Genomic DNA, 72,089 nt, shown 5'->3' on the forward strand with positions numbered 1-72,089 from the left:
TGTACAGTGCATTACAGCATGAGTATACAATGACTTCAAATCTTCAGATTAGGTCTTCGATCTACATTGTATACCAAGTTTGGTATTGCATCACCCATTGCATGGTAGTAGGTACGGTTTGAAGCTTTTTGTGTTAACTTTTGTGCCTGTGCATGTATTTTTATTGGTCCTAAAATAGCCTGGTATAGCATGTATCCGTACTTGCCGTTTTAAAGCATGCGCACTTGTTCCTAAAGTCGTTCGTTGGCTAGGTTTATAAAGCCTACATTGCGCACATTGTACCCATTCGCTGAGCTCTGCACTGTGTTAACTCTCGAATATTGCCATGTTTTTCAGCCCATGCCTCCTGGGTGTTATCATCGGCATGGCAGTCAGTTACACTATTGGCTCCTGCAATGCTTGCAAATATGTGTCCTTAATTTTGCTTAAACGAAAGAAATCGGCAAGAATTAAAAAGAAACCAAGTGACGTACGCTAAAGGAAAATATTGAGATATACTAGGTTGAAGATTAGGCTTCTGTAATAACGAATTCATCATGCGTAGCGGGAACACAGCTTTCGTGAGCAACAAAAAGAGAACATCGAAAAATCCAAGGACACCAACTGGTAAATGACACTAAATTCGGGAGATTTATGTGGGAAAACCGCCATTTGATTATGTGGCATGGCATGGCACTGTGTGTGCCATGCCATGCCACATGGCACAGAGTGGCCAAGCACACACAGTTGCCGAGCACCTAGACCCGGTGTGCATTTCTTGAGATTTCTTGTGGATACATGTAATGGCTGATGTTTTTAGAGGATGGGTTCAGCCAGTTGTATTTACGGTAAGAAGCACAACGGTGCCAGCTTCAGCATCGTTTGCTGGCAAAACATTCCGATTGTAGGCGCGCTTAAGACATGTAAAAGATGTCATCTCATGTTAAAAACATGCCATACCTACCATTTAATTAGATGCACGGGAATCTCCCGGCCTGGCCCTTGACCTTTACTGGGAAGACAGCGGTAGGAGAAGTTAACCCGGCCACTTGAGAAATTGCACCCATATGAGCGGCCAATTCAAAATTTATTTTTTAAGGTTTCTATTTTAACTGTTTGCACAATTGTAATTTCTGTTTACACAATTGGCACTACTGATTAGTCGTTGTCAATAAAGAGTGGAGCTCATTGTAGATCATCAATTAAGCAAGCCTATTTTTATGAGAGCCTTTAAACGAGATGGGAGCGCTTTCCTTGTTTCACGTATTGACTGGAGAAATTGCCAGTATTAACAAATTTAATCTGCAAAAATTGTGGTAATAAACCCTACACATTATATATATTTTGTTATGTTTCATTTTTGTGTATGTCTGCAACTGCATGTACAGCGCAGAATTGCCGTAAGTATGAATACAACTACACATTACTGGTTCTTTTGGATTCCTCTTTTCGTGGGCACCTGTCATTAGTTCAACCTTTAAGAAACTCTTAGGTTACAACAAACTACGAGGTAGTAATCCTGGAAGATATTGTTGCATTAACGTGGCATATCATTCTAATGGTATGTGTTCAACAAATCACTACTCGAAATTCCTAATGCGCATCTGCCAATGAATGCTGCACAGATTGACTACTGTGAAATATTTATTAGATTATACCCAACTTTCGTTGCTACCGATATTACATAAACACAGAGATGCCGTGAAACAAACTCAACACATAACACATACACCTAATAGATAGAACATACATAACAGCCAAAGAATATTTGGTAGAGTAAATTTAACTGCTTATAGGATTGTGAGTGGAAGGCCTTTCCTTATTTCATTTTTACTTGAACCCAACCTTTCGAATGAACATTTATCTTTAGTTGATGCTTGTTGTGTGGTGTCCAAGCTATTTACCCCGGGTCACTTCAAAAGCATATTCAATAAAAACTAATAAGAGAAAAATAGAACATATTTGCTATTCACTGAGTAGTGGTTTATGGCATCGTAATGCGCTATGACTACTGTGCAATGTTTATTTTCTACGTTGCTTACTTCAAATCACCTGTTATCTTCGAGGATGAAATGACGCAAACTGCCGCCAGTAACAATAATAATGGCTTTCTTTTTTTGTGCAAGAAGATGCACACGCTGTTTATTCTCGTGCAGTCATAAATATACAGCTTTCTTTTCAGTGCTCGTAAAAGCACATGCAAAATGATGGCAAAGATATGCCAATGACTCTAGAAGTATAAAAACAACCTACACTAAAATAGGACATGTGACATTTTAGTAGGTGTTTACTAATTTGAGCAAAGGTTGCACCACTTGTGCCTCCTGTGGTCACCTCTATAGAAAGGAATAGATTAATGATGGAAGCATACCTGAGAGAGAGAGCGCAATGTACTGCTCAGCAAGTAAAATCACCATCGAAAGCGCCCAACGGACAACTAACAGCACTTGATATGCCCCCCCCCCCTGGTCTCCTTAGGCAAGCCACGGCCTCCGAGGCCCCCCTGCGCGATCCTATATGATTACAATGACAATTCAGAGCAATATAAAGCTACTAATTTATTCACAGTAGTGCGCCCGAAGTCTGCAAATGCGTATGGTATTTAAGCCAATGTAGGACACACTATCGCGATCGAGCCGCACCAAGATAGAATTTTTTATTACGATTGTCAGTCATAGCTGCTACATGGCCCAACATTCAGAATCGAGCTGGCTGAGGGGCATCGCGCAGGGTCCCAACAGCCTTGTCCTTACGAACAAAAATCGTAGTCCACTCTAGACATTGCGACCAATCGGGACGCATCCATTGCAATTCAACGGATACGAATAGAGCTCGCGATTGAAGGTGTCTGCCTAGGAACAGTCGATTCTGATAAAGCTTAGTCCGTATAGGGTGCGATTCTGAAGTGAAAGTTTGTATATGATGGCGGTACAATAAAAATTGCGCGGAGCACATAGAAAAAATTGCTTCGTTGGGTCTCGGCGAAAATCGTCGAAAAGACAGCGAACACAACGAGCAATAGAAAACGTGAAAAAGTACCCACCTTTTCACGAGGAAGTGTAGAATACGTCCACTATATAGTTGTGATCATTAAAACTGGCGCTCAAGCACCAACGAAAGGTTCCTCACCACAGCCGGCTCTCATTGTTGTGTCCATGAACGTTTGTTCTACAAAAACTTCAAAACATTACAGCCAGACTCACTTCCGGTTTTCAGAATCGCTTCCTGCGCTTGCAGTAAACAAAACAAAGCATTTGAGATCATGTACCATTACTAGAGCAAGCTGACATTGCTTGTGCGATTTGGACACTACCTATCAGAAACTTTGGCAAATCCCGGAGGTCATGGCTTTGTTTTGGAGCGCCGGTTTCGCTCTACAGCAAAGCACGCATCTCCTATTTGCTAAGGTGCGTAGAATAAGCTGAAAGACACAAAAAAACTTGCACCTACAAATTTACTAATCTATGATATAACGTTGCAGTAGATACGAGTCAATAATTTCTTATGAAACGCAGCGACAAACGCAACGAATGATGATTTTTGTAGTTGAAGAAGCAGGCCTGGGAAACAATGTGTTGAGGCAGCTATAAGACAATACTAAGCCAGCTGATTGTGCCTAGTAAGATTGCCGATGAGTTCGAAAAATGATCGCTAAAGAGCGCGTGGAATAGCGAAATACGTTATATTGCCCTCTAACAGAATAAAGACAGCGGCTTCGTTTTCTTGAAAAGAGAACGCTACACCACATGGCAATGGTGAATTATCAGCTAGGCGGACAACTTCAGCTGCGAGATCTGAGCGTTGCGTCTTGTGTTCACTGTGCTGTTTATATGAGCGCGCTTTGAAAGCATCCGGTTGGTTGTTTTGAGTTACATATGTTGTAGAAAATGTCGTTCAACGTGCATGTAAACATGTGTATCTTGATCGTTGTATGATTTCCCGCAAGCCACCGTTCCGTCATCGGCGAAAGAACAAAACCGTGTTTACCTTCCGTCGGCCCACCAAGGCGTGTATCTATAGAAGCTTCTTGCGATCCACGCATCGAGACGTTTAAAACAGCTTCTGTGTGCGTCGCCTAGGAGTCATCAGAATGTGCGTTGTACAAGACTCGCTCCATGCGTTGCCACGAAGCGATCATCGAGGCTTTCTTTGCGCGTGGTGTTCGATTGTAGCGCCACAGAGCGTCATATTGTTTTCTGTGAAAATAGAAAGCAAGGCGTGTTCTAGCTTTGCCGGATCTGACGCCATGACGTAAGGCTGACGATGTGAATGCTCAGTGCAACGCTGGTGACATTTTCGTGCAGCCTAAAAGAGCTGCGCAGCAAGTGAGTGTCACAGAATTTAAGAAGTTTCATTCAGTTATGAAAAATGACGTCAATGAAATTGATGCCGTACAAAGAAACCAGTTCCTCTTCCTGGCGAGTGTCAATTACTGCTGAAACGGAAGAGAACTGTTTTGTGAGGTTCGCTGTGCAGTAAGCCCTTTGAAACACATTGAAATGTAACCAGAAAGACTGATTCGTCGACAGGGGGTGTCAGCTACATATTGCTAAAAATTGTGCATGCACACTGCCTTGAGTACTGCATATAGCAGAGCCTCTCATGCTAGATAATTTGATAGTTTTTCACCCTATAGAACGCGGCAACAGAGAATTCGGTTCGCTAAAGCAGCGCGCAGATTTGCTTTAGTGCCAACATTGATGCTAAAGTTTGATGTCTTTAGTGGTCTGTACTTTGTTTTTTCAGCTGAAGAGAGTGCTTTTGATAACTGCACCTTAAAAAGGCTCGTCTATATTGGCAGAAAACAAAAAAAAACTACACAAAAAGTCATAACTTGGCCGGGTAGTTACCTCAGTACAAATTTGTTGCTTTGCCCCATCTTACTAGAACAAGAGATGCGCCGCTTCAAGCATGAAGAAGCCCAGCCCCGGACTCAGCTTTAGTGATTTACATGTAGAAATAATGACACCATGATAGTCCCTTAATTTTTTGCGTCTGATCATCAAGGCAATGCTGCCATTAACAGACATACACAGGTTTCATGTGGTCTAACATCTGTCGCTTGTCGTGACCATTGCCGAGCACCTCGCTTGCATCGCTGTGTTGATTAATCGGTTCCATGTATGCATGCTGCACGTTTAAGGTTTTAGGAGCTGTGCGATAAAACCTTAAAAAAAACCTAATCAACCTAGTCATAGATAAAACCTAGTCATAAAAAGTATCTGTAAAAATGGAGTCCTGGTCGACCTTTTTACCAAGTTATGTTTTGGAAGTTTTTATTTTTTCCAGTCTACTTGGCATTTAAGTCTGTGTACTTGTCTTTTTTGTTATCCTGCAGTGTTGCGGTGTATAACGTAGTGTGCTCTAGTCGTTTAGCTCGTACTAAAGAACTTCTCTCTTCTCTTTTATGGTTATCTTTGGAAGAATATCATGTAGTGATCCATTGCTGCCGTTGTCTGTAACAGAATGTTTCAAGACGGTGAGAAGTGTATTATTTCTGCGGAACGCCTTGTCATGAAAAGTTCCTGTTAAGCTTAAGATAAACTCGGTATAAAAACCGGTAGATTTTAATGCTAATTACCTGCATAGTTATCGATATGCTCCACAATGTGGTATATTGAATGTGAACAGATCTCTCAATGTGTCATTATTTCATGTATATTCAACACAATACTATGTATGATAGCTTTGCTCTGGCTCTTCAGTAAAAGAAAAAAAGATTTAGATACGTGTTGAGTGTTCACCATAACATGGGTGTAATGCAGCTGCTTCTATGCCGGCATCTATGGAACATTATTGCGGCGCCTTTTTGATTCATATACGCATGGAGTTGCCTTAAGCAAGACTCTAACATGTATACATTAAGGGTTTCTCACTTTCACGCTACAAAAAGTTTATAAGCGCTGAGTTATCCAATACCAATGGCTAGCGGCGGAGTGTTTATCACATATTTTATGTACTTTATTAATTGTTGGGCGCCACAAATAGTGCTCCTAAATATCCATTTGACGTTCTATGGATGCCAGTATGCCATTGACAGATATCTTTTAGACGTATATAACGCCCAGTGATCACATTTCCATAACATGATAAACTTATGACCAGGATGCATTTTAGAATGTGTATAGTACTTCGTTTGAGTATCATTGGTAGAATTCTGAATATGTGTTGGACGCCTTAAATGTCTGAAACCTAGCATTATATATACGCCTTATCCATAGGCATTTGTGGTTCGCTGAGAAATGAATAATAGGTAGCCACTATTCATATTCATAATCGAAACGGAACTTTTCGGTATTGCCTAATATTTATACTTAACCAAAATATTCGCAATGACTGTTAGGTTAGTCTGGTTACTCTTCTCCGTTTGCTAAACGAGGAATTCCAATTTATTAGAAGTGAGACGGGGACAATAATTTTTGCAGAATTGCAGAAACAAAATGGGCATTACAAATTTTGTCTTTGGTTTCCAGAGAGAAGCATTCATGACACCCAGTGATTTTTCTTTTGGTGTATAAATAAGTATTTATGGTAGTCTAGTCACGTCTCAGTTATTTATTTTACGCAGCAACCTGTGATGTTATCCTTTCAACATGCCATTTATGTGTCTGTGTCAAAAAGGTCATCCAGCACCTCTTTTTGTCTTTTTTCCACAGCTTGTTATCGTTTTTTGCAACCATTTCTTCAGTGTTTTCTGTTTTAATATATTCAGGCACCAGCTGTTCTTTCTCGAACAACTTGTCTAAACTAAGTTATAAGGTTGTTGAGAGCCTTTTTCGTGTCTTTGTTTTAAATAATATTTGCTGTCCTTGTGTGGAAAAACATCATATCCTATATAGCTAGTGGTCCTTTTTTGCACTAGTGAGCGCCAAGCGTGGTACCTAAGTATACCAAAACAAATATTTTTGCTCTAAATATAGACGTCTGCTTTTGGCTATTTCATATTTCACTTGATATTTGATACTGATTATACCTATGCGATTCCTACTTGGTAATGTAGACATTGGCCCTCGTCTTATTTTTTGATGTCCCTCTTCACATTTAGTCACAGCAAGCTCTACTACAACGCTTCATTTTAAACAGATAATCGGCACTTTGCTTAGCTGTATGGTACAACCAAGTGCTGTTTGCCTGCAGTGTGTGGATTCTATGTCAGCTTCACATCGGGGATGTACACTGCCCTTTTCTCTTGTGCGGTACTCCATGGTGCGTTCTGTGAAACCGGCAATGCTTATAGCATCGACACTGGTAATACAGTCGACGTGGCCAATTGTCGTAATTATGCGGTGACGACGAGGCACCAGCAATCACCCTCCCGGCCTCCACAAAATCTGATGCTCATAGAAATTATGGAATCTGAGGGAACAGCTGCGGATCTGTTGTGTTATTCTGTAAGATGTGGCATACAGGTCTGTGGACTTGCACGTGCTGTTACGCTGACGTATTAATTAATTTCCCAGAAATACTGCATAAGATTTTGGAAAGCGGAAAAGAAGTTTTGGGTTGTTCCTGAAAGTTTCGTGAAAATCTCTCGCGTGTCAGTATTCTTGCACAAGCGCTGCCCTGATAAACTGGTACGCTGTCTAAATGAGCACGTATTCATGAATGCGTATTTGGCTATTTTGCACGCAATACACGAATTATATGGGCGCTAAAAAGTGTAAAGATCGAGAGACATCTGTCGAAATGAGCAGTAACAACTCTAACAAAGCCCCCGGTCGCTGTTGTCTATTTCTGAATTTCTTAACTGATGTAAATATCGTCAAGCAATTTGACTTTCTAGCACTTCACAGAGTATTTGTCGATGGTAACAACACTTTTGTTCTTCTAGAGAGGTGATATTTGACGTGGCGGAGTGAAAGCGCACCTAGGCCCTCAACATATAAATGTAAACATCAGCGCAGATATATTCTTGTATTTGACATGGCCAAAATGTACCGGTGCAACCGCCTTCAGCAAGGGTAGATTTCATCAAGATGGCACTATACCTAAAACATGTTTACAATGGACTTGAGATTCAACCAAACTTGTACCCCATTTTGGTGAGGTGCTTATCCTTACAACACTTCTAAAGTGGTACCAACGTTTCCACCGACTGTATGAACGCTGCTTTTTCTGTGTGGGATTTTCATTGTGCCCTCCATTTTCTGACTATGCACAACTGGTGAATATATTATCATGTTGAATGCTACTGTAATAAATACCATGAAAAAAAATTGCATGGTGCAGTGGTAAGATGACGTCGAGGATTCCACGGAAGCCCGTCTGGTCGGGATGAAGCATGAAGCAATAAAATGACGCACGCCGACCAAAAGAAGTACTAAAAAGGAATAACTCTAAAAGACGTTTCGGCTTCCATACGGAAGTCTTGTTCACAACGGGATGAAGGAAAGTTCACAGAAGCTTTTATATACTTCAGAACGTGACGTAAGCAGCGCGTGTAGGACGGGCGGAGGGTTCCCTCATTTCGATTGATCGTGTGACGCGTTTTTTGTATCTCCAGCGATTTCAGATACAGCCCCGATTTCAGGTTTCTTTCTTGGCCGATAACTCTCGAGCGATCCCAGTCAATCTTGTGGCCCGTTGCATCCGTGTGCTCGGCAAGCGCATTCGAAACTGTACGTTTCTTTTCGACATTTTTCTGATGCTGCCTCAGTCTCAACTTGAAGTTGCCTGATTCACCGATGTATGCGTAGTCGCAGTCTGCACAGGGTATCTTATAGACTACACCGGGAAACGATTCTTTCGGAAGCCGGTCCTTACCGCCAACGAGTGCTTGCCTCAGTAAGATACTGGGCTCAGAATCGCGAGGTCGCAATTTCGAATCTACGGTTGAAAGCTGTTTCTTTCTTATTTTTCACTCTTAACAATTTTGCACTAACAAATCTACATAGCCCTAAAGAGGTATCTGTCAATCTTTAATGAAATATAGGTCAAGAACTTCAGGACACCAGACTACCGGAGGTCAGACAACACACCACAGAACGTCCTTAAGTATGACCGACTGAAATTTCTTCTTGCGTTTTCCAAAGGGTCGGCCGTAGCACTTTGCGCTTCATCGTACACTGTAGTCGTCCTTGAAAGAAGCGAAAAGACGACGGCCCTGAAATTAGGCACCCACTGGCTGCCTTTGTCGTTGCCTTGTCACAAAATGCCCCGCATTCAGGCATCCCGAAGTTTTTTTGCGGGTTGCTTGTGATAGGAAAGATCCGAGTTCCTTGTAGCATTTGATTTGCGTCGCGGCATACAGCAGTTCTTGGCCGCTGTGCTCACGGTGACGCATCTGGTCCCTCCACGTTGGAAACGTATAGCGAAACAGCTGCACGATAAAAAAGAATGCCGGCTCTCCCGCAATCGAGAGTAGATGTAAACATGAAATGGCCACCGGCAAAGGAGATTGGTTGTAGATTATACTAGCCACAATAATAAAATGGGTGTAGAACACGTTCACAATGACACAACCCACCACGCGACACGGTACCACGCATCACTGCTCACTGGTGCATAAGGACGCCGCACAGCTAGAAGACGAAAACAGGCTGAAAGCCGCATGACAGTAAGCTCAAGACGCCAGGGAGACAGAGCACACTGCCAGCTAGAAGAAGAATGAATTGAATTCTTGAGCTTTACTTGCCAAAACCACGATTTGATAATGAGGCAAGCCGTAATAGGGGACTCCGGATTAATTTTAACCACTACGGCATCTTTCACCTTCCCCCCATGCACGGGAGACGGGCATTTTTGCATCTGGCCAGCATCGACATGTGACTGCCGCGTCCGCGAATTGATCTGGTGACCTAGTGCTTAACAGCAAAACACCATAACCTCTAAGCCACCGCAACGGGTACCAGTGCCTGAAGGCGCCACGCAGCGTGGCGCCATCTCTCGAGGCGACACAAAAGCCAAGCTGCCGAACTCAAGGACCACTGGCGTTTAAAAGAGCGCTTAGCGCCCAAAGATGACATTAAAGTGTATGGTTCCTCGTATATGCCTTTTTAACATCGCTATTAGAAATGGCTGATAATATTTCAGCGTACTAGATGTTACAGCTTGAGTGATATCGTGAGCAAACTTTAGGAAGAACACGGAAGCAATATTTTTTGTAACTTGTTAGGGCAGTAACAGGTGCATGTAATGCGATCCTGTACAAAGCACTGGGGGGGGGTGGGGGGGGCAGACTCCACATTTAAGTTTTGACTGGTTGCCCGGATTATCTCCGGGCAACCAGTCAACGGGACCTAAAACGGGACAACGGGACAACGGGACCTAAAAGCATTTCACGCTTAATAAAAAGAAACATGAAACAGCGACCACGCTTTTTCACTACGCTTGCTATCCGGTGCACAGCAATCATTTTCCCGCGGAAACTCGCATTGATGCGCAGCGCCCCCAACGAAACAATAGCGGCCGCATCTGGAAAGTCGCTCGCTGGCGTGTTGACGGCGCCTGACGCGGCAGGCCGCACCTCCTATCCATCGAGCAGTCATTCCTCTGTTCTGCGCGCGTTCCTTGTCAACGCAAGCTCTCGCCTGCATTCTGACTGCACCTCAGTAAGGCCCTATGAAAAAGCGCCAAGCACCTGAATGCCCTCGCTTGCCCGCGAGGTGTTGTCGAAGGACTGGACGCTCAGCAGCGTTCAAATGGACATTGCATCACCCCCAATATCTCAACTTGGTCCACGCCCAAATTTCAAGTTGATTTTAGTTAGCCCACTCCCAAAATTAAGTTAGCCCACCCCCATAATTCAGCTTGACTCCACCCCAAATTTAAGTTGGCCAACCCACAAATTTTCGGGCCGCCCACCACCAACTTTAACTGGGATAACTCTGAGATTTCAAGTTTCGCCACCCCCAAATTTCAATTTCTCCTACCCCCATATTTCGAGTTTGCCCACTTACAAATTTCAATTTGGCCCACCCTCCATTCACAATGACCCACCCTAAAATTCGAAGTTGCCCCCCCCCCCTAATTTATTTAAGCCGATGTCCAAATTTCAAGTTCGCTCACCCCCAAATTTAAACTTCGTCCACCCGACATTTCAAGTTGGCCTACCCACAAATTTCAAGTTGACCCAACCCGAAATTTCAGTTGGCCACCTCTAGTATGAGCTTTCCCATGCATATTCTAAGGAGCCCCATGTATCTCTATTGATATTCTCTTTTCATTTGGTTCTTTTTGCGATAAATTCTTCCTTATTGCTAAAAATCTTCCAATCATCTACATTCACACTATCAACGATTAAATGTCGTAACTTTGTAAATTATGTATTTTTTGCGAATATACAAGAAATTACACTTTCTGCGTGACAGAGCTCGCCAGAGAATGCTTACGTCTTAAATTAACGCTAATATATATGGAAGTCTGTACACCATGCCCAAGGTACCGTTTCCATGGAATACTGTGAACGCATACATACCAACAAGCATGAGTAAGGGTTACACATGCATTACAGCGGCGGTCCTCCATAAAGCATACCAAGCAAGCAGTGTCATTCTGGAATTATGTCATGAAAAAGATTCGAGCGCGGTTTGGTATTGGGCAAAGGTAGGTGGAACGTGTAAATGGTGTGCTAGTGTTCGCTGCACCCCTGCAGAATCGCTGCTGAAGGGACTCTTTAAGGCACCAGAAGTAAATACATAAAGAGGTCAACACACTTGAGTTATTCGTCGTGTAATCTTTTTACTAACGTTATGCAATATTCCCCTGTAAACAATGGGACCATTTACAAGCTTCAATAAAAAAGTTAAGATAACCTTTGTACGTCTGTAGTTCAAGTCTTCTAGTCCGAGTGAGGACTGAGGACTGAGAATGAGGCTGTTGTTCAAGGCGGACCTGCCTTTAGTACTGATATCGATGTATATAGACAAATTTCCTCTGAACTCTGTCTACGCAAGATTTGGTAGAGCGCGACGAACACTGTTCGAAATAACAGCCGCATATGCCAACAGATATCAGTAGAGGCGTTTCTACTGCTTTCGAATTACACCTGTATAATGAGGTCCCTCCAGATACGACTTGCTGTGCCCAGGGTGTGCGGACGGGGCTTAGGGATGCATTCGATGTGGTATGAGAAGTGAAATTGGAATTAAAGTTGATCCCACGGTCAGGAATTTTCGCTCCCGACAGAGTGTGACGTTGCCCAGTTGGTACTAGAAGCGTAACTCATTTGTCTAGCCTGTATGTGACACTACTTTCATTCTGCAAACATTTAGCACTAGTCTGTTTTGCACGTGCCAATCGTCATAGACGGATACGTCTTGTTGAAGTAGAATGCTATAACGAATGCTGCAAATTTCTTCGAATATCTTCATGTCACCCGCATAAAGGAAGAAAAACGAGTCCTTCATGACTTTAGATACATAATTTACCCGCCGTGGTTGCTCAGTGGCTATGGTGTTGGGCTGCTGAACACGAGGTCGCGGGATCGAATCCCGGCCACGGCGGCCGCATTTCGATGGGGGCGAAATGCGATAACACCCGTGTACTTAGATTTAGGTGCACGTTAAAGAACCCCAGGTGGTCGAAATTTCCGGAGTCCTCCACTACGGCGTGCCTCATAATCAGAAAGTGGTTTTGGCACGTAAAACCCCATAATTTAATTTTAAATACATAATTTACAAAAACACAGAACAGAAGCGGTCCAAGGACAGAGCCCTGTGGCACACCACTGGTAGACGTCTACGGTGCCCAGAAAATGAAACGCGATATCTGGAGTCCGCGAAAGCCGGCGCATATTACACCACCGGTGAGCTCTCGTGACAGCAATCTGGCGCATTGTGGTATACGCTGAGGGCGAGAGGTCTGGTGACACATGGAGGCTGCATCAGCTCGGCAGTCGTTCGATCTGCGTTTCGTGGTGAAGCCGCCGGACTGCCACAGGCCGTGTTTCTGCACCACGCTCACGTGGCGGCATGTGTTTATGTAATTGAGTCCCCCAATATCAAACAGAACCTACATAAAAGTCAGAGAAACCCGCACCACCAGAGGTGTCGCAGGTTAGAAGCCAATAAAAAGGAAAATGAAGAGGGTTAGGGAACCACGAAGAAAATTTAGTGAAACAGACAATTTTCAGTCAAACAGTCAAAAAGACAAATTTCAAGGTGTAGTCGAAATGCAAAAGTAGAAATTCAAAAGTTCAATTTAGCACATACATTCATGCGGTAAAACTGCCTGTAATAAAATGGCTTGCAGGGTCTCGACAGCCCTGCTCTTTGTTTTAGGTATGCTATGAAATATGAGATGTGAAAAAAAAGAAAATACTCAGAATATTCGTATTGTTGAGGCATGGCTTGCACCTAGGCAGGTTCGGCATGGTGAAGAGCAGGGTAAGTCAGGTTCACAATCCTCCGTGGCTATAGTTGCCGAGGTTGGTACCGCGCGGAGAGCAGGAAATTGGTAAAGCTTAATCATTTCCAGAATAAAAATACAAATAGAAAAGAGCGATAGCAGAGGTGTGGGGGTGAAAATGAATGGGATGGTATCTGTGGTTAATGTGCAAATGTGCGGCTTCATGTAAAGGGAAGCGAAGTACAGTATGCGCGATGTTAATTCAGTCATTCTGTCTGTCAAGTCACCGGAGAAGACCTCCACCTTTGTTGGCCTAATCAAGGAGCCGACGGAACGACAGCTTAGAAAAAATAAGAGTGAGTGGAAGAAACTAACGTGAAGATGAAAGGACTCTGGCGTTACTTGATCAGAAGCAAGCGGGAGACGTGAATGAAGAACTTGCACGGTGTAGTTAGATTAGTAGGGATCTCCTCCTCCTATGTTTAAGGAAATATATTTAATAGGTAGGTCTTATTCTAGCATCGTGATTGTCTTTGAGGGGTGTTGGAACCTCAATGCTGACGCCCGTTATTGCAAATGGGTCGCAAGCCCCGAGGGTAGCGTTGGCCTGGCGTCCTGGGGCACAACTGGAAGCATCCGAAGGTCCCGGCAAAGCATGAGTCGACTGGTAACAGAACAACTTGTTTATTCTAACATCGCAAAAGAGCGGCCGGTCAGGTCGACCGAAGTGGAGAGACGGGAGTGCACGTTACTCAACAGAAGAAATCGGAGCCTCTCTCGGCGTCCGGGAGCAGCTGCTCTTATACTCTCGGCGTCGCGGGCAAGAAGGAAGGTCACGGGATGAGACCACGTGACGGCGGGGCACGGACGAGCTGAGATACATGTTGAGACGAGTGTAGTGACTCAACCGCCAAGCAGGCGCCGTCAGACCTCCTCGCTTCACACTTGGGGAGCTCCTCTCCCCGGCTGCCGCGCTTTGACAAGCGTGGGCACACACACACACACGCACACACGAAGACACGTGGCACTGAAACACGCCTGGACGCGCTTGGCGGGGAGGCTTTGCGGCAGCTCCGAACGGGCCAAAATGTCCGCCGCTTTGAACGAAGCCCCGGCGTCCGTTGCATCCGCGCCGGCTATACCGCGCGTTGTAGGCGAAACGTAACAGACCGCCCCGCCGGGGGAAGGAGATCCCGATGGTCAGGGGACTGCATCCGCTGTCCGGAGGGATGTCGCTTGATGATGCTCATAACCGAAGTCGGTCGTCCTTCGGCGTTTCTTGAGCGCAGCGCACATAGAAGACCTCGTTCTCTCGTTCAGGTTCACACAGGACACTGCAAAGTGACTTCAGGAGAGTTGACATTTTTGTTCTCGTTTCCGGCAAGCGTTAGAACCACGCCGAAAGTCAACCGCTCAGTCAGCAAGCACGGCACAACCCTCACTAAGCCCTGCCAGGCTCTTTCCCCTTTTATACTACTGCCTAGTTCCTTACAGTAGTTTAGCAGCACTCAGAACGCGTCCACAAATCGGAAAATTGCACTAGAAAGCACATCATCACTTTGAAACACTACACAAAAGCAATATGTTAAAAAAATCCTGCCTCAGGAAGAAAAACATCAGTAACAAACAATTTTGAGGCTGATTCCCACGTTAGGGGCTTCGACTTAAGCCATCGGCGTTACCGTTGAGACTCCCCTTTTTGTAACGCACCTCAAAGGAATATTGTTGCAAAGCGAGGCTCCAGCGCAGGAGGCGGCCATTTTTGGGAGAGATGGTCTGCAGCCATTGGAGAGGGCAGTGATCCGTCTCAATGATAAACCTCGAGCCGGCTAGGTAGCATGACAATTTCTGAACGGCCCACACGATACACGCACACTCTTTCTCGGTGGCGCTGTACGCCTGCTCACGACTGGTCAGCTTACGACTAGCATACAGGACGGGGTGTTCTACTTCTCCCTTTTCCCGTTGGCACAGTACAACGCCCATGCCTCGCTCACTAGCATCGCACTGAACAACGAACCCTTTTGTGTAGTCGGGCGATCGTAGCACAGGCTGGCTTGTTAGGGCGCTCTTTAGGGCGCTAAAAGCTCTTTCCTTTGTCTGGTCCCAGACGACTGTTTGCGGCTCTGTCTTTCTTAGAGCATCCGTCAGGGGAGCCGCGATATCAGAGTACCTGGGGATGTACCTCTGATAGTAGCCGGCGACACCTAAGAACGACCGAATATCGGTCTTCGTGCGCGGTTGCGGGAAGTCTCGCACAGCGGCCACCTTTATTTCAGAGGGGCGGCGACGACCCCGTCCAATCACGTGACCAAGGTAGACAACCTCGGCCTGTGCTAACTGGCACTTGGGAGCCTTGACTGTCAAGCCCGCATCGCGCAGGCGGGTTAGCACTGCCCGCAAGTGGGCCATATGCTCAGGCCAGGATGCAGAGAATATCGCTACGTCGTCTAGATACGGTAAAGCGAATTCTTGCTGTCCCCGCAACACTTTATCCATGAGGCTTGAAAAGCAGTATGGCGCGTTCTTCAAACCAAAACTCAAAACTTTAGGACGGAATGTCCCCATTGGTGAAATGAACGCCGCATACCTACTAGCCTCTTCTGTAAGTGGAACCTGCCAATAGCCCCTGACAAGATCTAGGGTGGAAATAAACTGAGCGCTACTCACTCTCTCAAGGCGCTCCTCGATGTTAGGGATCGGATAAATTTGATCTTTAGTGATGGAATTAAGCCTGCGGTAGTCGACGCAAGGACGAGGTTCTTTGCCCGGTACCTCAACTAAAATCAAAGGGGAGGTATAATCACTCTCACCCGCCTCAATAACACCGAGCTGTAGCATTTTCTTTACCTCAGCCTCCATAATATCGCTCTGGCGGGGTGACACCCGGTACGCCTTGGATCGTACTGGCTCTGGGGAGGTAAGTTCTATGTCATGAGTAAGGACAGAAGTCCTACCAGGCCTCTCAGAGAACAGACCTTGAAACTCTTGTAAGAGCTGGTGTAGTTCGGTTTTCTGCTCAGGCGACAGCGATGCTTTACTGATTAAGTCACTAATGACTTGATTGGTGTCTTTCCTGTTCGTCACTGAGCCTAGTCCCGGAAGCTCGACCGGAAGCTCTTCGGGAGCGTTTACCATCATACACACTACTGCTTCCCGTTGCTTATAGGGTTTGAGCAGATTACAGTGGTAAACCTGCTGTGCTTTCCGTTTTCCTGGCAGACTGACCACGTAGTTGACGTCCGACAGTTTTTGAACAATCCGTGCTGGGCCCTCCCACTGCACGTCGAGTTTGTTCTTTAGCGATGTGCGCAATATCATTACCTCATCGCCCACCTCAAAACGACAGGCCCTGGCTGTCCGATCATAATAAACCTTGGCCCTCTGCTGGGCCTTTGCCATTGCTTCACCTGACAACTCCTGTGCCCTTCTTAAGCGTTCGAGGAGCTTAAGCACGTACTCCACCACGACTGGGTCGTCGCCCCTGCCTTCCCACGATTCTCGAAGCATGCGAAGCGGAGATCGCAGCGAGCGACCGTACACCAGCTCAGCTGGCGAAAACCCCGTAGCCGCATGCGGCGCGGTCCGTAATGCAAACATCACCCCAGGCAGACACAGCTCCCAGTCAGTTTGATGTTCAAAACACAATGCTCTCAACACGCGCTTCATGACGGAGTGGAGCTTCTCAACGGAATTCGACTGGGGGTGGTGCACTGAGCTGTGTAACAGCTTTACCCCGCACCTTTCGAGAAAGGCTGTCGTCAAAGCGCTAGTAAACACTGTGCCCTGATCTGATTGGATTTCCGCAGGAAAACCAACTCGCGCAAATATGGACAGTAGTGCATTGACTATCTCAACTGAGCTGAGTTCTTTAAGCGGCACTGCTTCAGGGAACTTTGTCGCTGGGCAGATCACAGTCAAAATGTGTCTGTACTCCGTGGCTGTTACCGGCAGAGGTCCCACTGTATCAATAACGAGCCGTCTGAAAGGCTCCGTAATGATAGGTACCAACTTCAACGGCGCCCTCGATTTGTCCCCTGGTTTGCCCACCCGCTGACAGGTGTCGCATGTCTTCACAAAGTGGTCTGCGTCCCGAAAACACCCTGGCCAATAGTACTCTTGCAAGAGACGGTCCTTAGTTTTCTTAACTCCTAGGTGTCCGGACCACGAACCCCCATGCGACAAGCGCAACAGATCCTGACGGTAGCACTGAGGCACGATCAGCTGATCGAACTCCACTCCTCTGCGGTCTAGATACTTCCGGTACAGGACCCCACCTCTTTCCACAAAGCGGGCATTTTTCTTGGCGATACCTTCCTTGACAATGCAGCGTATGTTTTCTAGGCTGCCATCCTTCTTTTGCTCGGCTATCAAAGCCGACCGGCTGACTTTTAGCAACCTGTTAAGTCCATCTGACGTAGGCGCGATGAGCAAATCTGCAGATAGCTCTTCTAACTTTCCCGTGTCGGGCATTTCCTCTCCAGTATCTGGTGCCTTCAACGCTACAGGCTCAATTTTATTCAGTTCGGGCGTGCTCTGAATATCAGCTTGCTGCGCCTCTGACCCTTTCTCATCGTACGACAACGTCGGCCCCGCAACTACCGCCTTTGCAGCGAGCTCCCGAACCTTCGATCTGGTTAAGGCCTGAACGCTAGCCTCACCAAACAAAAGCCCCTTCTCGCGCAGGAGGTCATCGGACCTGTTCGAAAATAGGTACGGGTACTGGGGGGGCAGCATAGATGACACTGCGGCCTCCGTCTCAAGCGCTCCGAAAGGTCCTTCAATAAGCACTTTTGCTACGGGCAGACACACGCTATGAGCTTCTACGGCTTGCTTGATCCATGCGCACTCGCCCGTGAACATATCGGGTTCTACGTAAGAGGGGTGAACTACATCCATCGTAGCTGCGGAATCGCGAAGCACTCGGCACTCTTTCCCGTTTACGAGGAGGTCTCGCATGTAAGGCTCGAGAAGCTTCATGTTCTCGTCAGTGCTGCATAATGACAAAAACACGACATTTGTTTTTGTTTCTGGACACTGCGCCGAAAAGTGACCCGGCTTCTGACACGTATAACACACGCGCACTTGCCTCGTCTCGAACCGCTTTCTGCGTTCGGCTTCGGCTGCCGCCGTCTCCTTACGTTCGGTCGGACTGCTTTCACTCGCATCCGCACTACGTGTGTCCCCCTTTGCTCTCATGGGTGTGAACTTCGGCCTCTCAAACTTCGAGCCAAATTCACCCTTTTGACTGTCCTTAGCTCCGCGAGCCCGACGCGTCACAAACTCTTCGGCTAGCTCAGCGGCTCTAGCCACCGTACTAACGTCTGGCCTATCCAAGACCCAGTACCGCACGTTCTCAGGTAACCGACTATAAAACTGTTCCAGCCCGAAACACTGCAGAACTTTCTCGTGATCACCCAACGCTTTCTCTTCTTTGAGCCACTCCTGCATGTTTGACATAAGCCTGCAGGCAAACTCTGTATATGACTCACTTTTACCTTTCTCATTTTCCCGAAACTTCCGACGGAACGCCTCCGCTGACAGCCTGTACTTTTTTAGCAGACTCGATTTCACTTTGTCGAAATCCTCTGCCTCTTCTCTATTCAAGCGAGCGACTACGTCGGCCGCCTCGCCGGGTAGCAAAGTGAGCTAGCGCTGTGGCCACGTTTCCCGAGAGAACCCCTGCTTCTCGCACGTTCGCTCAAAGTTAACCAGGAACAAACCAATGTCCTCTCCAAGCTTAAACGGCCGCATCAAGTCAGTCATTTTGAACAATACTCGTTCTCCTGCACCGTGTGCCTGACTTCCATTACGAGCGCGTTCCATCTCTACCTCGAGACGCTTCATTTCCAAAGCGTGTTGACGGTCGCGCTCTTTTTCTTGTTGCTCTCGCTCTATCTGTTCTTTACGTTCACGCTCTTCTTTTTCTTTCTGTTCTTTTCGTTCGCGCTCATCTTTCTGTTTCTGTTCTTTAAGTTCGCGCTCCTGTCTTTTTGCCGTCTCCCTCTCCTCAATGGTCTCAAGGCATTCCGACAGCTCGTCATCCTCACCTTCTAACTCAAGAATAGCCCTTAGCAGTTCTGGTTTTCTGAGTTTGTCTGAGACATCCAGACCAAACTCTCTTGCAAGCTCCAGCAATTTCGGTTTGCGCAACGACTTCAAATCCATGGCTGCTCTGAATGCTGCTTTCTCTACTGCCTACTATTGTCTTGCCGCAAACTAACCCGGCAGCAACGACAACCACAATTACCAGCTCTGTTTCTGACACTAACAAAAGCCTGGCAAAACTCAGAACAAGAAAGTCCCGCACTCACCAAACCTCGCAGCCAAGAATTCAGCGCAGTCGTTCCGCTGCAGGCAACCAGTCATCACACAGGGCTCGTTGCACTGCTCCCGGATGGTCGTTGTGCTGCTCAGCATACAGTCAACCGCATATCTTCGCTGCTGGCCTCCGTTGTCGCGATCTCACCGCTGGCAACCAGCTGTTGGAACCTCAATGCTGACGCCCGTTATTGCAAATGGGTCGCAAGCCCCGAGGGTAGCGTTGGCCTGGCGGCCTGGGGCACAACTGGAAGCATCCGAAGGTCCCGGCAAAGCATGAGTCGACTGGTAACAGAACAACTTGTTTATTCTAACATCGCAAAAGAGCGGCCGGTCAGGTCGACCGAAGTGGAGAGACGGGAGTGCACGTTACTCAACAGAAGAAATCGGAGCCTCTCTCGGCGTCCGGGAGCAGCTGTTCTTATACTCTCGGCGTCGCGGGCAAGAAGGAAGGTCACGGGATGAGACCACGTGACGGCGGGGCACGGACGAGCTGAGATACATGTTGAGACGAGTGTAGTGACTCAACCACCAAGCAGGCGCCGTCAGACCTCCTCGCTTCACACTTGGGGAGCTCCTCTCCCCGGCTGCCGCGCTTTGACAAGCGTGGGCACACACACACACACGCACACACGAAGACACGTGGCACTGAAACACGCCTGGACGCGCTTGGCGGGGAGGCTTTGCGGCAGCTCCGAATGGGCCAAAATGTCCGCCGCTTTGAACGAAGCCCCGGCGTCCGTTGCATCCGCGCCGGCTATACCGCGCGTTGTAGGCGAAACGTAACAGGGGACAGCCGATTTGTCGAGTTAAAGAGCATTCATGAGAGTAGTGAAAAGTATTGGTACATGTTACATCATCATCATCAGCCTGGTTATGCCCACTGCAGGGCAAAGGCCTCTCCCATACTTCTCCAACTACCCCGGTCATGTATTAATTGTGGCCATGTTGTCCCTGCAAACTTCTTAATCTCATCCGCCCACCTAACTTTCTGCCGCCCTCTGCTACGCTTCCCTTCGCTTGGAATCCCTTCTGTACCTCTTAATCACCATCGGTTATCTTCCCTCCTCATTACGTGTCCTGCCCACGCCCATTTCTTTTTCTTGATTTCATCCAAGATATCATTAACTCGCGTTTGTTCCCTCACCCAATCTGCCCTTTTCTTATCCCTTAAAGTTACACCTATTATTCTTCTTTCCATAGCTCGTTGCGTCGTCCTCGATTTAAGTAGAACCCTTTTCGTAAGCCTCCAGGTTTCTGCCCTGTACGTTAGTAATGGTAGGACACAGCTGTTATAAACTTTTCTCTTGAGGGATAATGGCAATCTGCTGTTCATGATCTGAGAATGCCTGCCAAAAGCACTCAGCCCATTCTTATTCTTCTGATTATTTCAGTCTCATGATCCGGATCCGCAGTCACTACCTGTCCTAAGTAGATGTATTCCCTTACCACTTCCAGTGCCTCACTACCTATCGTAAACTGCTGTTCTCTTCCGAGACTGTTAAACATTACTTTAGTTTTCTGCAGAATAATTTTTAGGCCCACCCTTCGGCTTTGCCTCTCCAGGTCAGTGAGCATGCATTGCAATTGGTCCCCTGAGTTACTAAGCAAGGCAATATCATCAGCGAATCGCAAGTTACTAAAGTATTCTCCATTAACTCTTAACCCCAATTATTCCCAATCCAGGTCTCTGAATACTTCCTGTAAACACGCTGTGAATAGCATTGGAGAGATCGTATCTCCCTGCCTGACGCCTTTCTTTATTGGGATTTTGTTGCTTTCTTTATGGAGGACTACGGTGGCTGTGGAGCCGCTATAGATATCTCTCAGTATTTTTACATACGGCTCGTCTACACCCTGATTCCGCAATGCCTCCATGACTGCTGAGGTTTCGACTGAATCAAACGCTTTCTCGTAATCAATGAAAGCTATATATAAAGGTTGGTTATATTCCGCACAGTTTTCTATCACTTGATTGATAGTGTGAATATGGTCTATTGTTGAGTAGCCTTTACGGAATCCTGCCTGGTCCTTTGGTTGACGGAAGTCTAAGGTGTTCCTGATTCTATTTGCAATTACCTTAGTAAATATTTTGTAGGCAACGGACAATAAGCTGATCGGTCTATAATTTTTCAAGTTTTTGGCGTCCCCTTTCTTATGGATTAGGATTCTGTTAGTGTTTTACCAAGATTCCGGTATGCTCGAAGTCATGAGGCATTGCGTATACAGGGTGGCCAGTTGCTCTAGAACAATCTGCCCACCATCCTTCAACAAATCTGCTGTTACCTGATCCTCCCCAGCTGCCTTCCACCTTTGCATAGCTCCCAAGGCTTTCTTTACTTCTTCCGGCGTTACCTGTGGGATTTCGAATTACTCTAAACTATTATCTCTTCCATTATCGTCATGGGTGCCACTGGTACTGTATAAATCTCTATAGAACTCCTCAGCCACCTGAACTATCTAATGCATATTACTAATGATATTGCCGGCTTTGTCTCTTAACGCATACATCTGATTCTTGCCAATTCCTAGTTCCTTCTTCACTGCTTTTAGGCTTCCTCCGTTCCTGAGAGCAGCGCATGCTACGTGCTACATGTTACAGCGCGTGCGCAATTACTTCGAGGCCAAAGGTTAAGTCGCAAATAATAAAATGGTAATCGGGGGTGAGCTGTGATGAGATGCACTATTGGCTTTTTGGGGCGACAAAAAGGGAAGAATGCTATTGATATTCGGAGCCCATTTAAAAAGTTCAATATCTTAGTTATCCCTCGTCCATGCCACGCATCAGTGAGCGTAGGATGTAGCGCGCGTCGTTGCTTTGCTTGAAGTTAGTGAGGCTAGAATAATGTGGCATATACCTTTAGATTCTGCGGAGTTTGCAAGATTATCTGCCAGTTATTTTCCGACCACACCCTTATGTTGTGGCGCATCAAATAGTGCTACGTGTCTCAGGGATGTGATGGATATTAGAAGGTGTTTGATCTTCTAAACGTAGGAATAAACTGTTGTTAGATTGGCTAACGCGCTGAGCAATGATAGGCCGTCTAGGTAAATCTGCAAAGATGTGGTTTGAGGTAATGGGTGGATGTGTCCAAGGGCTTCCAATAATGCGATGATTTCTGTGGAGTAAGAGCTGGTGGCGCTAATGACATTGTATCTACCGATTCTTAAGACGTCTGTGCGGGTTGAAAATAACGTATGCTGAGTCGTCTGAATGAAGAGCGTATGAGCGGTCTGTACATAGATGGTAAACAGGGAGGCTTGTTACAGTAGAAATCTCATTATGTCGGAGGCGATGGAAGTCGAAACGATATATACGGCAGGGATGAACCGACATTTATGGAAGGAGAGCCCAGCGACGAAAGGGATATTCTATGTTCGAGAGATTTCGCACTTCGAGTGCGAATACCGTAAATTGAGCACTGAGGCAATCCAGTTCTATTGAAGTTGGTGAAGTGTTGGCTAAAACTTGCGGAGATAAAGTTCGCGTTTTACGAAATGCGTCACTTATTGCGACGAGAAGGGTTTGTTGGATGGAGGTAATTTTAATTTTAAATTGTCAACTGGGGAAGGGTGGCTACCAGACAGCAGTGGCATACGTGATAGTTGCGATTTGTGTCAGTTGGTACATATTCTTCAGAGATAAACAAGTCAAACAACAACGAACGGAGGAGAGACGGGGCACAAACAACGACTGGTGTGTGTGCCGCGTCTCGTCTCTGTTCTTCGTCTCTTGATTGGTATATATCTCAAGCATAAGTGGGAGACGGGAGAATGACCTGATTGTAATGAAGTCGGATATGTCAAGAAGATTGAGATACGATTATTTTAAGGAAGACACTGTGGCGGGAGGCGAGTAGGTCTGATTCGGTTCGGAGATTATTTAGGTGATCCGTAAACATAACATTCGTAACAAATATCATGCCAATAATTTTAATCTTGACCTGTGATTTTGGATTGGCGCTCTTGAATGAGCAAGCTTTTGCGATGTGCTAGCATGGCTCATGGATTCGGTGTAGGGCCACAACACCTGAGGCATACTGCGCGCGCACTGAAGCATAGAGATAAATAAGCGCAGAAGCAACAAATATGAACATTTATTCTTAAAGATAGGTAGCCAGGAAAATAAACGTAGAAGTCACTCCACCTAGTCAATACGGGTGACCAGTGTGGCTGCTATGGTGGTATAAGTTATGTGGGTATAGAATTTTCTTCGTGTGTAACGGTACTTAAAGTTATGTACGTGTCATTTATACGAAACACAAAGAAATATACGATCATTTGTTGTCTTGTCTCTTTTCTCTTTATCTTTTACTTGCCATGTAAGTGATGATGGCCTTGTGCTCCCTGTGATACACTGCCAATGGCTCTGTGACGACGCTGGTTGGGCTCTCGGCTGTCGCCGGCCCGGTCTATACACGGCCGTTGATGCGTCGTCGTCGGCATTTTGGGGTCACTGTAACACTGTATACTGGACTCTTCAAGCAAAAAGGACAGCAGCCACTTGCCATCGGGCTGCGAAATGTCGACCTTCAAATCGCCCACCACGATGACGGGCATGTCGTCGCTTGGAGAGAGCCACGAGAACGTCAACGTCGACGTTCTGCCTCGCGCCGCTGCTCTCGACGGATGTCGCTCATCGCAGAGACGCTGCTCTTCAGGCGCACCGATCACGCGTGGCCTTCCCATAGCGAATGGTGGAGCGAAATGATACCAATATTCCCCGTGGTTGCCTAATCAGGCGCGCACTACGTTATGCATTACGCCATACATACACAGAGATACCAACGAATGGCTTTTACGAAGCCGCTCTAAAGACGCAAGTGTTTTCGACGCAGCTGCGACCGAGTGCCGTTTAGACGCAGGTGGCCGTTAAACCGAGCCTCGACATGAGCGACGACATGCGTTGACTGGGGCGAAGTTTAATGGAGTGCACGAAACAGAGCGCGTTTGCTTATAATTTGCAAATGACCAAACTTCCTAGTTTATTAGCCCAATGAAACATGGAAGAACTAGAGTTTTATTCTATCGGACAAACATTGGGCTTCCATTTCACTCTCCTAGAAGCCCATGTATTGGCCGCAGACGGGAATTTCACAATATTTAGAACTTGAATGTGAACTACGTAAATATGAAGAGTAAATGAAACTCGGCGTGTTGTCTTGGCGGCTAATTGTCACATAATTCGTTTAGGGATACTTTCGATACAACCAGAGTTACAGCCGTGGATGTCCATGTATTGACAGCACACGCGAATTCTATACCGTTTACCACTTCACTGTGAACTAACTAAATAAGACAAGTAAATGAAACTCGGCGTAATGATAGGGTCGTATTAGCAGCCCATTTCGATGTATTCTTTTTGAATGTGGCTATGTTAGATTGACAGCTACAGAGCATTTATTAGAAAGTTGGATTGGCCGCAAGGTGTTTTTAGTTGGCCGCCACGATATATCCTGAGGGTAGCCATAGACAGCATCCCTGTAGAAGTCACAGGCCTGGGCGGCACACGCAGCACAGTCACAGCGTAACCTGGTGGAGCGATTCCATAGACGCTCCATTTTCGGCACCACGCAGTGCAGGTTCATTGCGGAGGTCTCTTCGCGTAGTCTTCAAGAGAATGATCTGAAATGTCCGCCCAGCGTTGACGCCGAGCTGCGGCTTGTGCTGTGACTTCTCCTTCTCTCTGCACAACGGTCTGGTGAAGCCGATGTTGCCTGGTTGCAGCCGTTCGCGCAACTCTGCGGCTCGCTTCATCCGCAGCCGTTCGTACTTTGCAAGGCACGCAAGACTAAATACAGGTATCCAGACTACATGGCGCACATGTCACATCTCCTGACCCGTGGCCCATTTCGTTGTTGTTGTTGAAGATTATAATTAAGGTTTACTGGCACCTCCTTCAAGACAGGATGGCGACAAATAATCACCTAGCCTGCTTGAGTTAACCAGGTCCAGCTACATGCGGCATACGACTGCAACATGCAACTACTACATGTCCGGACAGCCGGTGGAATATAACGAAACTACAATGCAAAGTTTGTACGTATAGACGCAAAGAGGCGCACGTGTCACATCGCGTGCCCGCTGGTACGATACGATGCTAATAATGATGCTGATGACAAAATGGCATTCCCATGGAAAGGGGACGGTGACAAAGAGTTACGCAGCCTGCTTGAATTAATCAGGTATATAATACATGTTTTTTATTACGCCACTATTTATACTGCTCCATTATCTTGTTTTTCTTCCTCAAGACTTTTCTAGCGACCTTGTACCGTTACTTATGTAACTGCTACATGGCGTGTCACCTGGTGTAATAATAAACAACTGCCATGCATAGGGCGCACGTATATACGTCACGCGGCGCTTATCTCGCAAAGCAAAGCAAGTGGCACGATGCTGTGGTAATCATCCCTGATGGTTTATTGGCATCCCATTATAAACACGGCGATGACGTAGTGAGGCAGACAATTCGGAGGACGCTTAAGCTTCGCCTTTCAAAGTGGAACGCGATAGCATTCGGACAAACCTGACTGCTCTCGCTTCCCGGCAACTGCAGCTTGTATAACCGTAATGTTCACCGGGAAAAGCGCGTGGTGAACGCTGTGTACGAAGGCGAGCTTTCTGGTAGAAACGCGGCCTTTTGCGTGAGCCTCCATGCGGCGGCGAAGACGAGCATCACTTTGAAATGTTGCTCCTAGCTAGAGTAAAGTAACTTCCACTATTGCGGCGAAGATGACGGTGGCGCGCTGTAATGTGTGCACGTTCGCGTTCCACATATACAGTAGGCTGTGGAGCACTTATCGTCATCATATTCACCATACCAACATCCTCCTTCCTCTTCACCCCCTTTATCTGTTATTCCCGCAAGCCCCATCGCTAGTGTGGAGTATCAGGCTAGAGGCAGATCACTCAGGCCGACCTCTCTGCCATTAAAAGTAATTTCTCTCTGCCTCTCTCTCTGGTGCTCTTCAATGTGCTTTTACTCTAAGTAGGGTAAGGTGCAATACAATGCGCGAAAAAAACGAAAGCTGGTGCTGACTTTTACTTTTGTTCGAAATGAAGAAAAAGAATCAGGAACCTTCTTTTCGTTGGTGTCTTTCTGATGAGAAAAAGTGAGGTCCCTGCCAGTAGCAGAACAAATAAAATTTTTTTTTTTGAAATTTCAAAAATGACTCGTTTTGCACCCACCTCTGGGGCAAATTGAAGCAACTTTTTGGAAAATAACATAGTCCTCCACTTGCAAGCCAAGTACCTGTAGTCCACTCGGTGGGCTTCTGGATCCACTAGCTGCATCTGGTGCACTGACTCCACAGAGGGGCTGGAATATCTACTACATAACTTCTTACAAACTGAACATCCCTTATTCTCTTTGACGTGAGCACCATACATGGTAGAAGACTTTCTTTTCGCGGGCTTAAGCGCTGAGTGTACAGTCTTTTCTATGCTTTTTGTAGCATTCTTCGGGGGGAGGGGGGGTCGAGACTGTTCCAAAGCCAATATGGCCTTGTTGCACGTAAGGCCAAACAAGGACTTCTCCATGCTCAAAACGCAATCAGCGAGGTCTGTGTTATGTCTATGTCAAAGGTCGCTTAGTTTAGATCCAGGCGTTTTCTTATAAAGTGTTCGGATTATGCAACTACCGATATTAGTGCACGCTTCCACAGAAATTCCTTCTGCACAGAGAAAGGTTCTGTCATCGCAACCGTGGAGTTCGTCTGTTCTCGGACAGACAGAAGAGATCGGATATGTGCGTGTGTGTGTGTGTGTTGTCACCTCAGACCCAAGAGGCCCCGGATCCCTTCCTCTTGCACGTCGAGATCTTCCTAGACAAAAGGATAATAAATATCGAGTGCACCAAGTGAGAATGATTTCTATATAAATTATTTTAAACTGTTTGCGCGCTTGTAAGTGCGTTGTTCCCTTCTCTCATTCCCGTGAGAAATAAAGGCACCCCGTTTATAATTTACATACGCCTAGTTAGTGTGAAGGGCAGAAATCAAACAACTTACGATGCCACTGCAAAGCACCGAGACTGTTGTAGACATCCACCAAGGAAAGTGAGGGACTTTAGCTGATTGCCCGCATCTTGAGAGCGGGCTATCAATAACTGATACAAAGCTTCTATAGAGTAGGCTATCAAGCCAAAGGCACTCATTTGGCATTTCTTTTTCTCCGGCGTACTCTGACGAATCAAGGCAGTTGTCCAACCAAACAATGTAAATGAGTAGCGCCATCTTTCGACGAAATATCGAAGCACTCATATTTTCCAGCTAAAGAATATGCGCGGCCAACATAAATGGACCTGTTTTGCCTCGTGACTCGTCTTACCCGTTCGTACACAGCGCAAGCATTTATTCACTTCGCCCCTATTGTCACGCGTGCGCCGCGAATAGAAATGCAATGTGCGGGGTCTTCAGGAAAGAAATGTGTGGACGCACTGGAAGCGTCATATTATGGTAGTGAGTGAACTAGTCGGTAAAAAGGGTCTATAGTAACTCTAATGCCATTAAAATGCTCACCACTAAATTGATAATATAAAGCCAACATCGAAACGTCACAAACTTATTATTCAAGCCATGTATGGAACAAGCTCGAGGAAACGAAAAGAACACTTACCAGGAAGGTATATATAAGACTATACGAAGAACTACACACACGTCCACACACACGCAAGTACATGCAAGCACTCTAAAACTTGGTGAGATAGACCGCCTTGAATAGCCGATCATCAGATTCAATTCTATCACTATCAGAAAAAGTAATCTATATCAACGCCAGTGGAAATAAAAACTACATTACTTTACACTATATGATAACCATCACAAAAAGGCTTGCTATACAGTACAGGTGCAAATGGCTTGGTGTACATTTGTGTCTCTCTTGTAACAAAGAGAACTGAGCACTCGCCAAAGCGCTATTGACAATGATATATGAATCTTTTAATTGATTAATACTGCACTCATCTAAAATCATATAGCTTATTGAAATGTTGCAACAAATCCTATACGTAAGGCGCCGGGCCTGGAAGGCTTTACTAAAATAGCTGAATGAATAAACAAATGAACAAATAAATAAATAAATCCGCGTACGGTGCATGTCCTCCAATTATTATTCATACGTTCGCTAATAACTAAACATTTTGCAACAATTAAATATTGAGTAACAAGTACGTCTTGAAACAGCGTCAGGCATATATTAACGAACAAAAGCGCTAACTTAATATTTCATAACTGCTTTCTCATTTTGTCAGATTGGTCACTGTTATGTGGTGGCACGGTTACACAGATATGTGATTCCGTCGCCCATTAAAAGCGCTATCCATATAGCCACGGGAAGAAGGCTTAACGATGCTGATATCGTAGCTCTTTTCCAACCGACGTGTTCGGAGTCTCTTCGGAGCAGTAGCAGCCAGATGAGTGCAATCGCCGAACCACCGGATTCACGTCCATACTCGCAGACAACTGGGTTGAATCCAACGCAGCTGGCGTCTCGGAGCCAAAACCAGACGCTCACCACAAGCAGGCTACCCGAGAGCATAGCGGCAGCGCTTGTCAAGAGAATGCGACGTTTTCGGGACCACCAGGAAGCTTGCAGGGCTTCACCGACACTGGCAAAGCAAGGAAGAGCGTACGCCACCTGCAAGAAGTGCGAGAAGTTTGCGTGTATCTGTGCATATTTTGGTTACTTGATTACATATGATGATCAAGTGGGGGGGGAGGGAACAAAAAACAATTTTGTCGTTAGAAGGACCGGATTCACGTTAGCCTATGATATACCTGCGAAGCAGCTCTGTTACCGTTTAAGTTGTGCAGGTACGTCCTATAGCCATCCAAATAAATTGGTGGCATAAAATTGAAGCGCAAGAACAAACAGTCCATTTGGTTATGAGTTTTATATAATAAGGTAGTTTGCTTTTCCCATGTAAAGTAATGTATAACTCATTGACCTTGTACATGAGAACACTGGTATATTTCGACGAGAAGCCCTGTTGCCAATATTTTCAGAAACTGAATCTAATATTTTTCACCGCCAGAGAAATTTCGCCACTAAATGAAACTTTGACGTTATTCCAATGTTTTCGAACACTTTTGCCATGAGAGCTTCTTACTTTGGCAGCTGCATTCGTTCATCTCACGTGGTGAGCGTTGTGCGGCAGCAGCTCTCGAAAAAATTCCGAACCAAAAAACAAGATTAGCACCTGCCATTTACTAGCCCGTGGTGCTTGCTACTTGAATGCTAACGCTACTGACTAAGGTTTGCTCTGGACGACCATACGCACTTACCTAGCCTTGGTGTCATCTTGCACAAGAAAGACCTACCATTATTGAAGTAAAGAGAACTTTCTATCTCTCAGCTAATTGCAGCACAAACGAAAGTACGGGGTGTATACCGGCAATATCCTTGCACCACACAACATTGTTCCGGGCGTAACTGTCCGATTACTGGCGGGATTCGAGAGCTTTATTTTTGCTTGACACGGATAGTGTTTCGTATATAAATTGTTGTAAAATACTCTAGGCTTTGCGCAAGGACTTCATGTACCACTGAGTACTCTGTTGCTTTCCACCGGTAGCCGTAATACTACCATATAGCCTTTATCACGCATCAACGTGACAGCGCCCATATAGCTCCGACCACCTGCTTCGATCCGAAGTCGCACATGTTACTGGCTGCCGCCCTGACTGCAACAAATGGGTGATAAAATGTGTCATAACTTACAGTCGTGTCACACAGAGGGCAAAACATTAGGTATTTTATATTGTTATTACGCTGAGGTGAACATTTTGTCGTTGTTTTTTATTTACGCTGGCAGGGCTACAGAGGTAGAGCCTAACAGTAAAGGAGTTCTGAATTCGAGTAAGCGGATGACGCCACAGCCTTAGCGCTGGCGATGCGTTGGCGGTGCGGAACACTATGAAGACCTCATTCTTTACTGCATCAATAACGACAACTCCGCTGTAGTATGGTACGCGATGACGGTGGTGCCAAACGCCAAATAGACGCCGAGCAGACCATGCAGCACGCGCGAACGTTTATGAAGGCGTTCACCCATACTTTTTTACTATAAGGAAGCTGCAATGAGTTCCAGAGAAAGCGTGTAGATGAAGCAAAGCTACGCTGTGGGCTTCATGTTAAAGCAGCCTATGCATACAACATCAGTTCATTCGCTCCGTCGCTCCACCAATCGTAGGACATGTACCAATAGGATGGCAAGCAGACACTTAGCAGACGATGGGGAGCGGATAAGCACATCTTGAGGGGCACTCAGCCTTCTTTTTGGCTAAAAAAATCCTGCAGCTTTCACAGTGCCGCAAGAAACTACTGAGATATTGTACATAACAGAAGCATTTGAAATATTAAAGCTGTTCCTTCCTATTGCAGAACTGATGTACGCGCTCATTATACAGAGAGCGGGTACATAGGAGAGCATACGAAAGTTAAAAAGGATGGTGTTATATGAAAGCAAACTGATCGCGAAGTCAGTGCGGCACAATATCAAACGTGTTTTTATTGTTGCCATATGTGCCTGATAGTACCTGTCTTAGCACAGAATGATTACTGTTATACCGATATCACATCCACTTCCGAAACCAATCACTCTATCCTTCGTCAATCACATTCACTATTGTAACAGCCAGCCACTTTACCTGATCAGACGTCGAACGCTAGTTGCGACGGTCGATCATACCACTCACAACTGTTTGTGAAACCTCCAAACTGAATCCTCTTCCTTATCAAGTGTTTCCAAAATGCATACTCGTGCAACGTTTTCATTACGCCTACATTTATAGCTAGTCAATAGACTTGTTCTTGTCGTCGTCTCCGAAGCCTCTTGACTGCCATATGTGTTACGCAAGAAACGGTAATAGAACTAAAGAACGCTCACCAAAAAATTGGAGGCAAGAGCTGTGATTATCAGAGAAACAAAGAAAACGACATAAAGAATCTCAGTGACCGCTGCCTAAAGGTCATGTCTGGATCAACTGTAAGGTATCAGACCTCTCAATAAGTATGCTCCCATCTGTTGAGACTTTCCCACTCTTTGCGGCCAATAAAAGTACATTCTGTACAAAATTATTGCGCTCCTCGCGTTTGCGCCTGCGTTTCTTGGGAGATGTATGGGCATTGCATACAGACTGTCAACGTATACTCTTAGCGGACCTGTGCCAACAATATGTGAGCTCATGATTCCTTAAGTCGTAATTTTAGACCTAATACGTTCGTCTTTATTTTTGTGCGGACTCCTACAGCGCATTTCTCTATACCCAATAGCATCCACTATCGCTTTGATATATTTCCGTCCCTGTGGGTGTGTTATTCATCTAGACAGTCAATCTCGCGAATAAAAAAGAAAGTACAGAATCACATCGTAAGCACGTCGCTTTATCTACCATGTAGGCATGCTATGTACCGAAACAGGTAGTATGAAGGCTGCACTTACGATCCAAAGCATGGCGTCGGGGTCGTTGAGCTGTACGTACGACGCCATTGCAAAGAACAGCGCCATTACACCGTTGGACAGGCGGAACCAGGCGCCGCAGGAGGACAGAATTTCTGGGTCACACGGAATCATTGCCCATTATGGCATTGGTTTATTCTCAGATTAGTCTCTTTTTGACGCGCTGAATCAGGCGTGGAAACAGTACATATTCACAACTCAATGTAAACAAGGTTATTCAATTTTCGGCTAGATTTTAAAAAGTTTAGGAAGCTTGCAATGTTCAATCACATCATTAACTGTGCGTGCGTTTATTTCTGCGTGTGTCTTTGTGTCTGTGTGTGTCATGCGTATAAGGTTCAGCAATGACTTTGGATTTAAACGACGTTGTAACTGCAAACGTACACATCAGAAAACAAAAATTTAAACTCAATTCCGAACAACAAATACATAAATATACCGATTGCTTCGCGTAACCAGAACCAAATTTTAAACATAGAGACTTACGCACCTTGGAGGCACAAGTTCAACAATAATATCTTCGCAGTCATCCAGATGTAGACTATGTCTTGAAATGCCGCTAGTTTGAGCAGTATGTCAGTTTCTTTATGCAAAATTTCAAGCATTCCTTTTAGCGCATAAGTAGTTAATGCAAAAAAAGCGGGCTCGGAAACATCCAACGAAGTTGTTTTTTGCCGTCACTATTTATCTGGTGGTTGTTTTTCTGGCCTCCTAAAAACGTGCGGATTATGAAAAAAAGGTCTGTCGCTCTGTTCTTGTACGTCTTCATGCCAGGGCTCTGAACTGTGTTTCAAAAAGACGAAGCCTATGTGCACCTGCTATAAAGTACCAATAAGTGTGTTTGTTAACGTGTTACTGCAAGCCTTTATCCTATTATTCGGAATCCTAGCGGATTTCTATCTTTCAAACAAAGGTGCAGATGCACGCTGCACACCATGGCACTTCGAATTCTTTCGTTTACCCTGTGCATGGTGGATTCGTTGTTTCGTAACAAAATTGAAAGTGCTGGCAGTTGAGTGGCTACCATAAAACGCACAATAGCGCAGTGACGTGATTTGTAATGCGAAAGCGTCAAATGGTCTTTGAGTGAGGAAAGCGACGCCTGTAGCAGCTAAATAGCACCTGAATCCTGGTTAGCTGCAACAGCACATCACGAGCGCGCCATGGGGTTGTTCCCATTCGCAGCGACGCCACGTGACATGGCGCCAAGCGGGCAAAAGCGAACGCCTCCTGCTGCAGTAGCGCGCGAGGTGTTGCGTAGGGGAGAGGGTATGGCCGCGGCGCTACGTCACCCTCTCTCTTGGACGCCAGCGCAGGGTTCGTGTCTCTCGACCCCCCGCCACCCCCCCCAATTTGCTTAGCTGCTATACTCGCGGAAGACTTTCTTTGGCTATGAAGGGAAAGCTACGGAGGCAAAGCGAGCCTAAGTGAGACTGCTTCTGAAAAGAGTCCGCATTTAATCCACCTCAGCTTAAGCTGGGGAAGTGAAAAACATAAACACCTTATTAGCAAGAGTTAAATAAGCAAGAACACACCCTTGAGTGTAGAGGTTTACTTATTTTGCGGCTTCTCCCTTCCGCGTCTGAGCAAACAGGAAACCGCTGCACGTGGAAGCGGCGCCATTCAGCGTCTGCTCCGAGCAACCAAAAGCACTGCCAAGCGCTGCCGGATTACGTTGCGCAATAACACATGTGCAGCAGCCCACGCCCCCGTGCTTTCCCTCCATAGCCACAGAAAGTTGTCCCCGAGTATAGTCGCGCTTGCCGGTCTTGGTGGCCGCTGCTGCTTCCTCGTTCTTTTGTTGCGCAGGACGTCCACAGTATGAGGCTTTGACGCCCAAGCTGCTGCTGCTTGCTGGCTTGGGCAGCCCGTACGTCTATGGCACATTACTCGCAGCACAAAACTCGAAGGACCGCTCAGCGGCGTACAATGGGACATTAGTGCTTTCGCATTCACAACTCATGAGAAGTGCTTAGTTGTCCCCGGGTTTTATTTCTCATCTGGAGGACTTTTCGAGGGCCAGGAAGAAAGAAGGAGCCGCTTGGTGGCAGGCACAGAGTTTCGTGCAATTACTAAAAGGAACTGTGGTGCTAGCGTCTACGAGAGCTCCCAGCATGGTTGTTTAGCCAGCAGGAAAATGATGGGTGGTACGTGGATTTTCCCTGATTTGTCGTTCTAGCTGTAAATGGTTTCGTGACATTGCATAGTAATCGTTTGTAAGGAAGAAGTAGTTCGTTATAAATAATTGCGTAAACATTATTAAAATTGCCCGAGGGCACGAGTTGGGCACACTACGTTTAACATAGAAGCCCGGTATTGAAACCATTATGCCACAGAAGTATAGTGAAGCTGAACGGCTGCAATTATAAGCGATTATGCGTGCTTGCATAGCCTTATTACTTTCCGCATTTAAAAGTCTGAATTCCTTTGAAATTTAGTCAAATTTAGGCCGACATAAGGCGTAATAAACGAAACTATAAGAATGGGTGAAGTCCCAAACACGAATATCAGGCCTGTAAAGGTACCAGCTGTCATTCCCACGGTGGCTGAAGGATCACAGCATCACAGTTCGCTCTAGTAAGTCTAGGAAACTAGGGTGGCAGGCGGTCTTTTTGCAACCGGTGAGCGATGGGTGATTGCTGAGGGGCCAAATGCAGTCACAGTGTATCATCATAAAAGACCGCACTTTCATGCTGTGCAGAAACAAATCAGATGGAGGGCGCAAAATGTATCTGGGGCCATGCGTTTACTGTGCCGCGTTTTAGTCGCCTGAACAATGCACATACTAGAAACTCTGCACACGTTTTGGACCTATATTTGTACCACAACATTGATCACCATCCATCTCGCGTACTTTTATTTTTCGTAATTTTATTTTTGCGAGATATCAGTGCGACACATGATTTTGACAGAAAAGTAGATAGCCCACAATTTAAAAATAAAGAAATAACGAAGCGCAAGCAAGACAAAAGACAATCATTGTTGTGAGACAGGCGATATGCACCCGTGCGTGTAAACCATTTTTAGTGTATAACAATGTCAAAAAAGAATTTCAGGTGGTGTTTCGCAACACCCTCGAATTCATCTAATGCGCGGCTTTGCCCTTAAAATGAATACCTGAAATATAGCACGGTAACCTAAACTTATTACCCAACTAACTGCTCTTCAAAATATTTTCGATCCCCTGAAATAAATTGCAAACACTGTTGCATTCTTCCTGTTCGCCTGTGGTTTTCTTTGGACTGTTCGACGTTTGGTTTCATTTACAAGACGCCCTCGGTATAAACGAAACATAAAACTTAATCAGCGATTATCCTTCCATAAACATGCAGTCCTTCTTGCATATTACAAGAAGCAGCAACCTGCGCGAAAATTACTGCCACGGACGCTGCTGTATTTGGCACTCGTGGGCGCTACGCTCGCGCACAAGGCGTAAATGTGCTGGTGCCATGTATGGCACGATCCAGCGATTCGTCCCACGCCACGTACATTTGTGGTCGAATATATCTTAAGCAGACATTCACACTACGGTATTGTAATTCACCTATTGGAATGCACCGTGGATAGCGTGACACGTACGGACATGTCATAGACGTCATGAGCATAACGTCGTCGACTGTCGGTGATGCCTGACGCTGCTCCGAGTTTAGATCGTAATTAGCCGACTTTACGCACTCCGGTAGATATGTGTGCACTTTAATAAATAGATTTGTCTGTCTCTATTTCTGCAAAATCGATACATTTTCATTCAAGTGCGTTTAGTGTAATATATTACTTGATGTACTGATTTTATTGTGCGCATTACTGGTATTCTTTCTATTATGTGTATATATGTAACTTTCAACGACAGCAATTAGCCGCAGACGTAGTAATAGTAAAATTGATTTAATAATTCATTGATTTAAAATTAACGCTTTTCCGCTCCACAAATTTCAACGCCATGGTTCAGCAACGTAGCCCTATGCCGGGAGCAATAAGAGTAAATGGTGCTTCACCTCCTGCGTCTGTATGTTTCCTGAATAAGTGAAATAACATCTACAGGCAACACGCTCCCGCATCATGCATGTGCAGCTTCATTATATTGAGGCACAGGACTGTGCATTGAATCAGTTGAATTAAGTCGTTTATGGTAAAGCTGAGCGGTATTCGAAAGGTGTGAAAATTGTCCACTAATGTGGTGTTTATTTTGCTTACAGGTAAACGTGTATGCACAAATAGCGGTCAGCCAAATCCTATTATTACTGGAAACTGCTGTCAAAGGCAGAACGTCTGCAGAACATGAACTGCTCACTTGTGCCGCTTCCAATCCTGAATTCTGGCCCGGAGAAATGGGGCAACAGAAGTCTCAAAAATGTTTTATTATGGTAACCCAAGTTTTGTTCGAAGCCGAGCTGCCTAGTGATGAGCAAAAAGAGAACATGGTGAAAGCAGGATCTTTTACCTTGTTCCCACCTATACTTTCTGTGGGGAGGAAAGCATATGTCGCCTTGAAGAAGGCGCGTCTACTTGTTGAAACGTTGGCTCCTGCTTTCACTTTGTTCTTGTTTTGCTCATCGTCTTAAATTTCCATCTCCAGCCTTCCCCGTATTTTCCCCGAATGAGGCGATGTTTCATACTTGTTTTTTGCTACCAGCGACTTGCCTAGCGGCCAACTGACACGTAATGCAATGACATGCATTAAAATATGTGATGGTGAAATGTTCTACTACCCCAGCAACCAAGTGCTTAGAGACTGGGCTTGCCTATTCGTCCGTCTGTCCATCTACTATGTTACGCTGACGACAACCTTTGGCGTTGCTAGGATGACTCGTCATTCAAGATGTCAACACTGTGTCGGGCGGAGAAAAAAATGGTGCCCACAGCCATTTCAACTATGTTCGAACCCCCTGTCTCAGCCGCGATACGCGTTTTTAGTCGGGCACGCTCACCACCCCTCTCTCGTGCATTGGTTGGTCGTACAGCGGTGGTGAGAGCAATGGCGCACAAAAGCGACGGCCAAACAGCGAAAGGTATGGCGTTCCACCACGACAACAAGCCTAGTAGTGCCTCTGCAAGTATTTCCGTGTCCAAGATGGCATTATGTGCGTTCGCATAAGATTGGTTTTTCATTAGGTCATGGTATGTTAGAGTGCAATTCATCGCCGACTTGCTTGTGGAAAAAGCGTCGACAGCATAGTAGCAGCATACATAGTTAGTCGACAGCATAGTTAGTATAGTTTAGTTAGCATTAGTATAGTTAGCATCGACAGCATAGTTAGTAGGCAATGAGGATGATGAGCTTTAAACATGGCACATGCCCACAGTGGAAGATATCGCAAGTATTGAACAGCAACGTCGAAATTATCGACGGAGTGACTGCCAGAAACGACCTCTCAACAACGGTCCTACATACCTATTACCGAGCCGAAAAGAAACAAGAACCGTTGTTGAATGCCAAACAGAAGTACGAAAAACAAACGGACATGCTACCAAGAGCGTATTGGGCGAAGACGCCAACAGCTGAATGATAAAGCGCGCACGGCCTTGACTCTATCTCTCTCTCTCTCTGCCTTTGTTTGCGCTGCTCTGAAGGTGAGCAGAACGATGCTTACGGACGTCGTACACACTCCTTCATTTTTTTTTGTGGCAGAGCCTGCTTCGGTGTTTTTGGCAGAGGTGAGCGCAAAAACCCGGACAAAAACAGACAGCCTACTTTAGGGATTACTTCGGCTCTGAACTCATTTGCTGCGACAGCAGCATTCTCACAGAGTGAAGGCCAGCACGTTATTGTATTTGTAATGATTGCCTGCGCCTTTCTGACATAATTGCACTCCCCCGCTACGGAAAACTGGACAGGAACCCTGTGATTATAGGGGAGTCGTATAAAAACTGAAATCTAAAGTACCATAAAAATAGTTGCGGTATTATCAGAAATGTAGATATAATTACATATTACATGACCAAAGAATTCTGGGGACTAGATAAGTTCTGACTTGTCTTCACCCAGTCTCACTCCTGTATGGCATAGTAATGCACGTTTGTGGAATTCGAACTTCGTATCTGACACACTTCAGCGTTCTTAAACCATACCTGTAAAGCTGGCTATATTTAGTTTGCTAAGGTGCGTAGCTTTAAAGAACATATTCACTCTTCTTCAGCCGAAACGTATGCTAATCATTTACTTTTTTTGTTCACAAGAATACGACGTTTTGCTATTCAAATACATCTTACTCAGATAATATTGGTTCATCATGTTTATTTTCATTTATGGTGAAGTGCAACCCGCCGCGGTGGCTTAGCCGTTATGGTGTTGTGCTGCTAAGCACGAGGTCGCGGGAGCAAATCCCGAACGCGATGGCTGCATTTCAGGAGGGCGAAATGCAAAACCACCTGTGTCCCATGCATTGAGAGCACGTTGAAATCCTCTGGTGGTAAAAGTTATTCTGGAGTCCCGCACTACGGCATGTCTCATAATCAAATCGTAGTTTTGGCAAATGAAACATGGAAATTAAATAATTAATGGTGAAGTGGGGGACCGAAATCAACACTTAAGAAGCCCAATAAAACAACACGAGCCCTTACTCGCAAATAATTCTCAATACCAGTCATGTAACGCTTTGCCTTTGTTTGAACAGACCACTGTTTTGTTTTGGCGTAAGACCAATTTGGCATGAAAAACAATAGAAGCTCTTCTCATTTTGAATGCAGGCGATACGTGCATTAGTGTTCCTTCCGTGGCTTTATCGTGGAAAGAGTAAAATTTCGTGGAGACGAGATGACGCTTGCATTTGGAATTTTCTTCTCACTTTTAGCATTTTGACACCTGCGCCATGTGTCATGCTTCATGGTCTTCGGGCTTGATGATTTTGTATATTCACATGTGAGGAAAAGTCCCACGATTAAGCTTGGCGATTGTGCAGCTAGTTCAGTTTCCTTTATATACTTGTATTCTCTTCAATGAACTGTTAGTTGCGAGTAAGGGTTCGTGTTGACCTTCAGCGTTGTAAGTGTTGATTGCCTTTGTTTTCTTGTTTATCACCCTGTTGCACTGGAAGATATGGGGATGAAGAAGTGGCGTATCGACGAAAGAAATCATCGTTGTGTGTCGTCCTTTACGACATGCGTACCAGAATGGATGGACGGACCAGACAAAGTTTCGAGCACTTAACTGCTGGCACAGCAAAACAGGGACACGTAAACATGACGGAGGCTGACTTTCAGCTATACATGGAAATATTAAAACAGAGACATTATTAATACACATCTGTCTGACATGTTCCGCACGAGTGATTCCAAAGGTACTGCATACTGTTGTTGGTTGATTACTCCTGTCATTGTAACTATCTCATCTCGAGGAGCCTGCACCGTTCCGATGTCTTGCGATCACACGTAGAAGGAATGTAACCTCGAAGCACTGTCTTGGGGCACAGAAGAGATGCCAAAGTAATGGTTCCAGTAGTATTGGCCAGACAGAAACAGCATACATATGCCGTACAAACCTTCACTCGGGTGGCACACGTCGCATAGATGTACGTTGATATCGCGTCTGTTTTGTTTTAAAATTCTATTGGAAGTCTGTACTCGTCCTGTTCTCGTGCCCTTGTTTTTTCGTCTTTTGTGTGGTGCCCTGCCCATACAAAGTAAACCAACTATCCCAAACCAATGTCTTTTTTCTGAACTGTTTGGACTTTTTAGTGAATAAATGACAGAATAACTACTCTATCTGCATGTTCCAAAATAATGCTCCATCAGCGCCATGTGGGAACTCCGTGTCGGTTTTTTGTATGTCCGTGTCTTCGTATAAAGCGTGTTTGATGCCAAGTTGGTTCCATGTTTATGTAACACTCTGCATGTGCTCCTATTCAAAGACATCCTCTTACTACAACTTGGGTCACTGCGCATTAAAAAAAATTGTTACTCGCTAAAACCACCTTCTGATTATGACGCACGCTGCAGTGGGAAACTCCGGAATAATTTGGACCACCTGTGTTTCTTTAATGTGCGCATAAACTTAAGCACATGAGTGTTTTCGCATTTCGCGTCCATCGAAATGCGGCCGCCGTGGCCGGAATGGCCACTGCGTATGTGCCGCTGCGTACGTGGCGCCCCTAATTGAACCTATTTGACTGCAATGTGAATCACTGTGTATGTACTACTGCGAATTTGCTGCTCTTCAATGAATCGTTTTAATGCCGACTTGGGTGAATGGGTGGGTGAGGCTGACTAAGTGCCGCTCTTCAATTACAAAATATTTTTTTTGTAAGTATAGAACCCGAGTCATATATATTCAGACAATCTTGCCTGAATTCAGACACGCACCACCCGAGGTTTTGATGACGCCACCAGCAGATGGCGTAGCGTCTAATTAAAAAAGCGTGAGAGAAGAGCCTGGCTGCTCTACACGACTCATTCGTGACGCGTTTCGGCGATGGCCATACCGTCTTACACTAGATTTCTTCAATACCAGTAGAATTGACATTAACAGTGATCCTTTGTTTGTTTCCTCCAGAATTTTTTGAAGTACGAATCAAAACGAAATTTTCTTAAATTGGCGCTCTCTTCTCAGAAGGTTGCCCCATTTTCAATTCACCTGGGAAATATTTAAACTAAAATGTGCGCCTCAGCTAGCACACACATTTATTCGTTTCTTTTGCGAAACATATTTTTTGCCCGCTTATATTCTAAAAATGCTTAAACGTCTCTAAGTGCGCTGTATTAAAACTCACATTGCCTTCAGATCAAAATCAAACCGAGATAGTTGTGCGCTTATATGCTAAACAGGCGTTCGCGTTGCCAAATAACTTGTACTCCGGAAGCCGGCATTATTACTGAGCTCTAATAAAACGGAGCTGAGGTGGTAAAATATGCATGCTTTATCATTTTTAAGTGCCTAAGCATTTCTTGCCCACCCAACAAGTAATTTGTCCGTCACCTAAGACAACGAATCGCTCGTACCCCCGTCAGCAAGCAAAAAAAAAAAAAAAATGCAAAGGCTCATACCCACGTAAGGCAGAGGCTACATTTGCTCAGCAAAGTGAAGCGAACACAGTGCATACATTCATTGCAATCATCCATAGAACTCGCAGTGCACATACTTTTCAATAAAGGACAAGATCAAAACGAGCATTCGGATCACCAATGAAACATATGCTTACCCCCTTCAGCAAATGTGGAGGTGGTTTAGCAAAAGCTTTGCTAGATTAACCGTAATTCATCTTAACACCCAAGGCCGTGGGTTACACTCGCACCAAAGGTCGAGGGTTCCAATACCTTAGCTCAGTGTATCCCAATTAACTGTGGCTAATAACCTTCACCTTAATTAACACCAATGGTTGTGAGTACCAGTACCGTAATGAACTCTAACTTAATTAAACTTACTTTATCATGTTCGCTATCGAACATGATAAGCGAACAACCGATCACGATTGATAAACGCTTGTACAAGTGGGATTTCCATAACGTTCATAATGAGACCGAGTTGCGTGGAGAAGAGCAAGTGGCAAAATGCTTACGCACACTTGTGCAACTACCCGAGGAGTTTCTGAGTGATTATTTTTAGGAGGGAGAGGGCGTGCACTTTAATTCAGATCGCGTAAACAAACACGCGGCTTGAAAACGTAGTTTTACTAGGCCACTATTTAGAATGCAGATTTTATTTCCCTCGCCGACTTTTGTTGTGCCTAATGCCAAAATAAGAATAAGCCTTGCATCATGCTCGCGTTGCCGCGATGTCTTTGCTTCTCATGTAGCAACGAACAGCTATGGGAGTACTCTGTAAAATCATCACCTATGCGCGTAATTGTGCTGCGGAGTGAACAGTTTTGTTTTGCGGTGTTTAGACAAGACGGCGGACGGCGCTTTTAGCTGTGTCAATTCAAGGCACTTGATATTTTGAAAATTACCTATTCATAAAATCGGCACGCGTCACTATACAGAGCAAGTCCTCCACATCGTGGATAAGAGCGAATAATACGGAAACTGTGTAGCCCTCAAAACGCCCCAACATCACACAGCCATCATTTTTCTGTCACCTTAATACCAACAAAGACGTGGTATTCCCTGTAGTTTTTTCCTCTGCTTTTAGATTTCCTCGTAAAATTCAAATCGCATGCAGTTAGTGCAACGAAAAAAAAAAAAAAACGTGCAGCCCTACACGTTGAAATGCCATCTTCGGAGAGCCCTTTGCAAATGGGTGTTACCCTCCTGGCGCGATGTTGCGGGTTAAGTTCTGCCGGGATTCCAGGGCAGACCGATTTATGTTTTTAATAACAATACGCCAACCTATACGCTGTGAAATGGCTGACCTTTCTTTAAAAACAATAGATGGCTACTCACACCGCGTTCCCGAAGAGTTTTTTGGTTTATCGTCAGAAGGACCAGCTTAGCGTACCAAAAGCAACCAAAAAGTGCATTCTATTTAGCATATGAGGAATGCAATGTACAAGTTTTCTCTTTCAAAGTGTTCTCGTTAATTTTCTAGAAATAATTAAAGCTCTCATTATTGTTCAAAACGGCCCTTAGGTGAGGAGTGATCGGCCTAGTAGCCAGATATGGGTGAAAATGCATGCTATAAGTGGTCCCAGAGTGCCAAGGTACATTTAGGAGCAATATGGGCTAGCAGAGTCAATTATGGGTGCCTGTGCCTCCTTATCGTCAAAGGGGTGGCAACGCCAGAGTATCGAAGACACTAAGTGACACCGATATGCCTGCGTGGGCGGTGTCACGGTATGTGTGTCGGTGTTGTGTTACGGTGCTGTGTGTCGAGGATGATTCCACGGAGATAAAAGTAGCGGGCGGTCAATGAGAGCAAGCATTGTGCCCAAGTCATTCGGTAAAGCGGTACGCAACACCCCGCATTGCGTTAAAGTTTCCGACGACTCCAAATTTCACACATTTTCAACAATTCCCGTTAAGGTGTTTTGCTCTTACTTTTTTTTCTTTAGCAGAAGCAAACGAGTAGCGTGTTTATTGTATGAGCAAACGCTTTGATGTTTTAGGTTTATTTTGGAATGCGCTAACAGCGGGTACTAAACTTCAATGCCAAAAGACGTGAAGGCTCTTCACAGCTGTCAGTACTTTTGCAGCAGGTGCCTTCATGAAAGCTTCTGTCAGCGATGTTGTAGTATCACTGCTGGAATATGCGCAATAATAAACAAATAATAATGCATATCATAATGTATTTATAGACGTCCGTGGTTATATGATTGTAGTACCTACTTCTGCAAATGACGATTATAGGGAAGTAGGGACACGTATTCCACGAAATAGTCAATTTATTCGCTTCTTCGCTTCTGCGCACTTAAAATGAATATCAATATAAATTGAAAACGACAATTGAGGTGATACTGCTCGTGTATTAGTGCTTTGAAAACCAATCTTGTCACTCATTATTCCGAGTCGGGGAAATAAATTTGCGATTGCAGAAAATACAATATAGTATGCCCGTTTCATATGTGCGTTCTTAATGAACAGTCGCGTCTCTTAGCAGAAGTAACAATGGTTTCAATGGAATATTTAATTCATGAAAAAAAGTCTGGGTAAGCACTGACATGAACAGACGGCAACTAATTACTCGCGCGTAAAACGCCACGTTGGAACATCGGGTACGATGAGGTCATTTCCAATTTCTTGAGCGATAAATTTTAGAGTTCGACAACACATAGACAATGCACAGCGACTAAGAGCGAAAATATAGCTGAAACCTCCAGGCCTATTTGGAGCAGCTCAAGAACGTTAACTACAATCAAAATTCCTCCACTCACGCGCTGTTACATTCCGTCCCAATTGGAATGCGCCTTCGACGGTAAGGAATAGATCACGCAGCGTTGTGCTCTAAATGGGCAGAAGAAGTGCACTTCAGAATGGCTCTCAGGAATCGCAAGTACCAATTCTTAAATCATTTAGATGCGGCATTTCTTATGCGTTGGGCTTGTATTAATGATAAGATCTCTTGGTTACCCTATTTATTTTCAGGACGTTTCGGGTACACCAGTATGCTGCACATTACAGCCTCCGATGTCAAATGGTAAATTGTCGTAACACTAAAGCTGCGTTGGCTCGAACACGAATTTCGTGTAAGCGCTCTCGAGTAACTAGCACTGATAAAATAGGGACGTCAATAAGAATGATGTCAAATTCGAGATACAAATGTTTTGCGCACGCCTCGTCCAAAGAAGAAAGTTGGTAGAAGGAAACCTAAATGGGGCACTGTGAAGTATTTATAATTTGAGCTCAAAAATTTAAAACATATAGTCAATTATCACCTCAGTTTACAATCCGCCAACACATATAACATCATTTTCTAAAAAGTGCGTCGCAAAATTTCAGCACTTTTCATGCATCTGCTTGAACGCCTAGCTGGCTCTGGCGCATGCCGCAGGAAATGTGCGTGTTATAACCAGACCACAAGGAAGCGCAAGATCAGAGCCCGTGCGCACACTGGCGCACAATTGTTAGGGCATGGACAGGCGTAAAGTTTGGATGCGTTATTGAGCAGAGCGGAGGCATTTCTGGCAGAACCAGACAATGACATACCTTTTGTCAGCTGCGTTTGATGCTTCATATTCAACCCGGGAGAATAACCATGCTGCAGACTAGAAATGTGATGGTGGCCACGCTTCGATCAGCGCGGCGGATAAATCGCGTTTTCGCGGCGTCCCAGATCGTCTCTGTCGAAGGGCACGTCAGAACGGGCGCCGCCATGCTTCCTGCCCCGTTTTAGATCGATGAAACGGAGGCTAAGTGAGAGAAGGGGGTTCCCTTTCTCGTTGGGAAAGCGCCTCTCGAGGATGACTTGGTTCAGTGGGTTGCCTAGCATGTATCTCAAATTTCTCGAAAATAAGGTATTAAGTCTCGAAGCTGAGCAACGCAAGAAACAAACAAAGACACATGGTGCAGATATGTGTAGATGTGTAGGCAGTCGGGCGGGGGGGGGGGGGGGGGGTCGTTGTTTAGTGACTTGATCAGAATGATAACGAGATGGACATTACGCGAAGCAGCCTGTCGCTGTTTGCCTTCACGTGGCTTTAAGTTTCACTTCAGGAACCTTTAAGCTGTTTTCCCATTCATGTCATGTTGCGTTTATTGTGAATATATTTTCCTTATGAGAACACCGGCGTGATGAGCGGCACCGAACCTAGCGGCAGAAGAAGACGACAACCGCGCAAGTAGTGGCGCTATCGGTGGCGCGAGCTCTAGTTTGGCGCTCTTGCGTGGGACAGGCCATGACTGAGGCCTGCCGGCGTGGCATGCATGATCGCACCATGCCCACGTTGCTCTCGTCGTAAAGTTAGTGCTGATAGCGGGCTGTGTCTTCCAGTGTGGCGCGTAAGAGCTTTCGCACAAGTCTACAAGTCCACAGATTTGTTCTAGGGTCCCACAACCTTAACTGAAAAAAAACCCATAAAACTCGCCTGTAGCTGTAATATGCATCTAGACCTACACCTTAGGCCCTATAACGTAAAACCATCGAAATCGGTTTTGCTTCCGATCTCCTGACGTACAATTTACGTAACCACAAATAAGTATCGGGCTGTTAGCCGGCGCGTCATCTTAACCACGCAACACACGCGCTCCTTGTTTGTAGGCTGCCATTCTAGTTCAATTTCAAAGCGAATAGGACTGCCTAATTTGACAGGTCATTCTCCTTTAATTGGCTCAGAAAATCGTAGGAGCAGGCAGAAACGAAGAGGGCTTCGGTTGTGCAGTGAACGTACATAACGTTTGTGCCGTGAAAGTACATAATCGGATCTGGAATGTTGTGGTGATGTCTGAGATAGGCCTACTTGGCCCTCACTTATACAGTCCAAAATCACAAGAAGCTCCAGTAAGTCTCTTTGAGGGAGTATCTGCTTGTCCCATATTTCACTCCCTTTCCTGAGTAGATCGGCCCTCTTGCAGAGAGAGCCGAACAACTTCCCCGAGAAAGTTTTATTACTCAACCGCAAAGAAGTGCTAGTACTCTTCCGCCGAATGCTAATACTCTCCCCACAAGATTAATACTACCACCCCAAACCGAGCGCTCTACTCCTCCGAACCGAGTACTTCTACTCCTCCAAGCTGAGTGTTTCTGAGCCCAAACAGAATGCTTGTACTCCTTCTAACAGAGAGATTGTGCTCCTTTAGAACAGAGTGCTAGTGCTCTACCCAGTAGTATGAAAGCACTCACAATGTAAAGCAAGGGTCACGATAGAAGGGATTCGCAATACTTACATGTGGGGAATATTGGTTCCTTCATAAGCAGCTCCTGCACTTATGACTGGGCAATTGGACCTAATTTTCAGTAGCCGAGTTCTCTAAATAATTTTGTTCTTTAAAAGGTCAATGTTTATAATAATCAAATAATCACGAGGCAAACTGAATAATAATACTAGAAACATGCCGACACACACATAAAATCAGATTACAATGTTGTGCGTTCACGTTAGAGCACATCATGTAATAAAACATAAGTAGATTCTCTAATGTTTCAGTAGTATCGCAGTGTAGAAATACCCTTTATTGTAAATTGTCTTGATATTTTCAAAAATAAGGTATACAATGGAAAGTTAAACATAAAACAAACGTGCGCAAACTCGCGAAAGATTGGCACTACGATGGAAGAGAAATATGCGCCACGTTACTGGCCACCAAACTCATTTCTAGCACAAAACGCATGCGCTTATATGGCAGAGGTCACCAGAAGAGCTCCTAATCATGCGGCTGGTAAAGTAGACAAATTGTGCAAGAAACATTTTTGTGCTATATACTAAGACAGCAAATCATTTGATAACGTCCTGTGCAACGCATGGGTGCTCCTGACAGCAGTACAGAGCATTTAGAAATTTATCGTATATTCTCGTGTGATGCCACAGGTCTAGCTTTGGTTATAAATATTTCACACAAAGTTATTGGTGTATTGGCTGCACCCCATTGTTGCTAAGCGTGTGTCTTGTCGTGGCTCTGCAGCAATATCCCGCTCGATCTCAAAGCTGTACAGAGGCGTGTCATATTTGCTATTTGGTTGGTGTCCTTGCGAAAGTGGTTTCCTGGTTATGTTGGGATTGATCCATTGCATTTTTGCATTAATAAATAAAATTAAATTTACAGCATTATCAAAAGTCTGTCGCAAATGAGTATAAAACTGCAAGCAGCAGTGACATTAAAATCTTGTGCGTCAAATTTCTTGTCACATACGGTAGCTTTTGTTTCCGCATTACCGTATGAACGCTACACTTCTCAGGAGCAACTTGCCTAATTACGTGATCAATTACTTTGACTACTTCAAAATGCAATCTAACTAAAGTGTAGCATGGCCTCAGATGTGAACCAAAAATCAGACGTGACGAATATGACACATCGAAGTCGACGTAAGCATAAGTACAAATAGGGCAGTGCACGAAAAAGACAAAGAAGCCAATCATAAATGGAGAATAGCACCATCCCATTTGACATATTGTTTCGATGCCCGTTGATTTTTCATATGGCTATCCATATGTTGCGCAATGAACCAACTTCGTGAAACCAAAGCTTATTTCCTACTGAAGCGGTTAACGCATACTAAACTAAGAAAAATTATTGCGCTTTACAGAATCTTCGTTTCAAAGCAAGTATATATGTCTGGGAAGACTCATACAGTGCCTAACTTTGTACTCTATCTTAAATCCAAAAATTTACTACGCGTAAAAATGCTTACATTTTTTGCATAATAAAAATTATGCCTGCAGAAGCCATTAATATACGGAGTTTTTTGCTTGATTAACACTATATGTTCTTATCCACCAATTGATGAACAAGTGTTCCATGCAGATGCTGTCAGTTATTTGCACATTGAACACCTCCTTGCCCTCACTAGCATACTTGGCTGGCAAGTAGATACAGTCACAATAATCAAAATCTCAAATGCCTGCCAGAAGCGCACATATGACTATCTCACAGAAAGAGAAACAATTTTACATGCTCCAAATTACCATTTATATTGCAAGTGACTCTGTCGCTCCTAGTTAAGACGTAAGGTGCGCACCATGGCGTACACAGTTAAAGACCTTGCTCCTTGCTCGCGCTTCTGGAGCCGCGAGCGGTTATAAGAAACTGGTTCCCTGAGCATGTACGTACGTAACTATGACTTCTTCGACCTGGGGTGCTTTGCCCCCAATGCCTCCCCTAATGGAACTACCTAGGAGGAAGCCATACTTCTAAAGTTAGGTGTAAAAAAATGCATAAAAGCGAAGACATGATAATTTGTCTGCTTCATGTCATCGTTTAAAATACAGAATTACAGTGGTTTGGATTTACATCCTTGCATTTATGTGCTGTTAAATTATATCAGCAGCTAACCAAGCATGAGCTGTTTCTGCTTATAGTCAACACAGGCACTGTGCTTATTGCAAGTACTTATTATGTCGCTAAGCAACTCTGCAATGTTATTGTACCAATATTTTTGTTTTGTCACATGGATATATCTATTGTAAAGCAAGACACAAGGCGGTCACTTCTCAAAAAACTAATTAACTTTTCTTTAAAACACATTTCTACCTTTACATTGACACTTGCTCCTATGTGTTTGCCTCCACAGAGGATAGTTAATATTCTCTTCCCCATCAGATTACACTGGAAGCATAGCGCGGGAAGGACGATCGACAAAGACGAGACAGGACAAGCACTAACTTTAAACACAGCGTTTATTGCAGAAGAGGAGCATATATAAGCAACTGATTATGCTAAGAGAAAGAAGGACAAAAATCTTGACACAAACGCCATATGCCGTCATGCCAAGAATGCAAGCTCTGCAGTTGATAATGCCACAGACGCCCCGATGACGCATAGATCACCTGCCCGTGCAATCTCGGATGCTTCCTTGATTTCGCTTGTACGGCCTTTGTGGTGCCGTTACAAAATGCCCGTCTTATCGAACAAGGGATGGTAAGTTGGTTGCGCAACACACTTTTTACAATTTTTACAACTGAGGCATTACGGAACATCCCATATTTCTGGTACTGTTTGGAAGTTTCAAATCTCCTACGGATAGTGCCAAGTGATAAAATCGCATGTAGTTATCGCGAGGACTGCCTTTTTCGATTGACATCGAGAAAGAGACACAGCCTGCTTGCCTAGCACGTTATCACTCGCGTCGGCTAAAGGTCGCGACGACTTCCTGGCGACAGCATGTCATATACGCAGGTTGCGCACCCACCTTAGAATTCCGTTACCCTGGAGGATTTGTTGTTATATCCAACGAATGACGAAGGACTGTCCTGTTCTCGCGGCTGCGCAAGATGGCTCACACATGATCTCCCTTGGATGGCATTCGTTCCTTCCCGCTGGATGGATCACCTTTCTCTGGTGCTGTGCTGTTCCGCGATGTTGAGTGCGCGCGCGGTGGAGCCACTCCGAGTGAAAAAGTAGAGCGCTGGCTCCGCTTTCCATTGCACTGTGGCTGCCAGTTCTCTTAGAAGCAAAACGGTGTGCTCTTTGCTCAGCTTGCGTGAGTGATACTTCGCCATGCTCGAGGCCAGCTTCCTACAGCTGAAGCAGGAGCAGTTATGTTATGTTCTCTACGTTATGCTCTCTATTGCCGCAAGAGTTGAACGGGCACTCTACACTCTCTCGGAAGAGCAGAGTGAAAAGAGTATTTCACTGTCGCTTTGCTCACGGAGTGATCAATGCACTTCCCTCCACTCGACATTTTGCGAGAGTAAAACAATGATTTGAAGAGTAAATCGGCCCCTTTACTCCTGCGATAGTCCCCTTAGATTTTAGAGTGTAAAGCTTGCGGTGGCTGGTAAAAAATTACGGCAATGTGAAAAGGAAGGTTTAAAATGTTGTCCGGGCGATGTGGTATACACACTGAAAGAGCTCTAAAACATTATGCTGCCACGTAAAAATCTTGTCATACACAAATAAGTCCGTTCTTTTCTGTATCTACGAGTAGCCTGTGCCACAGCGATCGGCAGGCTGAGTTCTTCTGCTCTTTTCGGACTGGGGCAGTCCCCAACTATTCCGAAAAATATTTTTTTCGATATATTTATGCAAGTTTAATGTGTATACGTGACTTTGACGTGCTGAGTTGCCGCGTGTTTGTGACGTGGCATAACAAAAAGGCGAAGTGCGCTTAGCCCGAGAATTTCTGACGAAATAGCGTAGGAATAATGGCTAAAGAAGTGTGTAATCAGGAATATTTTTTGTTTTGTTTGATTTAATCATGCGTAATCAATGTGCAAACGTCATATAATATACAGGGCGTTTTCGCGATTTTCGTGACAGCCTGTGACAGACAGGGGAAGCTTTGTGGTAGCTCGAAATTTTTTTGACGAATCGTAAGGGCTGATTGCAAAAATGGCATAAAAGGAGTTGTGAATTAGTAGCTTCACCTTATACCGTTCCTGTGCAAACAATGGTAGGCGTCGCCGATATATTCTATGCTCCGTTTCAGATATCAGGTGCAACGCTGTGGAAGCTACGCAAAAAATTCGGCGACGAAAATGTATCACTCCGCGCGTTGAATCCATGAAGAGGAGGCGTTGATCCATGCTTCGCTGTGCACCAACGCCGTCCGCTCGCGCGAGCACTCACGTGAAACTGCCGCGACAGGCTGCCAGTAAAAATGACAAAAAAACATGCAATGAAAAACGAATTGATCTGAAATAGCTCATTAGATAGCCGTTTACAACAGTTTGTTTGTTTCTAAGGATTAACACTTTCTTTCATTCAATACTGTGCCTACATAAAGAACAGTTTCGCACATTTGTGTTCTGGAATGTCGAAATATTTCTAAGGGTGGGCGCAGCCGCTACAAAAAGTCTACCTACCCTCCACAGCGCTGCACCTGATGTCTAAAACTGAGTGTAAGCCCTATAGCACCAACACGTAGGCTCCGCCCACATTGCGCACCCCCCTCCTGCGCACTAGGGACGGTGCGTTTTTTCCTTCAATTTTTTATCTTCTTTTTTTGCCTGTGGACGGTGCCATTACGAGGATTTGATTATGAGGCTCGCTAGTGGGCGACTCCAGAATAATTTTGACTAACTGCAGCTTTTTGACGTTCACTTAGTATACGTTTTTTTTCTTCCCGATCAAATTACGGCTGTGCGAGACTGTAGGCCTAGTCGCTGACCGCCGCAGTCACGGCCAGCGATAAGGCCACACCGATCAATGCACTTACAATTGACATCACGATTAACGTGGTCTTAAATTAATTGGTTTTCTCGGTGTTGTGTATGTGAATAGTAAATAAAACGCACTACTTGCAAGTCAGGCGAGCCGCCTCGCTGAGACGGCTGGCGTTTGCTTCCCGCCTGCGAGAGGAAATGCCGTCGGATCATTGCTTGCGCTCATTCTAGTAGTTTATTCCTAAACGCTGCTTGACGGAACAATTAAAAATTAAATTATATCGTAGGGTTTTACTTGCCGAAACCACTTTCTGAATATGAAGGCACGCCGTAGTGCATGCAGGACTCGGGAAATTTTGACCAGCTGGGGTACTTTAACGTGCACCTAAATCTAAGTACCAGGAGCGTTTTCGCAGTTCGCCCCCAACGAAATGCATCCGCCGTGGCCGAGATTTGATCCCGCAACCTCGTGATCAGCAGCCCAACACCATAGCCACTGAGCAACCACGCCGGGTGACGGAACAATCGCGCATTTGACCTAATTTTCTTGTGCTATTGCGCTAACCTATGTAAAATGTAATCAAGTACTGCTGCATGTGAAGAATAAACTAGCCATTTTTTTTGTCACCGTGAGGGGCGACAGTAGTAATCGCCTCAGCTAGTTGATGGAACTCCTGCGGCACCGGCACTATGGCGATGCCGGAAAGAAGCACGCAAATCGATGCTAAACTGCCGCACGACTGGCCTTTGCATTTATTCGCGGGCTTCTTTCACGCTCAGCAAAACATTTTACGTAGCGCGTATTCAGAGCAAAAAGCTGTATCGGGAGTTTCTCATGTTACTGTACAACGTTCTCGTTAACACTTTTCATATAAATGTAATATTTAAGAAGTTCATTAAATAATGAATATTAATTATTTGTTCAGGAGGAAGGAAATATTTGAGCATCCCCAAGGCGACCGCAAACAACATCGCTCTAGTTCTGTCCAACCACGTGGCGTTCACATATTTTTAAGCTCTGGTTAAATTTAGCTGGGACACCGTGCATAAAGGCCCGTTTACTTGTGATAATTAGCTTGCATTAGGCTAGCGTTGCTAGGTAAGGACATGCAAGGCTGCGTGCTACAGATATGATGAAGTACTCACATCATTTACATTTGGTGGTATTACGTTTCATTAACCAAGAGTCGCACTAAGCAGAAACGTCATCTAAGCCGGCTTGAAGAGCAAGCTTCTCAGAGTTATTTAGAATTTTGCGAAAAAGAACAGTAAACCGCGACAACTTTCATTCACTACGAAATATTATTATTGCGACAGCAATATAGGTAGACTGCAGGCGCATTTCTGCCATCGCTGTCGGTGTCGCCGTGAGGTTCCGTATGAGTGAAAGCGTGTGAGGGTGAGCCACCGAACGCACTTTAATCTCGCGTGTGCGAGTGAGCAATGCGGCTCGGATACGTGCCCTCATCTGTGGCGCCCGTGGCACCGGGTGAGGCGAGAGAGGAGCGGCGTTCTTCCTCGACCGCTGCCACGGTGCCTCGACGTCCTCCTCGGCCGCCGCTCCGTACACAGTGGAGACAACCGCGGCGTCTACTACGGCGTTGCCACGTGAATCGCAGACGCCGTAGTAGATGCATTCGCAGACGCCGTAGGGACCTGTTGCCGGCGCTCGTGTGTCTTGAAAGCAATCAGCGACGTGGCTAAAGTGCGCGCCCGCGCCGGCCTCATCCTCAAAGCGATCTACGATGTTTCTAGAGTGTGCGTAATGCCGGTAGCTTCGTATGCGCAGTGCTTTCCACGTTTCGTTAACGCTGAAGCGAGGCATGCATGAAGGTCAATTCGCTTACTGCTGCCGCGATTCTTCCCTCCAGAATTTCCACAGCGATTGTCAGCGCTCATCGTGCGAGAGGTGTTGATGTCCACATGTGCGCACTTGGCACTGTGCTGGATAATTTACTTAAAACACGTTGACAGGCTAGCTGGTTTGAATGCATCATAGAATGTGTAAGCGCGACTGCACAAGGACCTAGAAAGAAGCAGAAAACAAACTTTCTACGCCCTCGTTTGTCGCGCTTACATATTCCATCATTTTTAATTTAGTTAGCGAATGTTTACAAGTTTACACGGCCGACAGAACTGTTACCCTTACTTTGTATAACTACCTACTAATTTGCTATAGGTATCGGTGCTTCGCCTTTCCAGCAGAACTGCGCATTTTTGGTAGGTCGTTAATGTTGATAATCATAAGTACGGAAACGTTACTAAGCGTTGCAGTATCAGAGATTTTACCGTGCTGAATGGTGATTTTTAATCATCAGCTGCAGTGGACAGCAAGTGGTTAGAAAAAAGAACTCGGCCCCTTTTAAGACATGACGGTCAAAGTTCGGCATGCTGAGTTAGAATTACCGACTTTTGGCACACGGAATCAAATGCTTTAGAATATCCATAAGAATGCAGTCACTGACTGACGAACATTTCTAAACAAAAAACAAATTATTGGTGAAAAGCAAAAGCTTGGTTTCACATGAGTAATCTTTCCTAAAGCCATGCTGATTAACTGGGAAAAAGGCGTGGTTTTAGAAGCAGTTGACGTAATGACACGCCTCGTGATGCTTCGGTACGCTTCGTAATGACGTTGGCCTTTGGTTCTTAGGATCATGACCATATCCACACTTATAAAGGTGTAGCACCTATCAAACCTTCCTGTCGTCCGGCAGCATGCAGCAACGCAAGGGCTCGAGAAGAGCTTAAACACGAATAAAAAAAAAAGTTTCATCGTTTTTTTCGAAATTTTGGCCACATACCATCCACACTTACGGATAATGCACATATAAATTCTTAAGTAGGTTGCATATGCCTGTGTATTCAAACTCAATTCGTCGCTTTAGGTGAATGTGACGTGCGGTAACCTCAAGGAGAAAATACTGAGCAATATTGACGAAAGAAGCACATTTGGCGAAAATATGGCGCATTTTAACCCTATAGCGTTAAGGGCAGGGGGGGGGGGGGACACTCCCTATACATCCCATTGGCCGTTTTCGAGCAGACGCTCTTTCGACGCTAGCGCCAAGGTCCCCTTCAGTTACGGCCCTAACCAATGGGCGACGCATTAGCAAAATGGCGGCGCACATGCTTGTTTACGTTGTCATGGCAACAGCAATAGCAGCCGCGCGGCACCTCCTCTCCCAAAAGTTTTTCTTTCCTTTTTGTTTTATTATGCCTTCCCGCTCCTCTCCCTTTCCCCCTTTCTCCCATGCCGCACGCGCCGCTCACTTTTTTTTTTTTTTTACCCGTAAGCGGCGCGTTTTTTTTTTTTTTTTTTAGCGCGCCTGTTACGGCGCGCCACGCGCCAGCTCGCAAGCAATGCGCGCGCTACGCAGCGCATTGGCATTGCTTGCGAGCTGGCGCGTAGTGCGCCGTGGGCTATGCGTTGGCAGGCCCACGGCGGTATACTTATACCAGCATGTGCCGGGACATAAAAAACATTCCACTTCCAACACAACAGATCTTTTGGTCTCGCTTTATTGACTTCGTTGCCGAAAACAGATTTTTGTTATAATGTGGTGGTGATTCACGTTCAAAAAATGAGCAAAGGTGAAAGGTACATGACATATACAAGAGTACTAAACACAAATGTTCAGACAGTGAAATAACAAACAAAGCTCTGAGAAACGCGAAGGCCGTTTCATGTACATACACATATAAACAAACAAGACCTTTATTTAACGGCCTCAAGACCGAAATGTAGACGAGCTTCTGGTATATGCTCCAAGATATTGCACAAAACTGGAAGACGTGTATGACATAGTCATGACAACTAAAGGAAATGAAAATTCACTGGCAATGCCAAATACAATGGCATGCAAGATACCTAAAAAGTGCAACCAAAAGCAAAGATTTTTTTATTGACAGTCATACCGAAAAAAGCTGTAAATTATTTACTTACATACCTGCACAAAAGTGTATGAAATGCGCGACATGTTCATTACTACTGAAGAAAATGAAAACGCAGACATGGCAGAACAAAAATAACATTGTACGAAAAACGTAAATACACATTATTCTGCACTTGGCCACTACTTCAGTAACTATGGCAACTTGTAGCAGAAGGTAGTCGCCTTTTGTAGGAGCACATAGAATACCTTGGCAGAAAAGCCTATTCATCCATCAAAGGCCCGGTAAAGTAAGCCGACACAACTTTCACCAAGAATGCAATGTTTAGCAGAAAAATTAGATCACTGACGGCACTAAGTCATACCTTGTAACTGGGCACTCCATTGTCTAATAAACACAAACTGCAAAAGTCTTCATACCGGACTCTTCCAATGCTCATGCTTTCAAGAAGAAAAGCGTATCATGCCTACGCATGAAGGTTGTTCACGCGGTTTTTCCCATCAGCAATTACTTAGATAATACATAAACATGAACAGTAATTTTTCAGCTGTTAGTATGCTTATAGATTGATCAAACAGAAAAATGACTGGCAACGGAATGGTAAGCTGGGCGAGATTCTGAAGTTGCAGAATGAGACTCGGCACAGAAAAACAGTAGCCGAATAGCAGATGACAATGAGGAGGAATAACCTGTCGTGGTTACTTAGTGGCTATGTTGTTGGGCTGCAAAGCACTAGGTCGCGGGATCGAATTCCGGCCATGGCGGACAGATTTCGATGGGGGTTAAATGCGAGAACACCCATGGCCCATGCATCGGGGGCATGTTAAAGATTCCCTGGTGGTCAAAATTAATCCGGAGTCCCCCACTACGGCATGCCTCAAAATCAGGTGGTGCTTTTGGGATGTAAAACCCCATTATTTAATTTTTTATGAGGAGGAACATCTATTTGTGAACTTTGTCTACTGGTAAGAGCAAAGTGCAGCACAGTCAAGGCACGATGACATGGAACATACACATGCATAAAGCCGTGCTCGTGTACATGCACCGTCTTATGTCCTAGGGTCTTTCACTCCATTTAACGCTTCCCAAGATGAATTACCGATAAGCTTTTATCGCCATTCTTTGTCTACTGGCCTTTGTCTTTCTGTGCCAAGCCACATCCACACAGACCAAATCGCGAAGTGCGCAGAACACTCGCAACATAGAAAAAGATTTTCTAGAAGGAACCACCTGCTGTGGCTCAAAAGTGAAGGTGTTCAGCTGCTCCTGGCACAATGCAATGTAAGCCGAATGTAAAATGAGATGCTTCTACATCAGCTCGTCACGGTAGCCGAGTGGCTCTGGCGTTGCGGTGCAGAGCGCAAGGTTGCTAGCTAAATCCCAGCCTCAGCGGCCGCGTTTCACTGGCGACGTCATGCAAGACAGCTTGTGTACTTACGTTTGGGAGCACACTAAAGAGCCCCAGACGGTCAGAATTATTCAGGAGTCCACCATTACGGTATCTTCATAATCACATCACGGCTTTGGTACATAAAACCCTAGCATTTAATCATTTATTTGCTTCTGTGTGAATACAGATGCATGTTAAAGAACCTCAGGGCAACAACATCAGTGCACAATTATGAGCTACATGATTTCCCTTGAAGGGTAACATATCAGACGCAGAACAAGTGCTCACGTTAGCCACTGCAGTATTGAATAGCTATGGTGTTGTAGAGCAATGTCATGGGCTTGGCAAACAAGTGCAATTGTCACATACAGTTCATTTGAGGACCCAGAAAGTGCCATGGAAATGTCATAGTACAACATGGCCATTTAAATGCAGGCAAAAAGTTCTCATGCCATCACTGGCGCGTCTTCTACTGCAATTACCACAGCTCATGGCAAAGAGAAAGAAGAAAACTGATTTTATGTTCTGCATATTTTATAGTCTACTACAGGTAAGACATGTTGCGATAACAACTGAATTAGTACAACTTCGAATATGAGGAACCTATGAAAATGGTGAAAGAACCACGGATCAAAAATATGAAAGAATCAGCTGCAATTTCAGCCAAAGCCCATGACAGTGCATTATGATTAAGGCTGCTGACCAAATAAGGGACGTAAAATGAGGACACCAATGACACAATGATTACAAATTGTTCCCTTTATCCTGTAGGCACAGAAAATGTTTCAGGAGAGCATATATATTATGAACATTTAATTTTGCAGTTTTCGCAATTTTCTTTTTGATGACGATCTTTTTTCCCGCTGTTTACGCAGAACTCGATTTACTTGCCTTATATGAAGCAGCAGCCTCGCCCGACAAAACTGTTGGAGGAAGTCCGTACGACAGCTTGTGGAGCAAAACAGTGCCTGGGAAAGGCTGTCGCACAGTTTTTCCTCTAACACATGTACGACACGTGGTAGATGAGCTACAACACCAATGTTTTCTAGAAAATCTTTTTCTATGTCCTTAACCGCCCCAAAGAGGCGTTCGGAAGGCTGTGTCAGGCCGGCAAAGAGTCCCCCTGGCTTACCATGAGCGTGAAGCATGGCCATAAACTGATGGGAACCTACTAGTGCCTCCTCCTCATGTCTTAAAAAACGGCTGCAAACACACTCCGCAGGACGTTTTTTTAAGAAATTGCTGCATGAGGTGAGCCGTAAAGCAGTACAGTGCATTCTGCTCTTCGGCATCTAGAAGGTCACCACCTGATGTGTCGCAGGAACTTGGCACCTCTGCCTCATCAGCAGTGAGTGGCGGTGCAGTAGCACCGCCATCCATTACTTTGGCCAATAAATAGGTGGCTCCGATTTCACAGTTCCCACGAGGCAACAGGTTCCTTAGTTTCCCGAAAGAAATGTGTTTAAGAGCAGCAATGAACTGAAACACATTAGGATGTTCATTACAGCCAAGATTCCTTCTCGCAGTGCCAAAAAGATTCTCAAGAGGGTCCTGCTGCAAATGGCGTGTCAGGAGAAAAGTGAAGTCAAAATTTTGGCAGAGGTCTTTCCACAGCAAGAGGACAGCCTGGATGGTGACAAGCCAGCCACGAATTACATGGGGCTGTCTGGGGCTGTGAAATCTCCAGCATTTGATCCATTTGAATGCCTCCTGCAAAAACTCCACATGACCAGAGTCAGCACTGATGGCATAGTCCATCTTGCCAGGCCTGGCAGTGATGCTTTTGCTGTTGAGACAGTCAAATAGCTTGTCAATTCTATCAATAAAGTCTGCTGTAGACTTGGCAGTCCCATCCATTTTCCCCAGAGCAATCATGACAGTCAATGCCACCGACACTGACTCGCTCAGTGCCTCGGCGGCAAACTTTACCTTCATACTGTTGAAAGGCCTCTTGTATATATGATCATCTGTCAGTTTCCTTGCCAGTTTCATTCCAATTGGATCAGCGCTCTTATATAACTCCACAATGTGCTTCAATAATGTCTGTGCCAATGACAAGTTTGTGAGGGGCACGCAGGTTATTTCTGGTGCACTTCAAAAGGTGTGAAGTGTCAAACAGAAAATAAACTTTGTGACCACCCACTTCGAAGAATGGTTCATCAGGAGTTACGTTTAACTGCTCTGAAAGTGTAACATTACTTGTCCCCTGATCGCACACCACTGCCTTAACAAACAGCTGAATTGAGCTTAGCTGTTCAATTAAGGCAAATAGCAGCCTCCTGATGTAAGAAGCATACAGTTTGGTTCGTGCCACTGCAAACGCCAAAGGCTGCACCCATGGTTTAGAAATTCCAGAAAGGAGGACTACAAAGGCTTGGTTTGCCACACTCGGTGTCCTTTCAGAGCCATTGTCTGAAAAGCCAATGACAATATCGTTTTTGATGTCATACTGCAAGTTTTGTCGCAGAGACATTTCATCAAATATGATGACACAGGCCCGATCCAGTAAATGCCAATCAGTGGTTGCTTCTTTAAGTACATCAATTACATTAGGAATAATTCCGGTTGTCATTGGCACTTGTCAGCCACCTCCGAAGAGACCTCGAGGTTGGCAAAGCAAGCACATTGGAAAGGTGCCTGTATGCCACCGGGCTATGAAAGTATGTGTTCAGGGCAAACTCTTTCATTTCCTGTGGCCACCTCCTTCCCTTCATTTTGCGACCATGGAGCACGACCTGACTGCTCACGAGTTTGTAAAACTCTGGTGTCAGGCACGACCTTAGGGTTTCCACGGCATCCCTCTTAGTAACCTTACGAGGACTCTTACGCTTTTGCAACCGTGACACGGCTCTCCGGTACCTGCGAGCATAGGCTTTGCACCTCTTCAGAATTCTCCCCGTGCCAGGGCTGAAGAGCTTTTCCTTCCGCCCACGCAATGAATGTGTACCTACAAGAGTAGTGCATCGTTGTTATAATGCGCACTTTCATAGAAGTCAAAACACACTTTATTTGTATGAAATAGCTCTTATTCTGTGGGTATCGCTCAACTTATGTCATAAGACAACAATTAGTAATGGACAATATGGAAAACGTTTAGAGAAAAGCATTCATAATTGACGATGTGGGAGTCTAGGGGTATCTTACAAGTGCAATATCAATGTAAACATCACTTCACTGCCTTGACAACAATACCGGGGAGCTTGTATTATATTACTGGTGATGTTTGTCTGAGAGACTCTACCACATACATGTGCACTGCTTTATGGAGTAAACTTACGTTCAGTGCCTAGGCGCCGTCCTGTTGGAGTGCCAGTAGCTGGTGTAGCTGTAAAAAGCAATTAGGACACATGATGAAACGGCTTTCCAAAAACAGGTCTTAAGTCTAAGCTTATGCTATGCGTTCATAAAATTGCCACTATAGGAGCACAGATTGCCTGCATTAGATGCATCTGCACTGTGCTGATATTCAGATTTGCTGAGGTCTGGCAACAGGTAAAAAGTGTTTGAAAAGACAGAAACGAAAAGGAAGGGTGCAATGCGAGGGCTAGTGCTCGTGTTGGGATCGCCATTTTTGTTTCCGTTTTTTCAAATGCTTTATACATTTTATTTTACTATGTCATGCGTCACAATGTTTGCATGTTAGACGAGCTCTGAATTTAGGACCCACACTGGGTTGTTTCGTGGATTACAACTGTTTGTTAAAGTATTTAACAAATCTTTGTGCTATGTAATGTGCTGCAACAATGTGCCGCCTCTGCATAGTCCAGACGGTCCTAGCTCAGGTGTCCACTCCCGCAGGGGCGCAGGGCTGGCAACGTCATCTGGGTAAAGTTATATAGAAGCTCAGCTGTCGAGCCACATTTTCACACAGCAATTATTGCATAAGAAAAAGCAAACACGGGCGATTAGCAGTGGCAAGTGCAAAATGTGCTGCTATGTTTGCCACAATAAGAGCACAGATTGACTGCATTAGATGCATCTGCAGTGTGCTGACATTCAGATTTGCTGAGGTCTGGCAACAGGTAAAAAGTGTTTGAAACGACAGAAACGAAAAGGAAGGGTGCAATGCGAGGGCTAGTGCCCGTGTTGGGATCGCCATTTTTGTTTCCGTCTTTTCAAATGCTTTATACATTTTATTTTACTATGTCATGCGTCACAATGTTTGCATGTTAGACGAGCTCTGAATTTAGGACCCACAGTGGGTTGTTTCGTGGATTACAACTGTTTGTTAAAGTATTTAACAAATCTTTGTGCTATGTAATGTGCTGCAACAATGTGCCCACTTCTGCATAGTCCAGACGGTCCTGGCTCAGGTGTCCACTCCCGCAGGGTCGCAGGGCTGGCAGCGTCATCTGGGTGAAGTTATATAGAAGCTCAGCTGTCGAGCCACATTTTCACACAGCAGTTATTGCATAAGAAACAGAAAACACGGACGATTAGCAGTGGCAAGTGCAAAATGTGCTGCTTGCCAGAATAATAGCACATGCCACCAGCTTCGTTTGTGTTTACAATACTTATACAATGAAGGGCTCTGAATTTAGTACGCATGTTGAGTTACTTTCTTAATGTCTATATCTAATGCTCAAAATCAATTTTTGCTTTTGTAATAGTTAAGCTACAATACGTCATGAATTTTTACAACTGTTAAACAATCAACAAGTTAAATGCAGCCTACCTTGATGATTCACAGGCACGCCTGGCAGAGATGGATCGATTTGCCCTGGGCTAACTCCGCAGCCTGAAATCGAATTGAAGTGCCATTAAGGAAACTAAATGTATGCCAGCAAAGTTGACAATAGAGTTATTCTTTCTATGGAGTTTACAAAGTGAAGGGTACATATTCACCACATAGTAAATTCCAAAAAAAGAAGTGCACTTTCAAAGCAGGCCGACACTTTTTTCCGGTTGGTGAAAAGACAATGGTGCGAGAAAGCTGTGCTATTTAATGTCGAGTGTAAGATAAGGCCCACGTAGTCTAGCTAAAAAAGTTTAAAACTGGACCTACCTTTTGACTCGAACAGCTCAAATGGCGCTTTCACGGTTGGCACGGCTGAACAAACGAGCCTGTGTCCCGCCGGGTCCAAAAAGTCTCCATCCGTGAAGTGCGCCGAACAAATTCTGTAGTTGCTGACCTTCTGCCTGGGCAAACCCATGAGGTCCTGCCTCCCAGAGTACTTGAGATACGCTTCCATCCTGAAGAAACGCAAGTGAAAAGCATAAATTCCAACGTGATAAAGTGCGCAGTCGGATCACGCATAAAAACTCGTTTCGTCATCTCGGCACAGCAAAAGTTGTGATACATCTACCTTGAGGCTCAGAAACGAGTTTTTCAACGATAATTAGTTTTCAGTAGGAGACAAATACAAAGCACACACCCAAGCACGTGGTTATATGAGAGACGCAAAGGTGAAACTATACAGTATGTTTCAAGTGGTTTGTGTTAGCTGCTTGTTGGTCCAACGGTGTTACTGCAACATATTTGTTCTTCTCAAATCAGCCATATTTGCAATTAACTGTTGCCTCACTCCAGAACGGCTATGTATGACTGCGCACACTAATTAGCACAAATGAAAGCCGGGAAGCAAGCTGTCCGCTCACCTGCTGTCTTTAGGCACCCGGAAGAACCTTGCATGGCTCGTTCTCGAGGTATTCGTGCACCATTGCACAATGCATGTGCGGTGCGCGCAGTCCTGGAACGGGCGAAACATCGGAAACATCGCGGAGCGCTAGCACAGTTACTGAGGGCCGCGAAACTAACGAAACTCACCATGCCGGCAAACACACGCAACGCACGCTTCCCGATAATAACAGATAGCGAAATATGCAATTCATGTAGAGCGCTAAATTGGCGCGGTGCCGCCGGCGCCGTGCACGCATCTCGATGACAGTAGATAACAAAAATAAAGCGTTACGTAGCGGACTTAGCTGCCGCCGGGCCGGCGGGAACGGCACGGCGGCGCGGGCGCGTAGACAGTCGAAGGTGAGGGAGTTGAGAGGGTATTACGAGAGAGGGCGTAGGGAGAGGAGTTGAGCGGGGGGGAGGGCTTGGCCACCTGGATCGGCGCGCGTGCGCGCGACGATCTACAAGGCCATGCAAGGGAAACGGATTTTTGCGTCGCCCATTACAGAGATGGCGCCAATTTTCTGTGCCACCGGGACCGGGGAGTGTCCCCCCCCCTGTTAAGGGCGCCCCGTCGTAGAAAATATGGCGTCAGCGTCTCGAGTCTAGTGTTGACCGCTGTTTCGGCCAAAATCATTCCGAACCGCGCATACCCAACCACAGAGACCCTCCGTGTAGCGTAACGAAATTACTAAAACAATTGAATTTCTCAAAGTAAAATAAGTCAGAAAAATTGTAAACTACATCTTACAAACAAGCTATTGACATGATAGCGTCGGACTGTTATATGAATATACGAGGAAATATAATTCTGTTACGCAGATACTGAAACGCAAATCCATTTTCCAGCGTTTTTTACCATTCATACACCGGCCACGGTGTCCGCGATTTCCGCATGCCCGGTGCCTTGCCACACCACGAGATTGCGCTCTCCATCACGGACCATGCACGAGGCCGCGTTTATACCAGAAATCTCGCATTCATGCATAGCGTTCGCCACCAGCGTTTCCCAGTAAACTTTACGGTTGTATAAGCTGCAGTTGTCGGGAAGCGTAATAAGCAGACAGGTATCTTTGAATGCTATCGCGTCCAACTATTAACGGTACCCGCCGTGGTTGCTCAGTGGCTATGGTGTTGGGCTGCTGAGCACGAGGTCGCGGGATTGAATCCCGGCCACGGCGGCCGCATTTCGATGGGGGCGAAATGCGAAAACACCCGTGTACTTAGATTTAGGTGCACGTTAAAGAACCCCAGGTGGTCGAAATTTCCGGAGTCCTCCACTACGGCGTGCCTCATAATCAGAAAGTGGTTTTGGCACGTTAAAACCCATAATTTAATTTTTTTAGCTATTAACGGTGAAGCTTAAACGTCCTCCCAATTTTAAAATTGAGCTTTCTATGATTGATTGATCCGTGAACTCCGATTACACACAGCAGGAAAGCCAACTTACACGCCTGCGTAGCACACTACAATTTGCATTCCCAGTACCTCGCCAGCGTCGACTGGCCTGCCCGTCAGTGCCTGATCACGGCGCAAAGAGCGCAAAGAGCAGCTAAAGTAGCGCATGCGCACAACGCTCACTAGAAGCGCAAGTTGTCTGGTAGGCATGACAACACCCCTGTCGCGATTACCTAGGCTTGTATACTTATCGGAGACAGTAAGTGAGCGTGAACACGGGCTCGTCTTAGGATCTAGAAAAAAACATCAAGGCCCCTTTCTGAAAGAAAGATGGTTGGAAGCCACACTATTCAGACGAACTGTGTATATCTGCATTACATACGCGCCTCACGCAATGCATTCTTTGCCTTCACCATGGGAAGGCCGCGGGTGCAGCGCATGGCAGAAGACGCTGCCGTACGAAAGTGCGAGCATGATCATGCCCGTAAGGCCGATCCCGTGTATCGGAAACGGCATGCAGAAGCCATGTAGGAGACACTTGTACAGTCGAGATGCCTATTGGTCCTGTGATCATCAGACCGTGTACATCAGCGTGTACATCAGACCCCACACGTCTCGTTGTGACGTGGAAATGTTCAAGGCAGAAGCGATCAAGACCTTAAAGCCACATAGTACGCCGATCCTCGTGTGCAGTAATTTTAACACCGATATGGTAAACGAGCACGGCAAATGGATCGAGAGTTTTCTGCTAGATCGCTACTCGTCGAAATTGACGACGCTAAAGAGACCCACGACGCAACACCGTTCCTGCATTGCTCTCACGTTCGCAAGTAGGCTGTGTCACGTTACTATGGGAGAGCGTTTGACAGTGTAACACAGCGATCACAAGGCAGTACTGTGCAAGTGTAGAGTCGTCCGTGAAAGTGTGAGTGTGTACATGTAATCAACGGCTACATGATCTAAAATAAAGGGCATACAACTTAATGAAATGTGTCTTGATTCAACTTCCACGTTAAAAAATACAGTCCTGAACAAGCAATTAAATCACATATGCGTAGCATAGGCTCACTCACCATTTCTTGGTTTTGTTGGGTGGTCGTTGGCTTCGGACTTCGACTTTCATTCTGTTTGTGTTAAGGGAAAGCTTCGCGTTCAACTATCTTTCTTTAAGAAAGGGGCTTTGGTTTTTTTAATGAAATTTTAACAGCGCAAAATACGAGAAAACTTGAAGACAAGTAAATGACGAGGCGCTGATCTTTGCCTCAAGTTTAATTCAAGCTGTCCACGAAAGATAAAGCATTTGAAAGCATTTGTTTTACGAAACACTAAATTGAATATTATAGGATGACCTACGAGAAGAAATGAAGTTTAATCAAAATCTGTGCAAAAACTTCTAAGTTTCAAATACAAGTGTGTTTTGTAGAAGTAAATTTTGCACGACCGCCAAGTTTATCCACATTTGTCCATCTTCTCAAAAGATTTTCTCGGTGCTTGAATTCTATGAGCGGTGCACGTAATCGTGCTATATAAGCAAAAATTGGCTTCTGCTTCTTGCGTTAGCGCCACATTTTTCTTTCCATCCACTGGGCCCCGCAATGTATTGATGTGTTCACTGAGGCGGTCAGAAAACGTTGTTGTCTAAAGTTGAAATGCTGTGGTTCATTTCATTCTGCTTTTATTTTGATGTTTATGTGAATATTCATATATCCCAACCCATCAGCTTTAAGATTCGTAAAATGCAGCAGACGCGGCACTGAGGAGGGGCGAGGGCGAAGCACTCATTTGCTTAAGCTACCCTGAGCTTTCGAGCAGCAGCGAGCTTAGCCAGTAGACACTTTGCTTTCACATAACGACTTTTCCAGCTATTGCCAATTTTTCTTGCCTCTGCAACTTCTCTAAATAAACGTGCTGCGCTCAAGCAGATACCCCTGTTGCATCCTTTTAAGCATCAGAAGACGAACATTTTTTGTTTACATACTACAGCCCCATAGAAGGGCTATGGCCGGAAGGGATAATAAAGCAGTTAACAAGGTAATATTCTAGGACACTTCACATGTTCTCCGCAGTTAAAAGAACTGTAATAAATTTTACTTCTCTTATGTGGGATGGTTGCAATCGATGTTGGGAAGCTGGGAATGCCGGCCGTGGGCTGACATATTTGACTCAACGGTAGCTGCAAGAGCAAAATGGACAAATTCACGCCTCAAGCCTCGCCTAGGCTACAACTAGCAACGTGTTTTATTTCGTCCTCTTCTTCATCAGCAAAGTATTGCACCAGTACTGCAGTAGATTTCCTGAATGATCCAAATAACATGCCTTTTATTAAATGCTCATTGCTCTGTGTTTTTGCATCTCTACTGATGTAATATAATATGTATTGAGCGACGCACAATCTATTAGCGACACATGAATTGTGCAACTTCACTTGTGGCAACAGCTGCGTTTTTAGTCAAGGTCATCAAAACCAACATCAGTGACACAGCTATGTGAATTTCTATGACATATTCCTCAATGCAGCTTCATTCTACACTTCGTTGATTATGCGTCTGATGTTCATGATTACTATACCAAAATAATCTTCGACCATTACGATACTGCCCAAGGCACTATCGTAAAGCTGAATACGTATTTTCATTTCGCGATAAATTCAGGCAAATAATTTCAGACCGAAATCACTGCACCGATTGTCGGCGAGCTAGTCTCGTCGGCGTCTTCGAAGAGGGAGGAGTTGTATGGAACACTTGCACGATGAGGGGTGTCGTAGACAGCTGTAAAAGAAGACAACGACGAAAGTTCCAGCCGCGTAGCTATACTGCGACGATCACTTTCGGCGACAGTATCAGTGGGTAGACAGTGAGGCCAGCTATGGTATTGGCAATAAAGAGACGCCATGACACTGGTAGGCAAAGGGAAATTCTATAACTTTTGCATATAGTGCCCTATCTTTTCAAACTACATAACCATAACTACAAACGGGTTGCGCTTTCGCTCTTATCGCTTCGGCTGCCATGTTCTTCGCTTGTCCCGTGCACGTTTTTTCGTATTCTCTACAGTTTAAAACTTCCTTTCTGCGCCTGCGAATGTTCAGGCAATGTCGGAAAAACTGAGGAAAGGATACAAGGCTTGCTTCGTGGCTGTGTGATGTGGCAACTCGGGGAGCAACACAGGGGCGAAATTGTTCCGTTTCCTAACGGACGAGAGGTAAGCACACTTTTTCTGCAGTCGTTACGAAAAACCCAGCGTTGTGCTTATCAAAACAAGTATAGGAGGAAACTAGATATATTCCGCACTTGTTTATAAGTGAATATCTTTTTTGGCTTGGCGTCGAGCATTTTGCTGCGGTGTTGTAGGAAACTGAACCTACTTGGCCGATTGATGCTAGCTGACGCGCGAACGGAAATTTCGCTTTGGTATGCGTTAGCGGGCACTCTTAATATTTTCCACGAGTTGAAAACTAGCAATTTATATCTCGCGGAGGTATTTGAATGCTTGCTGCTTAAACTGGTTACGCTGGAAAGCATTCGTGTGACCTGTTTTTTGTTAATCAATTACCACGTTTCTACGGTCCTGCACACGGCAGAAGTAAAAAAAAAATACGTTTACATTTTGAATTACAAGAACAGGGAGTTGACTGTGTGATGACATAGGCTCGCTTCACTTTTCAACCTTTGCCTACACGGGCAGAATTTTTAGGTCGCTTCTTCCTACTCCGAACTCTGGTTTCGCTTTTAAGTCTTCTTTAACCATGACCACGCAATATTTTGCCCATTTTCCAAATGTGACATATGGCGAATTGACGCAAGTGGGGAGTCCTGGCGGGGCAGACATGGCAGCAGATGTATAACGGCTGCGGCCTTTGGTCGGACCATTTGAGAAGAAGGGACTACGCCGACTCTGTCGTGGTGGAAGGCTGTGCCGACTGTAGGAGGGGAAGAGCAGTCCCTGATAGATGGAAGTGAGGGAAACTAGTTATTAGAGGTTGCCAATATGTGCTTCTGTAGTTCATTATATTTCGTACAAAAACCACTTGACAGGGGATGGCACAAATGCTATGAGCAGAGCAAGAACTGTCTTCGTTATCGGCTGTTGTTGCTTAGTGATATGTTGTTGGGCCGCTAAGCACGAGGTCGCGGTATCGAATGCCGGCCACGGCGACCGCATTTAGATGGTGGCGAAATGCGAAAACACCCGTGTACTTAGATTTAGGTGCACGTTAAAGAACCCCAGGTGGTCTAAAGTTCCGGAGCCGTCCACTACGGCGTGCCTCATAATCAGATCGTGGTTTTGCCACGAAAAATCCCATAAGTACATTGAATGCTTTTCCTCGTCATTTGCTACGGCGCCGGACGCCCTGTGAAGTTACGAAGCGAAATTTGCGCTGCATGCGCCAGGAAACCACGTGCTTGCCAGTTTCTCGTCATTGCTTGCTCGTCTGCGTTGCGCGATGTTCCCGATTATAGGCTAAACTAAAAAGCCGAATAGTTTTCGCTTACAATGAGCAAATTCACGTTCGTAAGATATCGCGCCTCACTTGGCGCCACAGCATACGACAAGGCGAAGCCAGTTCTTGCCGCGCCCTACCATCTTCTCCCTAAGCTTAGTTTGCCGCTTTATAGTAGAAATTCTTTTCGGAGCAGAAATTCCAATTTTCAGTTGCCCAGCGGCTTTAAACTATTGGACCTGAGTTTTGCTCTTTTGGGTATTTCGCACAACGATCAAACCAAAATACAGCGCTCAATTACGTAATCCATAACAAAATGAATCAAAACTTTCACTGATCGAAAAAACTAGCTCTAAATACTGATGCCTAGTATTCTCAGCCAGCTATTGAGAGACCAGCAATGTATAACAAATTACAGGAATATATATCGAAAATCAAGAAAGGGGCTTACAGATGGGATAGCACACTGCGGTATAAAGGTTATAAACAGGGATAAGGTGGCCAGCCTTTCTGAGGCACCTTATCCCTGTTTATAACCTTTATACATGGAGATATAGCAACACTCGAACTCGGCACTTTGTTTATTAAATTTTGGGGGCCGTATTTCTACTTGAAATCGGGCAACCAATTATAATCAGAACTAATTAGCCTGCGTGGTATAAAAGCACTGTCTTACGAAAGAGTTTCGTTTTTTGTCACATCCACTACAAATTTGATAACGAACAGGCTTTTCATGTCGTGTTTCCCTAAACTGGCAGCAATGTCGTATGGCACGCATGTGTTGCCAATGAAATTCTTTTTACAATGGAACCTGATACTCAAGCATAGACAGGGCGCTGCGATTGTCTGGTTTGACGGCGTGTAGTGTTCCTTGCCACAACTTGCAACGTCGATGAAAATTTGCCAATGTTAACACAAATCCTGTCCCTGACATCGAAGACACGTTAAAGGATATCGCTATAGGCCACAATGCAATAATTCAAACAATTGCAGAGCTGACAGTCCAGTTGACGGTATCATAGGCTGCTTTAGTCGCTGTCACAGCCAGGATAGTGAAACTGGACGAACTTCTGCAAGACGCAGAGCAGTCTACAGACCACATTAGCGACATCAATGGTGCTCGAAAATTCCTTCGCTGCTCTGTAACTCAATTATCCCAGAAGTTGGTCTACCTTGAAGGTCGCAGCAGCCATCCTAACTTGGTATTTTATGTTGTAGCTGAAGCGCCGGAGCAAAATCAACTTCAACTGAAAAGTGAAATCGTAAATGAAAATTTCGGACATAAGCTTAGGGGTGAAACGTTCCTCCTTTGGTCGAATTCATAGGGTCCGTCACAGTAGCCGCAAAAATTGGGCGGTTGTTCCATATCTGCAGGATTACAATGAAAAACAGTTTATTCTAAAATAGCCTAAAAAATTGAAAAGCACACGCATTTTCATGGAAAATGATTATTCTAGGTCCACAGTGCGCAAACGGAAGCTGCATGAGAGCGCAAATGGAGATAGTACCAAAGGAAAAGAAATCTATCTTATCAGTGATAAAGTGAGCGTTGGAGATAACACGTTTGTGTGGGACGGTTAATAAAACTGCACGTGCTAAACTTCTTCATGGACGCGACAGTGCATATAGCAATTGACAACAGCGTGTTTATTCTGCACAGCAACTGGGCCTCTTAAACGTTATCCTAAGAAATATAATTAAAGTACCTACGGGACAAGAAATTATGCTCCTGTCTCAAGACCCTCATGTGGCGGTATTAACCGAAACACGGCTCCATGAAGAAATTAAAGAAGATGACTTGTTTTCTGGAACCTACAATAAGTAGAGAGAAGGACCGATCTCCTCGTGGTGGTGTTGTAGGAGTTATTGTAAGCAAGAACGTGTCTGTTTAAATATAATATCAAATTGATAATCATGACAGTTTGTTTCGACGGATCAACTTAGACGGATTGTTGTTTAACCTTGCAGCAATATACCACCTACAGTGTGCCACGTCGGATTTCCTAACCAAGTTTCAAGAACATATAGTTAAATATTTTAAGGTAGCCATAATAGTAACTGGCAATTTTTAACCTTCCCAAAAAAATGAAAAAAAAACTTTAATCATCTGCTCTCGCCGGCAAAATAATCCCCGTTACATATTGACTTGCTACATCGACCAATCATTTCATGTTCCAACGCGGGTGGACGAATCTTCTTCAATTCTAGATCTAGTCTAATATAGCAGATCTCTTCGAGACGTGGACATAACCGTTGAGGAGGGGATATTTGATCATCAGTTTGCGTGTGTTTCTCGTGTCCAGCTGGTCGTTGTTACAATAGCAGCCAAAGAATACAAATCTGCCCAAAATTATTCTTAAACAGATGACGAGGCCGTTTACGATTGCCATGAACGAGCTGGATGGCTTCTCTGGTGATTATGTAAACTATTTATTATAACTCAACTGTTATGACTGCTACCGGGCGGGAATGGCATCCGGCCGGACGGCCAGGAGCATAACAACGGCCACACAAGAACGGGAGCACTGCGCCCGTTTATTCAGTGACAGCCCTTTTCTTCATACCTTCTGAAGCCGCTCCGGCGAGTGCGATGACGTCAGTCTCGCGCCAGGGCACACATTTTTTCTGTCTTCGTTGTTGTTTTCACTTTGCAGCACTCTTCCCTCCTAAAGGGGAGTACCGCTGTACGGATTTTCTTACAGGGGTCTATCTACGAAGCACAGCTGCTTCAGCCTCTTCTGGTAGTGTCGTCACACCAACTGGTTGATCTTGCGAAGGTTGTGCCGGCACAGGACTGTATCGAGGATGGACTACGTCCCTGTGACGCTCAAGCTTACCTTCTGCCGTTTCAACGGCGATTATTCGGGATCCTCTTGTTGCTTTCACTGTGGCTGCCGTTATCTGCCACCTTCTTCCCTGTCGGAAGTTGCGAGCCCGAACAGGAGTGCCAGAGTTCAGCTTGCTTCCTTGATCTGCCTGTGGACAGACAGGAAAGGTTGCGGGTGGAGGAAGACACGTGTCTAACCGAGAACGGATCTGATAAACCAAACGACGTTGAGATGGTGATTGTCCATCATCCAGGGGCGTTCAACGGTAGCTAAAGAGCAGTTTAGCCAATCAATCAGCCAAGTCACCTGACGTAACCTTCTTGAGGCCATCTATGAGCGTCCGCACTGCGCTTCAGCAAGCCCGTTCGATTGAGGGTGATATGGTGCCGTATAAAAGTGCTTTACGTTATTTCCTATCAGAAACTTCGTGAAAGTGTCTGACGTGAACTGAGTTCCGTTGTCTGTCACAATGGTTCTTGGTATGCCCAGCCTGCTAAAGATTTCACGCAAGGATGTAACTGTCGATTGTGCCGCGGTATGACGCACTGGAATTGCTTCGATTCATTTCGAATGTGAATCGATGGCCACTACAATCATGGTGTTATTCACTGGACCGGTGTAATGCAAATGCACACGTGACCAATTCCCGTGCGTTAGTGGCCAGCTTACTGGTATTTTCGCCGGTGGCATTGCGCTTGCTTGTGTGCATGTAGTACAATTCTTACTGATTTGTTCGATAGCTCCACCGATGCCGGGCCACCACACAACCGTACGGGCCAAGGCCTTCGTTGCAGACATTCTCTGATGCGTCTCGTTCAGGAATTGCAGCATGTCACCACGAGCAGCCTCGGGAATTACGACTCTGTGACCCGAGTAAATGAGACCTTCGTAAACGGTTAGCTCCCTCTTTCGCGCGAAGTATGGGTCCAACCGGGAATCGGGTGCTTTGCGTTCCTTTGGCCAACCATGAAGCACGTAGGACTTGACATATCTAAGTACTTGATCTTTCACGGTCAACTGACTCATTGTTTGCGACGAAAGAGGCGTGTCATCCAGCTGCTGCAGCGAGTGCACGTACTCGTGTAGCTCCTCTGATGTGTCCTCGGTGGTTTCTAGAGGAAGCTGACTGAGTGCGTCTGCATTCAGGTTGTACGAGCCAGGTTTGTAATCTATCTTGTACTGGTGTGCCCCCAGCAGCAAGGGCCAACGCTGAATTCTTGCGGCAGCCATGATAGGCGTGGGACGATCTTCGCAAGGTAGCCCCACCAGCAGCTTGTTATCTGCAATCAAGGTGAATGTTCTTCCCAGTAGGTAGTCCCGAAACTTTTATACCCCCAACACTAGGGCGAACGCTTCACGCTCCACTTGGGAATAATTCCTTTCAGCTTTGGTAAGTCTTCGAGA

General features: G+C 45.3%; 1 protein-coding gene across 1 annotated transcript; it reads right to left on the reverse strand.

The window, feature by feature from the left end:
* Positions 1–28,136: 28,136 nt before the first annotated feature.
* On the reverse strand, positions 28,137–44,733 carry LOC140220016 (transmembrane protein 220-like). Its single transcript, XM_072290158.1, has 3 exons — positions 44,564–44,733; positions 32,033–32,145; positions 28,137–29,226 (listed from the first exon to the last, which is right to left on the reverse strand). Exons 1-3 carry the CDS (start codon positions 44,589–44,591, stop codon positions 28,852–28,854), a joined length of 516 nt encoding a protein of 171 aa, XP_072146259.1. The 5' UTR covers positions 44,592–44,733; the 3' UTR covers positions 28,137–28,851.
* Between the last annotated feature and the right edge of the window lie 27,356 nt (positions 44,734–72,089).

Source organism: Dermacentor andersoni, chromosome 8, assembly GCF_023375885.2.
Source record: "Dermacentor andersoni chromosome 8, qqDerAnde1_hic_scaffold, whole genome shotgun sequence".
In the NCBI taxonomy this organism is placed as follows: Eukaryota; Metazoa; Arthropoda; class Arachnida; order Ixodida; family Ixodidae; genus Dermacentor; species Dermacentor andersoni.

Excerpts from the sequence above, each read along its gene's own strand:
- LOC140220016 (XM_072290158.1), bottom strand. The coding sequence starts at position 44,591 with ATGAAGCATCAAACGCAGCTGACAAAAG. Across the intron at positions 32,146-44,563 it reads TCAAACGCAGCTGACAAAAG|AAATTCTGTCCTCCTGCGGC; the intron begins GTATGTCATTGT and ends CGTGTGACCCAG. Across the intron at positions 29,227-32,032 it reads CCGACGCCATGCTTTGGATC|GTGGCGTACGCTCTTCCTTG; the intron begins GTAAGTGCAGCC and ends CACTTCTTGCAG.